The sequence below is a fragment of the Tauraco erythrolophus genome, chromosome 3 (genome assembly GCF_009769465.1).
Source record: "Tauraco erythrolophus isolate bTauEry1 chromosome 3, bTauEry1.pri, whole genome shotgun sequence".
Taxonomy (NCBI): Eukaryota; Metazoa; Chordata; class Aves; order Musophagiformes; family Musophagidae; genus Tauraco; species Tauraco erythrolophus.
The window spans coordinates 30,780,538-30,852,626 of NC_141467.1; the positions used below are offsets into that span (position 1 = coordinate 30,780,538).

General features: G+C 41.9%; 1 protein-coding gene across 1 annotated transcript; it reads left to right on the forward strand.

The window, feature by feature from the left end:
• Window positions 1-243: 243 nt before the first annotated feature.
• Window positions 244-32,303, forward strand: INO80C (INO80 complex subunit C). The gene is made up of 5 exons (XM_086609106.1): window positions 244-378; window positions 21,924-22,034; window positions 24,935-25,046; window positions 26,752-26,819; window positions 31,564-32,303. The coding sequence occupies exons 1-5, from the start codon at window positions 244-246 to the stop codon at window positions 31,693-31,695; spliced, it is 558 nt and encodes a 185-aa protein (XP_086465232.1). The 3' UTR covers window positions 31,696-32,303.
• Window positions 32,304-72,089: the final 39,786 nt, after the last annotated feature.

Genomic DNA, 72,089 nt, shown 5'->3' on the forward strand with positions numbered 1-72,089 from the left:
GGGCCATGCCGCCGTGACCGCCTCCCCTCGCCCCGACACCTCCCTCGCTAACGGCCTCCCTGACAGAGCCAGCCGTGTCGCACCGCTGCCACTGCGCATGCCCGTCCCCAGTGCCGCGAGGCCGCCAGCCCGCTCCGCCACTGCGCGTGCGCGGGGCTCCCTCGCGCCTGGCGCAGGGGAGGGGGAGCGCTCTCTCCTGGTCCCGCCCCGCCGGCGCCCTCAGCCCGGAGGGGCCGGGTAGAAATGGCGAGTTTAATCCCTGCGGCGGCCTCTTCTCCCGCCGGCGCCCCATCCCGTAGCAAGAAACGCCCGGCGAGCCCGGGCACCGGCAGCGCCCCCGCCAAGAAAAAGAAAGCGACAGCACCGGGCGGCTCGCAGGTAATGGCCACGGGATGAGCAGTGCGCATGCGCGGCGATGACACCCCCCCCACCCCCCCCCCCCCCCTCCTCCCTCCTCCCTCCTCCTCCCCCCTCCCCCGCGGATGCTCCCGAGAGGTGCGCGGGGCAGTGCGCGTGCGCCGGAGAAGGGCGGTCGGGGCGCGCCCGCGGTTGGGGCGGTGCGTCCGTCACCCCGCTCTGGGCGGCGTGTGCCGCGGCGGGGAATGTCGCCTTCCGGTGCGCTCCGGGGCCCGCTGCTGCCTCCCCCCGCCTGCCTTCCCACGGCCCCCCCCGGCTCCTCCTCGCCGGCGCAGGCCGCGGCCGGGCTGGAAGCTGCCGAGCCCCAGGGAAGGGCTGGCCCCGGAGCCCCGGTGTCCCTCGGGCCGGCGGCTTCTTTGCAGGCGTTTGAACGCCGAGTGTCAGGCCTCTTCTTTCGTCCCCCTGTAGCGTGGAGGTTGCGTGCCCCCCGTGCAGACATCTGGACCAGTGGTGTAATTCTCGTGCTCTCTCTAGTCGGGTGTGTACCTAAGAAGCAAAGCTTAACCGAGATTCGGCTAAAGCTGTGTTTAAAACCATGTAACTGTCGGCGTTGTATGTGTTGACACTTTCTGATCAAACCGTCCTTCAATTGTTCCATTTTTTTTCCATGCTTGCCTTCAGTAGCTTGCTTTGTCACTGACGTTATGCCATACTTAAGCCCTGTACGTACACCTACAGGCACAAGCCTCTGATTGTGTGTGATGGTGATTTTAATTTGAGGTAGTTGGTTTGTCACGGAGGAGCACAGTTGTGCTTGAACAAGCACAATTTAACAGCCACTAGTTCTGTTGGTTGCAACTCAAATACAATTTTGCGTTATGGCCGTCTCTCAGTTGAGCTAAGTGGACCGAAGAGTTAAATGTGAAATGAAGATGTAACCTCAGAGCGTGAGTTTTGGGGAACAGGGTCAGAGGAGGGAGAAGGGCCATTAATGTGAGTTTCTCCTAACCTCCTAGCCAGTTGCAGTGGTGCGTGCAGCCTTTGTTTTTGTGTGACACCACTGTGCAGCTCCACAGATCCCCAGCTGATGACATTTGCCCCTTGATCATGAGGTAGTGTCATCTCATGCTCCAAAACTAAGCCCTGGAAGAGGTTCAGAGTCAGTGTATATGTGACATCTGTATAGACTGTAGATGCAGTATGTCTTGGATAACTTCTTTTAGAAGGATTTTGGTAGCTAAAGCGGCCAAAAAAGGGTTGGAAAAAAATGTCTCTTTCCCCCTCCCACCCCCCAGTGATTCTTCTCAGTAGTGTTTCATTAACTATAAGAGCAGCATAGCTGCAAAGTATGCCCTACTGCCAGTTAGGTTGCTTGTTTTTACGAGCCATCAGATGAGGGGAACGTTTCTGCGTTTTTCAGCAGATCTTCTCTCCAGACAATTGAAAGCCATTGTGCATACACCAGGGCACAGACACAAACCCTTCCTCATTTTGACGCTCGGATACTGGTCTGTATCAAGAATAGTGTAACCAGCAGGAATAGGGAAGTGATCCTGCCCCTGTACTCGGCACTCGTGAGGCCGCACCTGGAATATTGTGTCCAGTTTTGGGCCCCTCGCTTTAAGAGAGATATTGAGCTCCTGGAGCGGGTCCAGAGAAGGGTGACTAAACTGGTCAAGGGGCTGGAAAATAAAACTTAAGAGGAGCGGCTAAGGGAGTTGGGGCTGTTTAGCCTGGAGAAGAGGAGGCTGAGGGGAGACCTGATTACAGCCTACAAATACTTGAGAAGGGATGGTGGGGAGGTGGGGGAAGGGCTCTTTACATTAGTGTTGGGTGATAGAACAAGAGGAAATGGGTATAAGCTTAGTCAGGGGAGATTCAGGTTGGATGTTAGGAAGTATTCTCTGAAAGGGTTGTCAGCCACTGGAATAGGCTGCCCAGGGAGATGGTTGAGTCCCCATCCCTGGATGTGTTTAAGAATAGGGTGGATGATCTATTTAGGGATATGGTTTAATAGGGATTAGGGACGGTTGGACTCGATGATCTCTAAGGTCTTTTCCAAACTAGAAATCTATGAAATCTATGAAATCTTGTAACACTTGTTTTTACTCTGTGGCATTTACATAGTTGCTTTCCTTTTCTGGTGGGCTTATCCTTAGGAGAGGGAGTATGAACCATAGTGCTTAATGTAGCTAACAAATTGCACTGCAGCTGTGTAGAATTACGGCCTGGCACGATCACGTTTGACAACTTTTTCAAGGTCTGCTAGAGATAGCAGTCTGGATTTTGCAGCATGGAGAGGACTGCTCTGTGCATGTGTGCACACGTGTGTGTGTGTGTATGTGTATGCAGATATAAAACATTATATACTTAGATATAATTTAAATGCATATAAAATCTTTTACATTGAAAAAACTTCTCCAAACACTTCAGCATCTAAAACTGTTTTCTGAAGTTCGCACCAGTCTTAGGCCTGTGGACAGCTTCCAGTATTATGAGACAATCCATGATTTCTTACTCAAACTGGATTTTGATAGCGTGTGATACACAGTTTTTGCAATTCTTCTCACAAGTGATTTCTCAACATTATGTCCAAGTCAGCGTAGACACTCACTGACTTCAGCAGTGCAGATCAATCCCGTAAGGAAAAGAAAAAAATGAGTCTCAGAAAACATGTAACCTCAGGAACGGGACAAGAAACAGCTCGTTGATCTTCTAGCAGTCACATTCAATGTTGCTGACTAGTTCTGGAGCGAGCCAGTTTAAACAGAAATTAAATTAGGGATTTGCATTTTTTTGAGTTAGAAACATTGATCATTGAACACTTTCTTCTGCAGTACCTTATTTAATCTTAATTTGCAGAAGTCCTTATAAAGTCCATAGTTAATTGCTGAGTAATGTACTTTTTCAGGATAAGGAATCCTGTGAGGCAATGAAACACTCAAAAGGTCTAGTCTGCTGTCCTATTCAGAATATAGCCAGTCAACAAGCATTCAATGCTCTATTTCATAATTTATCCAATCTTTAAGTGGCTCAGCCAATCAGGGACTACGTCATCCATGAATTTAAAATACTTTTTCTGAATATATTATATACCGAGTATCCAATCATTGTGGGATTTTTATTTTATTTTAATTTTTTAACTCCAAATAAGTAACATTAATCTGGCAGTCTGATAGGTACACACCTTTAAAACACACCACTTTCAGCACGGGTTTGGAGGTAGCACTTCTCACCCCTCTGACTGTTCACTTTCCTAATTAACCCCTTTGATATTTTTAAACAGCTTCTTACAGCCTATTTTCAGCCTTTCAGAAGCCAAATATATCGTGCCATAGCTCAGCACGAAATTATGTCTATTTTAAGTAAACTGACATTGTGAAACAAACAGATAAATAGTGAATTATTTCCTTGGTTAACTAGCAAACTATAGGTAAGAAGATCCCTACTATGAGCTTTGTAACTACTTGCAGGGATCAACTTAGGATCTGGGGACTCCTCAATATACTAACTGGTAACTTCTGCTGAGAACCTTGTTCCTGGCCTACATGAAAATACACTTCACGTTGTGCCAGCTGTGAACTTACCCACATCTGTGATTCCATCATTGTGAAATTAAACAAAAAGGGGTTTTTGTAAGTTCTGCAAATCACATAGTTTGTTTTTCTTTCCCGTGCTTTATGTCACAAGTAGCTATTGCAGTGTTTGTGCTGAAAGACACACTGGTCTGGTAAAACTGTAGATTTAAAAAATGTGTTTTAAAAAAAACATTAAAAATTTAAGATTTTTTTTATGTAACAAATTTGCTCAGGTACAGAAATGTAATCAACTAGTTTGAGTAACTGCGTATCCTACAAGAGGACACAATTGCCACACGGCATACAGGATTCAATAAACTCAATTTTGATTAAGTTTCTCCAACATATGAATTGCTACTTTCTCTAAGATACACTTTAGGAGCATTACCAAAAACCATTCTTCATCGTTTGTATGAGTTACAGACCCAAAGGTATTGAGTCATGTTTGTTTTGGAAGCACATTGCACATAGGGCTTGTCGGTCATGTCTACAGAAGGAGACACATGCTTTTTGGATATAATGCCTGTATTTACCAAGCGTAAAATTAAAAGTGAGTTTACAGGAAAGCGTGATTGCAAATTGATTACATCACTTTCATCAGCATTACACAATTATTCCTCCCATGCAGTTGTGCCAGTGAAAAATACCTGTCTTTGCTGCAGCAGAAGATTTTGAATGTTGAGGATTATTATGTATATTAAAGGTTAAGGTTCGGGTGTCAAAACCAGTGCTGTTTAGTGGTGTACATAGCACCGTCCAGTTAGATGCCCTCGCCCAGTGTTTCCTGAGAGCTGCTGTGCTGGTTCAGCTCTGTCGCTGGCTCTTGTGCAGACTTGTCTCTAGGTCTCCCATCTTTTTAATTACTGTCACTTAACCTGGGATAGAATCTTTGACACTGATCTTAAAATGCTACCAGTTCTTCTACCTTAAATGTTCACACCATTATTTTTATAGATTATACAGCAACAGGAAGCTTTTGTAAGGGTATATTCTACATCAAGATGTAATTGATGAAACAAAATGCTTGCCTGTGACCGCTAGCAAGTCTTAAATATAAAATTTGCAGTAAGGTAAGAGAATAATTTGGAAAAAAAAAGTCTCTGATTTTGTCAAAGGACAGTTAAAGAGAGAAAACACGGTAAATATTATGGTAAATGTGTTTTTGCTTACATTATTTGTGAAACAACTTCAGACTTACGTGTTGAGGTATAGTAAATGCTTTACTTTGAGAATTACATCATGTTTCATCTTTCATTTTGAATCGATGTAAACTGCCCTGTAAACTACAGAAATACATGGAGGATGCTTTTTGCTTCTTTCCTCTCCATCGTTGTAGCAACAGCAGGTCTTGGTACCGTTTAGAAAACAAAGACTGAGCTTCCTTTTCTGCAATGGTATTTAGGAGTTAAATTATTAAATTTACTGATTTTATCTCTAATTGTGAATATTGCAGCAGTACTACTAGCAACCTTCATTGTATGTAACCACCTCTCATATGTATACTTAACACTTTCTGTATTTCTTGTTCTATGCTTAAAAACAGAAGCTCTACAACAATATTAGAAAATAAAGTCAAAATGGTTTAAAGTTATTGTCCTCTTAAATAAGCTCCTCATGCACAACATGAAAATAAAAGGAATGACAGCTTAGAACTCTGTTTTAGATGTAACTGAATGATGATGTTTTGTATTGTAAACGGAAGATCATCAGATTAGAGTTCTGATAGACAGCTGTAGGTCGAACAAGAAGACTTAAATATATGCATATTAACGTGGTTACTGTTATGTAGTCAGAAGCTGTCCACTAAAGACAGAGAGCTTACCTGAGTAGATAAATAGCATGGAATTGAACTCTAAACCATCAGTAAATTTAATCAGTTCTCCTCTTCTGCTGTTTTACCAAGCCTATCACTGTAAGTAGGAAACCATCAAATCAATTTTAAAATAAATTTAAAGAGTCCATTTGATCTGGCTGTAATCTCCTGAAAAACAAGGTTAGGGAGAGTGAGTTTAACTACAGAATTGGTGAGCACCACTACAACCGCTGAGCCGAACTGCTGCTCCCACCGTGTTCTGGGACAAGTACCTCCTGTACCTCCTCTAGTGCGCCACAGTATAATAGCTTTATGATCTGAGATTAAAAATTACCTAGTCATGAAGTCAGACCTTGTTTACTCTAATCAGTATAACAAGAAACTTATTCTAATTATTATAACACTATTCCATATAAGACTTTCTGTAACAGAAGAGCATGATTTTCCTTTGTCGTTGGAAATCTAGTAAACAAGTTGCATTTTTCACCAATCCACCTGCCCTGAAAGAGACAGCAGGACCCTTATACAGCTTGACAGTAGGGAGATATAAGTACAAATGTATTTGCCAACTTATAAAACAGCTATCACATCATTGTGCTCTAGACTACACTTTTTTTTTAAAAAAAAACCCAAACATCTCTTAGCCCTTAAAATTATGACGGTAACTGAAAATATATGAATTTAACTAATGAAGCAGTGCCAATCTGAAGCTACTGCTTGCCTGGAACAATATCTTTAAAAGATGTAATGTGCTCCAGGGGATGTTAAGTCAGACCTAATTAAATTGATTTAAATGACCCTTTCATTGGATGAAGTGTAGATATCATCATACAGCACAGTCAATTGCTAGTTACTGATAAGAACTGCTGAGGTGGGCTCTTCAAGTTCAGCCACTTGCACGCTTATTCACAGCCTTACCCACTGGCTCGTTTTTACAAAACTAGCAGCTAGTTTAAAATAAATTGTCTTAACAAGAGTTTTAGCAGGTAGTGCTTCAATAGGGGTAGCTATCCCACAGATAGGTGACATACTCTGGCATCACACTGCGTATCACCAGACCACAGAGCACTGAAAATCCTCCAGACTTGCAGCTCTCTGTATGAAGCACTCAGAGGGTCACCACTGACATCTCCTAATCCTTTCAAATACAGAACCACAAAGATACGTTCTGCAACAAAGCAGATAGTGAACAGCTGCAATGGTAGGCATTTTTTCTTCCATGGGGTTTTTGTACTCTTCCCAAAAAACAGCTTATTTTCAGGTAGGCCACTAATGAGAGAAGGGATTATCCTAAGGTACCAGTTTTTGTCACTTGCACATTTGAAGTCAAATCTGTTAAAGAACCAGAATCTCTCCAGTCCCTGGTGGGGAAGAATGATAATTAAAAGACAATTAGAAGATTTTGTAGGGAAATCTGGCAAAAGTTGTGTGTGTTTTAAGTGTAGCTTTATTAAGAAAAAGGGAATTGCTTTCATAGAGCAATCTAGATTAGAAGGGAAACTGTCAAAACTGAAAGCGAAGCCTTGACTTTGCTTGACGTTTATCACATATTGAAAGCTTCAGATGATCTGTAATCATAAAAGTATGTGAATTTCCAAACCAGTCTATGTCAGCCTCAGAAAGTTACCAACCCCCCAAACAAATGTGATTAGATTTTAGATTTAGAGTAAACGCAGATGTGTTGTGTTGTAGAAAGGCAAAAGCGTATGCGTGTTGACTTTTCTATGGGCATCAGTATGCTGGTGTCATGTTTTTTTTACTCTCTCCCCTTATCCTAAGCAGAGAATTTTAATTTTTCCTTTAGCTAACAGAAAATGGAGAGTCTTACTATGATCACACTTATTTTCAGGATTCATAATAGGCATGCAGGAAACTTAGGAGAGATAATAAAGATGGTTCACTGCTTCTATCATAAGGAGATAAAATAGGACAGGTTATTTTTTGAAAGAGAAAAAGCAATCTAAAACACTGCATGCGTGTATTTTAGCATGACATTTTGTGTGAGAGGTAGTGCTCCTAAAAAGCAATCTCAGAATCGGTTTAGTGCATTAAAAGGTTCAGATTAACAAAAGAAAACTTGGAATAACTTAACTGCCTAGATATTGCAGATTTGAAGAGGCATCAGGCTGTTTTTCACATTTGTGTAACGTTTTGTGTTAGGTGATAACTTCAGTTCTTGCTTTAGCAAGGCCTTAGTAGTTATATAAATGTGTTGATTTTTGATTAGAAAGGCTAATAGAAGTATTAATTTGGTAGCCTGGGAGGGTTTTCAACCCATTTTTCAAGCATTCCAAGAAAACAGAATGGAGACATTGGCTATTTATTTAGACCTATGGAAAGCCATAAAAGTTATGACACTCGGTGTTGTGAAATACACCTGGCCCTCACAGCAGAATTCGTGTCCATGAACAGCACGTCTTGTCTCACTGCAAAGCACACCTGCAACTTCAAAAGGCACAATTGGGCAATCTATTAGCTTCTCATGATCAAAAAGGAAAGAGTCTCAGTCTTCTCCTGTCGTCTTCACTCTTACCACCTCCACAAGTCTCAGCTGCACGCTCCTGCTGTCTGCAGCATGCCAACTTTGGCACTCACCAGACCTGCTCAGCCACTGATTGAGGTCATCAATCAGAAGACTTAACTTACCAAACCTTCCCCCTTTCCCAGGAAGCTGCATTGTCTCCTGCTCCACTGGTGAACTGGGCTGATTCACAGGGAGATCTAACAGATGTTGGAGGTAGCACAAGGAAGAAACAGGACTGTGCAGCAAGGAAAACCACTTTTCCACTGCAAGCAAGCTGTTTCATGAGCTCAGATACTTTAACTGCAGGTTTCATTAGTTTACTGTAACAAACTAAATGAAAACTGGAGCAGTTCAAGATCCGATTTTTTAGCAGATCCAGAGTCCCTGCCTGTGGGAAGACCTGGAGAGTAACAGCTTCAGCTGACATACTGTTTATCTGTCAGTCTCTTAAGTACCTTAGAACAGATTCCACAAACTCCAGCAAGCTCTGTGAGATGCCACCAAAATAAGCTAGCAGGAAGTACTCAGGACTAGTCCCAGTTCTATTCTCCCTGAAGATTCAGGCAACTCTTTTCATTTGGAATTCAGAACCATGAACATCTGCCTTTCTGAAAACAGATATTAAATCTCCTTTCTTTCAAAAGTAGAAATCACACTTAACAGCATTGATATTTGCTTTTTATATCACGTGTCCTTACAAGTGCTTGCTGTGTCTTTCGCTTGAAGTTGGTCCTGTTTCTGCCACTGCCAGAGGGGATTCAAACCCTCTTTCTTCCCCACTCACACCCTAACCACCAGACTGAAAGCCAGTCTGGTGTGGTGGGAGGGGAGCGTGGAAATGTTTTCTCCTCTCCAGCCAAGGATGGAGGTTCTGTCTGTTCCAAAGAGAATGACTCCATAGTCTGGTATTGAACACAGTTGTCAGAATAGTCTGCTTATGTATTTCAGGTATTTGTTTTGTGTAATGATAATTTTAATGCAAAATACACAGTTGTGCAAACAGGGATCAGAAATTTTTCCTTCCAAAACTTTAGCCAAACAGCTGTATAGTCATGCTGTCTAATAACATGCATTTATGTTGTAGTAAATGATTTATGTTGGAATAAAAATGCATCACTGTTAATTCAAGAAATGAATTTGAAATGGATAGAAGGAAACAGTTCTGTGAGTAATACGTAATTAAACTGTAGAGTCCATCATTCTGGGAGGAGTGAATATCTGTAGTTACATGGTTTGTAATCATCCTGCCCCAGAACGTAAGTGCTGGCTGACTCAAGAAAAAAAAAATTGTCCTTGCTGATTATAAGACCCTGCTGTGGCTAAGGAACATTTTGGGGAATTAAAAGAAAAATCCTTCCGTAAACCATTGCAGGTCATTGCTAGGATTTACAACATGAAGAGAGACTTCTAGTATCATATCTGTCCTTTTATCATTTATTAAACAAAGAAAAATGATTTGTTGTATATCATATGTCCTTAATTTTCATTAAACAGACAAAATATCACACTTCCATATGCTTCCATGAACAACCTGCCTAATATGTGAATTGCATAAAATCTGACATAATTTAAAAAGATACCTCATTTTCCAAACATCCACAGGCCTAGAGGTGAAACATTCTACACAGTTTTAAGCAAGTTAAGTTTTTTTACTTTTCTGCCCTTACAGTGTTGGCGTGCTTGTAGTACTACTTACCCCTGTGTTAATAAGGATGCAATGTGCTTGTCACGACAGCCTTATTTACTGCTTCCTCAGATTTATGCTTTTCTGACTTAGTGAAAGAAGGAGAGGAAGGGAAGAAAAGCCTGAGATGCCTATGATCATTTCTGCATAAATTAGACAAGGTTTCCAGGTATGTATAGTGTCACTTAAGTGTTACAGCTGGAAAAAAAACAAAAAAATGCTTTCAAGCATGCAAGTCTTTTTTCAAATCTGAAAATGAATCAGCAACTTCCCAAGCTAAATACAGAACAACTGCTTAGAGTTTGGGTAGGTATGTATCAAATAGACCATCTTTGAAGAAAAGGTTAGTGGCATCCCAGGAGTACCGGAGACGTTAATCAGCGAAGGGAGAGAGTATTATGAAAATACTCATCATCTAGGGGAAAGGAGGAGGGAGTTAAAACCCTGTAGGAAATTGCATGAAAGTTATGTGCCATAAAAACAGTCCGTCTCTTGAGTCAGTGGTGTATTGGTATGCAGTCCATCCAGAAGCTTGTCTTAATTTTCCAGATAAACAGATACGTTTAATGAAAGATGACCCCTCTCCCTAGAAACTTTGTTACGTTTATGCCCTGAAACCATCAGGACTAAGGCAAAATACTGCTGAAATGGAACATGCAGAAATTAGGGCAGTAATTAACATGAGTTATATGACTGTTCGTGACCAAAAGAGCTTTTTGTTAATAAACCCAGTATTTTCTATTTTATAGGATATTGATTTCTAACTAGGGAGATGGAGAGTTGCCCAGAGCGCTGTTGAATCTCTGTCCTTGAAGGTGTTCAAGACCTGCTGGGACCAAGCCCTGAGCAGCCTGGTCTGAGGTCAGTTTTGAGCTCGCTTTGAGCAGGAGGTGGGCTAGTGGCCTCCTGGGACCCCTTCCAGCCTCAATGATTGAGTGTTACCGTGTCTCATTTCAGACAGCTGATAAGATGGGTGCACCCTCACCCTAGACGCTCAGTCATACACTGCTTCCATAGGCAGGTCAGGGAACCTCGGTTGGGTGCTTTTCCCCATAGTGTATTAATGAAGCCCAAAACTCAATGACTGCATTTAGACAGCCTTAATTCTCCCTACGCTGTAACAACGGTTATGTTTTAGCAGAACTGCTTTTCCCTGGGAGGAACAGCACAATGGTCTTACAGCAAAGTTAACTCTTAAAATCAACAAACTGGAACAGGAGGCGGCCATTTTTCCTTGTCATATGCACAGCGTATTCAGGCTCCTCAAACCAAAGCAGTTAGCTGGAAAGTCCTTATTCCTTAATTTGATTATCTTTGTTTACATAGTCTAGAACTAGCAATGCTGGAGTCTCACATTAATGACCTTAAATTTTCTCAAGTCAGAAATTCCATTTTCTCCTTAATTTTTGTTAAACCTCTTTGTTGCAGCCACAGAATTGCCTTTTTTATCCTCCTCCATTCCATCTGTCCAAAAGGTATTTTTTGTTTGCTAAATAATTAATGGTAGGAAACTTCTTAAGAATTCCTTTTAAACCCATCACAAAATATTAAATGCTATGTTTCCCTTTCATCTATGATTGGATGTGATACCAAAACTTCAGTAATTCTAATGTTGTGGAAAAGTCAAGTCTTTTAATAGTTCTGTTCTGTTTCAAGTCCAGCAAAAAAGGCAATTGGAATACAAGTTTGTATGCAAAACACTGAACTATCGGGTGCTTTTCAGATATGCTGCAGTTCCTCAACTTCAATATATAGTATCAGGGTGAAGTGCATGGCCACAGAACTTACGTAGTTGAGTAAACAACCACCTAGTTGTACAAATGTTTCTGCAGAAATGTTTCAGAAATTTGCCTTGAAATTAGCATTGCTATACAACTCTCTCCTCCCTGTTCCTCTTGAGCAGCCTCAAAATAGTCTACAGTAGATACTTGTATTACCTTATTTTCATCTAAATTAGAATTTGCCATATGTTTATTTTGGTTCAGTCATCAGGTTTTTTTTCATTATCCAGTTAAATGTAGGTATCCATAGGATAATGCACCTACAGTTTTGCTGAGTACAGGAGACCTGGTGTGCTATTCAAAGCAAGAGTGGCTGGTGTTGAATTTTCTAGCTGAAGGAAAGTGGATGTAGTATTCAGGGCATGTACAGCCAGATTTTTTTTGTCCGATAATGTGAGACAAACAATAAAGATAACATTTGTAGTCTGAAGATTTTTAAAAACTAAAGTATGGTTTCTCTTCTGGTCCTCTTTTAAAGACCTTTGGAGCATCTGGTACAATTGCTACTCTCTGATATGGTATGCCTTTGATAACTTTTTGAAGATTTGTAGAAAGAATATTTTTATTCTCAGTTGCTTTAGAAGTGGAATGTTCCATACATCACTGCACCTAACATTTGTCTAAGTACCTGTACACAAATGGAAAAACTTTCTCTGAGTAACTTTAGACTGGAGTGCTAAGCCTTTGCTGGTATTTACTAATGCGCAATGGCAGCAGTAGGTGTAGTTGGCAGAAACTTAATAGAAATAGAATTTTTATCTACTTATAGTGACAATTAAGACAGATGGAAGTGCTAAAATCTGCTAAAATAGGGAACATAGAGAAGTAAAGTTTTGTTTTCTGTATCAGTTTACCAGTTAGTCCATAACATCTGAATGTAAAATTCTAATATTCTAATTCAGGTCTATTTTTCCTGAGAAAAATATGTAGAATAGGAGCTCTGGAAGACAGATAGACCCTGTCTTTACTCAAAACTAAGTAATTGCTTTTCCTTGAAGAAATGTTTTGGTTTTGTTTGTTACTTAAACTTTGTTTCCTGTCAAAACAGATAATGTTTTAAGAATAAACTAGAATCAGGAAACTGAGTGTTTTTTTTCAGAATGGGATTACTTTCCTGTCAGCCATAGGAGCTGATATCTTTTTGCTTTCCTTGTCCCTGGTTCAGTCACACACAGCTGAATGGACTTGGATCCTTCTCCTACCTTAGCTGAAGCCTGTTATTCGACAGAGGGATTTTGATATGCTCCCTGAGCAGCATCACAATGTTAACAGCACATGAGAATATTGTAATCCTTCAATCTTTTCTCCTGAAATACTTTGACCTCAACCATTCTATATCAAATGATGTATTTTAAACTTGAAGAAGCAGTTTAGCTGATGTCCTTGACTGAACTGAATTTTTCTGATAGAGAAAGGAATGTACTGGCAGTTTTTATAAAAATTCAATTGTGATTTACTCTAGTCTTTTTTGCTGCTATGCTTCCATCCATTTTCAGTCTTAAGGCCCATCAATTTAGACGACTTTTTTTCTCTTGGGGAATCAAAATATTCTGTTCGCTGGGCTCAATTTTACCCTTGGTGAAAGTATGAACTAACACATGCTTTTTCATTCCACATACACTGAAAATTTTTAGCTCCAGAGCTGCTTCAGCATGCCATTAAGCCCATGAATTTGTCAAAGTTACAATTTCTTAATAAAGAAAACTGCCAAATGTTATAAACAAGAAATAGTCCCAATCCGCCAAATGAAATCTAAAAGTGAGAGATCCTTTGCAATTATTTAAGCCAAAGGGAGCTTTGTGGCGAATGCAAATTAAACCAAGCTTTTCTGGGACAGTGTGAAGCTAGTCCCAATTTCATTTTATTTGAGGCTTTTCCCCATAGAAAATAGTGATTTTTTTCCTTGAAATATCTGTAAGTTATAAACCTTTGTCTATCATAGTGCTTGGAAGTTTTTAAATGGAAAAGCACGTTTGGCATCTGAAATCTCTTGAGAAGAAATCAGAGCTTTTTATTGAAGCTTGTTAATCTCTGTGTTTGAAAGTTTAATAATTTTGAAGACAACAAAGTAAATATGAATTTTTCTGGATTTTTTTTTTTGCCTTAAGTAAGCAGTACCAGTAAGAAGGGAGTTCTTGTGTCATGAAATTGCTAGGTCTTTTTCCTCTAGGTTTTCAAGAAATGTTTGAGAGGTGGGAATATAATTAAAATCTTATTCTCCCTTTGGCTGCGTTTTTAATTTTGAATTCAAACCCTGACACAGCGTAATAGAGCTTTGCTTTAGGGTGTTTTATACCTCTATCAAAGTGACTGAAGTAATTAGTATTTTATACATTTTGGTAAGTATTTTGTCACTGGAAGCACCAATGCAGGTGAATGATAATGGTTTGAAGCTCAGGAAGTGACGGGACCCTAAATGAGAATGTCACCTTTTAATCAAGAGCAGTTGCAGTCTATGGTATTGAAATGCCCTACAGAGAACATAGAAAAGCCATCCATCACTTTGTGACAGTCCAATCTTTTAGTGCAAGAGTAAAATTTTATTCAGCCTTTCTAAAGCAGTTGGAATATAAGATGTTTTAACTCACCTCAGAACAGGAGTGTAAAAGTTTGAAAGCATAATGTACAGATTGCTTTCTGGGCAGCTTTATGTGTCTTCACGTATTATCTTTATTTATTTGGATTGCGATTGAAAAGTTTTCCGTGTCCTGCTTCAAATGCCTCATCCCTCCCTCTTACACACCCAACAGGCGAGATTATTTCTAAATTTTAGTCATATGTTTGGAGTGAATTTGCATAGTTGATTAACTCTTGATGCTCAGCAGAAATAGTTGGCAAGTTAGAGGGAAAGAACTGCTGCTTTGGGAAGGGCTTGCACAGAAAAGTAGTTTGACACTTGACTCAGAAGCCCTCTGGGGAATGGTTAGAAGAAGCTGAAGTATATTTCGTGACATGTACTTGGAATTATAAGCTATTATTATAGTAATTCAACAATCTAATTCAAGCTTTGTGTTGTTATGTTTGTTTTCAACAACCCTCCCTCAGCTTTCTTTATAAGTGAAAGCAGCATCATCATCTGAGGACAATGTCATAATTTAAACAAAAATATTTTTGTTATCAGGCATTTGGGAAATTTAATCTTAGTGGAAGCAGAAACCTGTACCAGGAACCTTGTCTTTTAAGATGAGTTGGCAGTGATGAAACTCGTTGACTTAAATGGATTTACTCCCAATTTACACTGTATGCATGACTGTCTTGCCCACCCTACTAGCTGCTTGAAATCAAGGACATTGATCTGCACCGTACTTAATACCTGTATTGTTTTCAGCTGGCTACTACTCAGGTTTTTTGTTTAGTAAATCGAGTTTTTTAGTACCCCGTGGAACAAAATTTGCTGTGAATATGCAAGATTCGTGGTTTTTTGCATCCTGGCGTTTGAACATTTTCAAGCCGAAATCTTTTTTGTCCTACCTCAAAATAAGGTAGGATCTTCTGTGAAGGAAGAACGTTACTAAAGTGCTACCATGTACCAGAGTGCTGAGAGAGAAAAGGCTGGGGAAATTGTATTGGGCTTCATTTTAGTGAGCGGAAAGGAAGAGAGAAAAAGTTTTTCCTACTGAGTCCAAGAACCAGTAAAATGAACTAGATGGTTAAGACATGTTTATACATGTTACTGAACAAGTCTTTCCAGCAAACCTTTCTGTCACAGACATGGAGAGAGTTAATTTTGTTCAAGAGAGTTCTATTTCTTCAGTCTTATGTTTTTATTGAGTCTTCGGTGAGTTTGCCTTCAGAAATACCCTATGCTAATGACATTGGCGATGAGAAATTTTTTGGCTATAATTTTAACTTGAGCTTAGACACATCTAATTCTGACACCTTTCTCTGTGAATTGTTCCCAGTGATGTAAAGAGCTGCGTTTTTGTCTGCCATAGTGTATGTGTTCAAGTTTTAATGGCTCCTGTCATGTCATCATGCAAAGTTAAATAAATTAAATATTCAGAATGTGCAAGAGCCTGTACCAGGCTTGTTATTCAGTGAGAGCTAATATATTAATGAAACAGCTTAATATGTGTTCCCGTAGGAGCAGCATTAGCTGAGACTCTGTTAAATTGCTGATATTCAAAGTCTACTCCCGGTTTTGAAAAGTCTGCTCGTATCATCACTGCTGTCATCTAGTGACATTCGTGCTCTGTTTCCACATGGCATTCTCACTCACTGTAATTGGCTGCTAGTGAAAATACAGGTATTATCCATCTATTTTATAAATTACCATTTTCTTCTGGCTGCCTGCCACAGCTTTGTCAGGATGTCACAGAACTTAAACACAGCTAAAAGCTAAGTAAGTTGCTACAAGCTGGATATTGCTGCTTTAGAAGTAACCTACTATAGGAATAATTAGACATATACCATTATTGAGGCTGAGTTAAAACAACTGTGTCAATGAAATTAAGAATGTCATTGTGGTATTATTGTGATTATAAAAATCAGCTGCCAAAAGTGAGTAAAAGTAATTTAAACTATTGAGCTTCTCATAAAACAGTCGGAGACAGGTGGGATCCTCAGCAAACCAAATTGGGTGTTTGGGGCAAAGTTTTCACCAAGTGTGAGGGCTTGATTGAGATCCAGACTCCTCTTATTACTTATTTTTCAACAGGGACCTACAACCCCCTAGTAATCACTTTAAGACAAAGCCAAAGTATCAGAAATACCGAATGCGGAAGCAAAACCAAACCAAAAAACTACATATGTAGTCACCTTCATCTACAATTGCTCTACTCAATATAGTGTTAAAATTGACTAACTAATGAATGGTTTGCAGAAAACAAAACAGACAGGGAAAGTTCATGTTTATAGTATTGTTTTTGCTCCTTTAAACTAGACACTGCCTTTCCAGTTCTTACAGAATTTATTTATGCATTTAAGTTTTGCTTTACCAACACACTGTTCAGTTTACCTTGTCTTTTTTACCATGTAAAACTGTAGCATCTAGCAAAAATGGCCACTGAAGATTGTATTGTACCTTCAGTGATAGGCAAATCCATTTTTTTTCTAAGCCATTACATGCACAGTATGCACTGTTAGGATGCCAGAAATGCACAAATTTACATATTGACTTTTATGTTTCTTAATTTTTTATGTTTCTTATACTTTGTAAAATCCTGTTAGTCTAAAATAATGAAAAAATACTGCAGAATATAATCCAAAAGTAAATAGATAAGAAATGATGCTTCAGCATAAATCAATTATTCTGTTACACATTTTTAATCCTTGCTGAGGGCGGGGGAAGTGATTCAGACAAGCACTTTCATAGCATGCTAATTCCACCTGGTAATTAGTCCCATCACAGACACCCATCTCAAACTCCACAATGCTGGTTCCACCTAGAAATAGCCAAAACAAAGAATTCAGCTTCCATGGTCTACAAGATTTGCTTGTCCTCTCCCTAAGTAAAAGCAGACAGATGGAGCAATCTTTGGAAATCATGTGAAAACCAATACATCTGCGGTAGGGAATTTGGAACAGAATATATTGAAAAAATTAATAGATTGACCAAAACCTAAGATTAAAAGTAGTGTGTGAATAGGCAGCCTCCCAATGTGTGTTTTCTCCCAGTACAGACAGCATATACAGTAGGGTCCAAACTAGGCTCATTCCTGGGGTTTGGCTTTATTCAAAAGAAACCAGTGTTGAGGTAGCAAAGCTTAGCTCAGGTCTCCTCCCCAGACTTGGCTGCTCTTACAAGAAACTTCTTAGGACTCCCAAGTGTTTGCTGCAGGTCTTCGCTCTCTCTCTTGCTGTCTTATAACCAAGTGAAGTCCTCAGCCAGCTTCCTCACTCGGCGACTGGCACACGGTCCTAGTATGTAATGGAGAAGACTGTGTCCTACCCAGCTGGGATGCACTGAATACTTGATACATGATCTTGTGAAAAGAAAGGCAAAAAAGAAGCAGCACCCCTCATTTTTGCTCCCGTCTATCCCAGGAGGAATAGAGGTTGCCAACCTGTCACGCTGTGGTTGTAGTTAAAATTCAGCTAAAGCACATAAACACAACTTTATAGAGGGAATAAAATGGCACAAGTGGTCCTATAAGAAGCCTTTGACCCGCTGTCTACAACTTTTAAAACATGCCATTCCAGTCAAGATTGCTGTACCCCTGGCTAAGGAGGATACTGGGAGGAGGAGGAGGACAGAGGAGGCTAACATAAGAAGTCATGGCAGCATGGACTTCTGTGGAGGTTAACAGCCAGAGGTAGATTTGATGGGAAAGAATGAACGTAGTTACTGATGGCTTAGCTGCAGTCTTTACTGTAGTGGTTTTATTGTCATTTGGGGTAAAACTAGTGTAAGCATGTTCAGCTGTACTGAAATCACACCTTCATTTGCCAGTGCAGATGCACCCTGTAAATGTAAAGCTACTCCGAAGTCTTTGTGGTTGTAATCTTCAGCAACCTATGGAGGAATACAGACTGCTGGGTGACTATTTTAGCATGAATTCCCTGTAGCCCTAGTTACAGAAACCACCGTTTAAAAGACACAATTTAGTTATAAAATGCACATTAAACACTGCTTCACTGTCTCTCTCTCCTTGAAGTGTATATAGAGCTCCCCGTAAAGGACGTTTACGTTACAAGATCAGTTAAAAAGAAGCTTTACAGAAGCTATCGAGGGCTTCAGCCCATGGTTACACTTTCCTTCTTGCCCTCCTGCAAAGTATTTGGGATTATCCTAGGATGCTGAGGAAGGTGAGGGAGCTAGCGAAGAGGCTGACTGGGTAGAGAAAATGTGCTGGGGGACTGGTGGTGAATTTGGCAGGAAGGGGAAGTTGCCCCACACGTGACTGGGGGTTACAGCACACATTGAGCAGTACATGTTCCCTGGTGACACGCGCTTCCTCACTGCGCTCACGGGACTGCCGTCCTTCATAGGACTACAAAGGGGATTGGAATTCATTCCTGTTTGTTTCCCCCAACACGTGACAGCGAAGAATGAACTATCTTCCCAACTCAATGACCAGGCAAAAAAGCACATTTGAGAGAGATTTGTTCAGCTAATGTTAAAAGTTAAAGGTTATCTTTACTGTACAGTAATTGTTCACTGAGGAAGCTTCTTTCAGGCTCTAACTAATGTTTTGTATTTATCGCTGCATTATTCACGGTCAAGAAGGATGGGGTTTGCAGTACAAAGGTGGATCCATACTGGTTAAAATTCATTTGGCATTCCCTCCACTCCCTCTTTAAGAAAACAAACCTGAAAATAAATGATGTTTCTTATGCTTTAAATCCTGACACTTTAAAACATAGGCTGGACAGATTTGTAGATTATTGAGACACTTTCAGTTTGTGGCTGAAAAACTGCTGAGGATATTGGCTGAGACTTCTGCAGGCTGCACGGAAGGAGCATTTCAAAGCTCTGTGCTCACCAGAGTTCACTCCTTTGTGCAGTAGCACATTATTCTGGAAGCAGTGCTTCTACTCAACTCTTTAATGTTTTTCCAGAAAGAAAAGCACATTAACTGAGTATCTGTCTTTTGTAGTGCTACTGCTACTGCTAAAAATCAGAATTTTCATACAAGCAATGCTGAGTGAGGGATCTGGCATGCCTCTACAGTATGTCTTTATCTTAGTTCCCAGCATTTAACTGGGATCATAGTACTCAGTCTTATTTGCTTCCCAGTCTATCACAGGGCTCTGAAGTCATGATATCAATTGCATACCACTATGCTATGCAAGCTGCTTTACAGTCCTGCACACCGGTCTGCACCCTTTGCCTTGGACAGAAACCACTGCTCTTAAATTGTCCCTGACACATCCAGAAACTCCTGCTGGTGTTATGTCTCAGTGGGACTGGAGGGCAACTCGGGTGTCCATGTGGCCCAGAAAAGCAGCTGCTGCTCTGGATCCCGCTGCCTCTGCCACTGTGCAAGAGATACTGGCACAAACAAAATTAACATCTGGGCTGTAACTCTTAGCAGCACTAATACCTGAAATCCCTTAGGGGCTGGTCCAGAAAAGAAATGACATGTAGAATTTACATTCAGGAATTGTCCTGCCAGGAACAGTTCCTTACTTTCCTTCCTAATGCGCCAGCAAGATTAGCACTGAATCCACACAGAAAAAAACAGTGAAGACAGCGAGTGTGATATGTAAATGTACCCAGCTGCAGAAATTAAGGACTATATGTATAAGGAAGCTTCTTCCCCTTTACTGATAAACCATTTTTATTTGCTTAGTCTCAATATACTAGATACTGTTTCCAGATATTGTTGAAATGTTACTGGAAACCTGTTTCATAAACAACAGAATACTTAGCAAAAGATCACTGAAGAGGCAAAAGTGATATAGTAATTAATAAAAAAAAGTAGGATTGGATTTAAAACCGACCAAATGGGACCAAATAAAAGACAAGAATGCTGTGAAGAATAGCTGTGAGTGCTGATTCCTCCGCTTACAGAATTTACACTGGTAATGAGCAGTATCAGAGATAATTTATTTATCAGAAATAATCTTGTATCTCAAGCCTTGTCTTTCTCAAGATCGACTTTAGTGTTTGCTGCTGAAATCCAAAGTGCTGGAAGTATACATGTGCAAGAATATAGTTTGAAGCCTAGCAACTCATTGTGTAAAGCCACTTTACTCAGGATTGTTGAAGATGCTATTTTCTCTGCTCACTGTCACATAATGCAAATGTTTATAAACATCCATCTGCATTTCCTCTGTTTCTGTGACGTCACTGCCTTTTAATGTTGTCCTCAGCAAGGGAAGAATCAAGTTTAAGCTACAGACTTCACTGTTGCTTCCACTGATGTTATTATGGCAGCATCCCCTGTACTATGAGCTTACAGAGGACTGACTGTTTTGAAAATAGATCATCTCTATTCATATGTTTTAATAAGATACTAGAAACATGACTATTTTACTTGAATGCTTCTTTTTACCATACTTTGAATATTTAAGACCTTTCTTTGCTATTTTAAAAACAGGCACTGTTGAGTAACTGATGTGTTTCCCCAAAGAAGAGTTCAACTTGCCTAGTTCCTAATCCTGTGATTACTTATGTGTGTAGTTAAAAATGCAAACACTTCCCTTATAATCACGTGGAGAAGGATATGCTGAATCATGGCCTTTGCTTTATAGCCTCGGTTTCTAGAAGTACTCCCATAATTCACTAATAATGCTCCTTTATTCTCCTACTTAAAAGAGGATTGTATCAATGCAGAAGGTTTCACAGTGCAGGTTTTACAGGAAAACATTTTTTTTCTTCTGAGTATGATCTCTCTGAAGGTAAACTAAAGAAACATTTTAACCACTCGTTCAGTAAATATCGATTTAGCTTTTAGCCAAGCTTTCTGTTCTTCAACAAAAAAAGAATCAAGGTATGAAATGCTATTGATTGAACTGCGAAACTCAATGGCAAAATTCAGTACGGATTGGGATTTCACAAGGAACATTTATGTATGTAGCATGGGCTAGTTCTGGTAGTGTGGAGACTTACAAGGCGCTCGCAAAATAAGAAAACAACATAGGCTCAGCCATGTGGAACTATCAGAAATTGGTTAGACTGCCACACAGCTTTTTTAGCTTTCCAATCACACACACACCTTCTGCAACTGCTCTTCCTGCTAAATAAATAAACCATAAAGAAGAGCCTAGAAAACACCAACTAGGACCCATGTCGATTTTGTGAGCCTTGTATATAAAAAGTATATATATAATGAAATCTGTTCTTCTCCTCAGTCTCCACTCAGGCATGATTGAAGCCAAGGACGGAGAATTAACTGATAAATCAATTATTCTTTAGAACCTTGAAAAAAACTTTTTATAAATTTTATATATTCCTGTTAATGCTCTAATACAGAACATTCTGGAATAAATCCAATGTACATTTCTGCTGTTTCTGGTTTCGTATGCTGTCTTGCAATTTATAGAAATGGCTTTCATTAATACTGAAATAAACTCCACGCTGGTTTCACTCAGTAGGCTTTGGCCACTCTATTCCCCATCTCCCCTTAATGTGTCAGTTGTGGATTGTTTGACAAATGTTCTATTGCTGGCATGCAACATCTTTAAAGATTCAAAAGAGACAGGAAGGCTAAAAAGGCAACAGGTCGTTAATACAGCAGGCGGTTCCGTCTTCGGTTAAACTTGCTCAGAGTAACAAGCACTAAGACTGTTTTTTCTTCAGAGTGCAGGTGGAGAGGCCACGAATGAAAACAAATTTCTGAACACAGACTCCAGCACGGGATCAGTGGAAACAACCATCAAGCCGTTACCATTTAAAGATCCAAACTTCATCGTAAGTGTATTATTTTAACAATATGAAATTCTAAACTCTTCAAATAAAACATTAACTAGGATTCTATTTAACTATATTGCTAATGTATATTTTAAGAAAGGCAGCTTAACAGCCAAATAAAAGGTTAACGACTTTTAAGAAATTCACCTCAAGTCCATGCCACACTATGGTCCGAAGTGCACACTATATTACAGCACGAAAATGGCACTGGTCCAGAGGCAGATCTAGTATATGAAATTCTGGAAGAGAGTCAGAAAACCTTCTAGATCAAGGTAAGCACAGAAGTTTTATAGTGTGGTATCTCACAAACTACCACAGCTAGAGAGGAACAATTAAGACCGCTGTGAATGTAGGAATCCCATCTCGCAGTTCCTAGCCGAGGCAGGCTGCAAAGCAATTGAGCTAGAAATCAACCAGAGAGTCATTAGCAACTGGCATTTTGCTCCTTTCCCGGTCCCTGAAACTCCTAACAGACCTGTGATGTCTGCTCTTCCAGTAAGTGCTAGATTTAGAAGCAAGCGCTCTGTGCTCCCCAGAAGCCTGGCCTGCTGGCATTCAGAAGTCATGTAAACTCTGACAGCTGACGAAACACAGGCTGCTAAAACACTCTGAGGTTTAAATTGGGGGAGAAGGTGGAGGAAAACTACAGCCAGTAACGCCGTCGCTGCTGGGCTTGTTTTTAATATCTTTTCATCTCGCTGTGCCAGGGCCAACTCATTGGCATACTGTACAAACGCTTTCTAGACAGGCAAACTTCTCTGACTGCTGGTCCTAAGCCAGTACTTAGAAAGAAGGATTTTATCCCAGACTTCGTTCTGTTTGAATAAGATACAATGTCCCACAGCATAAAACCTGAGTAATCGGGCATCACACAGCTCACTAAGCACAGGTTTGGCAGGGGTTTACAATTAATCTCTGGCTTGCAAGGTGCTCTTTGCAGACAGCTTCTGTCACAAGAGGGGCATTCAAACAACTGTGTACTTTGCTCACTGTAATCCTCAAGTGAACACCACCATCTTTGAGAAACGGGGCTTATTGGAATAGCTCCATTTGCACCCAGAGGCATTCCATATAGGGATTTAAATAGCCATGAGGCACTGTGCTGATCTTTCAGTTCTTAGAGGGACGTCACCATTTCCAAAGAGACAATACTAATGTCTTTATGCTTGAAATAATAATGAATGTACGGGGCCCTTGGCAACTGCTGCAGAAATAGGCAGTTATAATAAAAATATTAAATTGTCCTCCTCAATACAGTAACTAATTTGAGAGAAATGTATGGAGTTTTAACTAGCTTTTTGTCAGTATGAACTGCTAGTAACAATTTGGATGACTTTTTGCATCCTTCCAGCCTAATTTGTCTTAAAAGGAAGAAAATAAATCCAATAATGTCTATCTTTCATAAATGCGCTCAAGTTTGAACCATTAGCTCACTGCAGAGGATAGACTTAAAAGCAGAGAAGAAGGAAGAAATTACCTTTTCCTAAACTTCCTGAGTGGAATTTGCATCCCTTGACAATGGGGAAGGGGAAGAAGACCCTCTGACAATTGTGTAAAGCGATTAATAACGCCACCTGTCCTAGCTCCAGCTGTCCCTGAGCTTCACTAGTGCAGAGGTTGCTTGGTTCATTTCTGCTTGGCAGTCATTGCCTTTTGATTGTAGGTGTGTGAGGTGATACTCAGCCCCAATCCTTGGAGGCGTAGGTTCATATAAACTCAATAGTTGCTTTTGAGAAACCAGATTACTGAAAAAATGTCATTATGCAATGATTTGAGGGAATATTCATGTAATGAATTTGAATTAATAATGTGGTAGTATAATGATTTTCATCTCATATTTCACCAGTCTCTATTTTTACAATGATCTCTAGATTACTAAATTACTAGATTACTAATTACTACCGTTGCCAAAACCCGATATATCATCAGTTCATGAGCATCTTTTCTGAATATATCTTACAGAAAAAAGCTTTCTCATTGAATCCTTTCTCCTATCATTCTCAGCAATTTAACAGGCTAATTTATAAACCAGTCACAGCAGAAACGTGTTTGCAGAACTTTGCTAAGTTTTGATGAGACTGATGTGGCAGGTAGTAATTATTAACAGAAATAACAACTCCCCAATTGTAAGAACATTTTCTTTCCTGAAGTAAAGCTGTAAATCTGTGTCCTTTGATCATTTAGAAGTAGTACAGTATGTTGTGCAGCGTCTGTCTCTGGAGAGACATAAATAAATTATTCTGTAGCAATCACATTTGATAACTGAAACTACCATTATAGTACCTGTGGCAAGCCTTCCATTAGTGTACCTTTCAAAATGCAAAATTGTCTTGGCAGCGAACATTCTATTTATTACTCTTTTTCTATTCTTCTGTCTTCTATCCTTTGAAAGACAAATAAAATTTCCAGAAAGTTTCTCATAGTATTCATTACATTTTGCAAGATCAGTTATGTTTTCTACAGTCACGGATAATTTACAAGAGCTAGAGCTGCACCTGTAATATGCCATAAAAAGGAGAGATAAAATTTAGCCGTGTAATCACAATTTTAGACATAACTTCATAGTAATAAGTTCTAATATGATGGGAAGTACATACAGAATCCCGTAATCTCCGGCTAAACCTAACCACATTGATTTTCTATTTTCTTGTAAAAAGCAGATTTTCATTTCCTTCAGTTAATCCTAAACATAGTAGCTTTGACACAGCCCAAAAAGCTTTGTTTTTCTTGCAGCCAAGATTAAAGTGTACAGTATATTAGCGTGCTGATGAAATAAGTGAGGATAACAAATGGTTCATGACGCGATGAGACGTATCAGAAAGACTATGAAATAGAAGTGTCACGCTCTGAAACAGTATTTTTATTTTTTTTCTCTCTAAACACCATATTTTTTATTCTAGCACTCCGGCATTGGTGGAGCAGCAGCTGGCAAGAAGAACAGAACTTGGAAGAACCTAAAACAAATTCTTGCTTCTGAAAGGGCATTGCCATGGCAACTAAATGATCCTAGCTGTAAGCTGCTTAGATGCTTTGCATGTATTTATAAAAAATAAAATCCACACAAATAACTTTCTTTAAAACAAACCTAAATTATTTCATCAGTGCATGCAGTATCCTGCTTGAACAGGGACAAGTAGTACATTTCAGACTAGTCCAATCACACTCGCCAGCCCTAAGTGCAAAGTAGGGGGAAGCAAGTAATTTGGAGTATTGTGACAAAGTTCAAATACATTTGGGGAGAGTTTAATAAAGGAAATTCGTTTATCTGAACCAGGTCAAAAACTCCTTATTCTCATCAGGTTTTTGTTACCTCTTCACTGCTGAGGAGCCTTCCTCCTCTTCATGCAGCCCAAATGTCTTCTGATGGATGGCTGCTGCTTGATTAGCTGTATTTGAACTATTTACAAGTGGATTCTCCTAAGCCACATACCTGCAGTAGCTTAGACCTCAGCCCAAGCTTCCTATCCAGCTCCTTATCCTGGATTCTTGGGAGAATTAAATCCTACATCCCCTATTTAGTTCAGCACAGCTGAAACGACACTATTAGCATTCCTGATTACAGCTAGCTGGTGTACATCCCCAGGAGCAGAGTTACAGCAGTGGTCTTCATCTAGGTATACTTCAAGTCTACTCGTAAAGTTGGATGCTATCGAACATAGCTGGAGGCAGAATGTGATCCTCAGATTTTACTTAAGCAAGTGGAGGCATCTCAGAATTGAGCATATGCATATACTTTTTGTCAGACTTGGTGTTTCTTCCAAAAATAGCTTGTCATTTTTTGAAGTGTTTTAGACGCAACTGTTACAGAAAAATGCAGACTACTGGGTGTTCCTGGCTATTGTAACTGACAATCTGCTGATGTTGCTATTTCTATTATGCTCTGTTTGCAACTGTAAATTTACAGGATTTTTTTTAAGAAGGTGGGAAAAGAAATTCATTTGCATATTTCAAACCAGATGTCTGTGGGATTAGCATCTTTTGAATTATGAGATGATGAGTTAGAAATTTGATATGGATGGAGCATTTGAATTGATCATAGCGTCTGAACGAGGTGCAAGGGAGATCAGGAAGGAGGAAAGAAATGAGTCAGATACAAGATATTTTTGTAAACATCCAGAACTTAAGCATACCAAATGTATCTTAAAAATGTTTATGAATGAGAGTTGTTACCTAAAGGGCACCAAAGAACAGTAATTTCCATCACTTAATTTAAACATTCAGACAATTTTCTAGGTCATTGACTGGGCTTAAAGTGGTACATGCTTAAAGATTTAACTGATTTAAAAGATTACTTTGCTTTTCTGGATTATGGTATTTCAGAGCTGCAATCTTGAACAATGTTTCGTGGTCTTACCATACAGCATGCATTTGAGAATGGCTGTTCTTTGCAAATAACTGACTCCAAGGGAATTCGTTAAAACTTGGAAGAAATCAACGCATTTCAAATAGCTCCTGCATTTTTCTTTTTGGAAGGGCAGTTCTGCTTACTGAACTCTTATTAGAGAGGTGAGCAGAATCAGACTGTTGTTTACAGTACTAACAGGCTAAATGTTTTTAGAGGTAATTCTGCTTCATGTTTCTTTGCCTTATTGCTGCTAGTAGAGACCTCAGAAAGTAAAGGCAGCGTTTTAAAGAAGTATTGTTACCTATTTACATTTTGAGTTTGCATTTTAAAATATATATCGCACTCTGAATTTATCCCTTTGTTTTTCTCTAGATTTTAATATTGATGCTCCTCCTTCCTTTAAGCCTGCCAAGAAATATTCGGACATTTCAGGACTTCCGGTAAGTATTTTATTTTTCTCTTCAAAATTGGCATCTCACTTTCCACAATTAAATAAAGCTGGTGCATGCTTTTGTAAAAGATATTCTTACTGAGGTTCCTATTCAGTCTTATGCTTAATAGCTGTCCAGTGATTTAGGGCCAGACCTCAAATACCTTCCCTACATCATAAAATCCTCAGGTTGTTAATAGATGTCAGGATAGATTAAATACCTGTCCTGCCAAGTGGCTCCTATCACACCACTGTCCCAGCTCTGAAGTCTGCAACGGTCCCCATCATTTCTGATTCTTTAGTTTATTACAGTGAAAGCGGGTGGCCCACTGTCTCCATGACTCCTAACTTTGCCAGGCTTTAACCACACAGACTGAAGCTTTCCATGCTGTGTTTGCCCAAAGCTGATTTATTTCATTATATGTTTTAAAGAAGGTTTCAAAAAAAAATGGCCTAGCAATTTCCAAGAATGAGATTAGGCAAAGTTATATTGATTGGCCCAGGTTAAAAAAAAAAAATCTTGTTATCACATTACTCTCAAACTTTCCCTCAAACAAATCAGCCTGAGACAGACGCTTGGCACGGACTTTTGAGAATTTCAAATACCCCCGTGCTTCAGAGCTGGAACTTGGAGTTTGGCAGATGTATAGCCTGTGTGTCACAGATGGGCTCTTTTACATGGTTTTGTTAAAGAAAAAAAGAAAAGGAAAAGAAAAAGGAAAAAAACCCCATATTTGACTTAGATACAGCTTGCACATGCTCCAAAAAGTTTTGGTAGTTACAATTTGGCACCTGAATTCCCCAAAGATTCTGCTGGCACAAAACAGGAGTAAAGTCATTAAATTCTGCCCAACAAAAACTTTGTATCTGCTACTGACATTGTTCTTATGTGACATGAATAATTTTACTTCAAACAAAATGCGTTAGTAACAGTGTATCTTTTCACCTTCAGGCCCCGGTGATTTATTTTGCAGAAGCCTATTCACGTTTTACAATTTAAATGAATGGGAATGTTGTATATGGACTATAAAAAGGGTTAAGTAATGGTTACACTATGTAACTCAATATTGAAAACTTTGTAACATCAAATAGCCTGAGGCAGAATTTCTGGGCCCTTTCCCCCAGTTTAATCTGTTTTTCATCCATAGGGCACTAGCCCACATCACAGGCTTGATGTCACCTCACAGAGATGCCTGTAAATATACACATTGGTTTTGTCGATGCAGGTTAACACAGCACCTTGCATTCTGTACATTGAATTAGGTGGAAGTCCCTGTTGGGAAAAAATTGAGTGAGCACTTAATTAAGGACTGCCTTATAGTGGATACACAGCGCAAGGGATCAAAGAATAGCTGTAGCATCAACTGTAATCCTGCACATCCTAACATTTGAGTTCTTGATTTGGCAGCATATGTTTTCTTTGGCTTTTTTATTTCTTAAGTAACACATTTAAATATGGCACCTAGGAGGTGGCATGTTTCCAGCCTGCGCCTTTGAGCATGATTTGGAAATGAAGTGGGTTGCTCGGATCGAGGCTGGTAACCCTTAGTGTTCAAGAGGGAATTGGAAAGCAACATCTCCCTTGCAGATGAACTGGCAGACAGCAAATGGAAGAAACTGCTCACAAACCCAGGGAAAATATTTCCCTCCAGCTCGGCAGACTTAGTCTTGTACTCCTAAGAGTATTGTTTTGATATAATAGCAACTTGTTTTCAGACAAGAAGCAGGTGTCAGTTGAATAAGGAACTTCGCATAAGTACCCCTACTCTATATAAAGATGCAGCGGATGGAGCAAGAGGGGATAGGTGGACATGTGAAATAATAATGAGTAGATTTAACCAAAACAGCAAATATTCCATACTGGGCCACTTAATGGTGTTCATCTGTTTCCTATCCTCTTCCCTTAGAGTTGCTTTGCAAGTATTAGTAGCATTCACGCCAGATGGTGTTAGAGTTGCTGCAACATCTTTGACCTGTGAGGGACTTGCATGGGGCAGGAGGCGTACGGGCATAGCTCCCTTTCACTGCCCATCTCCAGGGAACCAAATAGTGCTTTCCAGCGCTGGCCTTTGATGCATTTCAAAACCAGTCAGTCATTGCACCTGTAGCAAGATGATCCTGCACGTTACAGATGTGAGTTAAGGCCATGTCCCTGCCAGCTAAGTTTAGCTATAGGAAATAAGAGTCTTCCTCTCAGTTCCTCAGTTTGTTGGCCAGCTCTTCCTTTCCATCAGTGATTTATGCATTCTAACTATTCTCAGTATAAATACTTTCCTTTCTATATGAATCTATACTCAGTGCTGCTTTTGTTTCCTTTTTTTGTCTTTCCACTTTCTGATTTTCCATCCTCTAATTGCACTTTGAGTCGAGTTTCCTATTTCACCTAGCCTGCACGGTTTCTTGAGACCATGATAAAAATACCGTGTTTAAAAAAAATCTTTTTTTATTAAGATAACTGAGACAGCGTGTCATTTAAATTGCTAAGCTAGAAATGTTTCATAAGAAGCACTAAATATATTTTCAAGATAATTTCCTAGTAGGAAGATATGTGGGGTAATAGAATATTTTAGAAATCTAGTATAAGAAAAATGTCACTGTATTTTCTATGTAAAATCTGAAAGCTTTTGTGTAAGAATATATTTTCTATGGGAATGCTGGATTCCCCATGGGGAAAAAAAAAAGTAAAATAAATTCCTTAGTATTACCCATTTAGGGAAGAATTAAATGGTCTAGCAGGTACAAAAAAAGACAAGTGTATTAAAACACTCTCATCAGTATACCTGCAGTTATATTTAATGCCACAATTAAATTCTACTGATCCTCTTCTCTTTCTGTGTGTAACACAAATGGAATTAAATTTACCAATGGTCTAAGCAGAGCAGCCAATTTATATTTGTAAGGCAGCCTAGAATTCAAAAGCTACTATCTACTGTATTGACATTGCAGAATAAAACTATTATTTCCAAACTTGCATGAAGAGTATTTAGATATTTTAACATGCAAAATAAATCAATTTATTGTAAAGCAGGTTAAAAAAAATCCCAAACCTTCAAATATTTATATTTCTCTTTCTTTTCTGCAAATGGATCAGCCTTGTTACTATAGAAACAGATTGAGATAACTAATTTATTGTATTTGAAGAGCATGTATCTGTGGCCTTTGACTTAGTTTCTAAACAAGGCAGAGTTTTTCCTTTGCAAAATCACCTTACTTCACTTTTCTAATCTGTGTTAATTATTGCTGAAGTAGCGGTAAAGTTTGTTTTCAGACTGAAGTCATGGCATAAGCGACAAACCCGGAGCATGCTGGTTACCAGACATCAGTGTGTGCGAGCAGTACAGCCCAGTACGAAGTGTCGGAGTGGTGAAGAACTGCCGCAGTATTCTTAACCTAGATCGGTGGGCAATACGAATTGCAGATATTGCTTGGCTAGTTTGTTACAGAATCATGCACGTTTGAAAAGCAGTCTATTTCATTAGCTTTTTCTTACATGAGGCCAGATTTAAAGTGTGAAATAAAAATAAATTTATACCTGCTGTAACCATAAAGTTACTACTAGGGATCAATTTACTCCTAATGTCCTAACTTGGCCATTTGTTTGAAAATTAGTCGATGGCTTGACTGTTGGCTGACTACATTTAACTAACCTTGTAGCATTTCTTTGTAAAGAAACAAGCTACAAATAACAATTTTCTGCTAAGTCTTACTTGGCCAGACGATTAACTGGATTGTTACCATGGTCAACAGATCCTTTCCAACATAAAAATGGTAGAGGGCTCTGCACTTCAACAGTATGGGTGGAGGGAATGCTGCAGCGCTTCCTGGCCTCTTATTTTTCAGTAGCAATATCTTAAGGGCTCTCAACTGCCTGTGCCTTGCAGCCTGCCACCAGCTCCTGCTAAAGAAAGGTACAGAAGACGCTTTCAGAGCCTTGGCAGGCACTTGGTAATCCAATGCTGAAGGGGCGGTGATTGTCCTGGAGGCTGAAAGTGGAGGGGTGATCCCCTGAAGCCTGCCTTCTTCCAGCCCAGCCTCCTGTGCTGCCCCCCCCAGCTCATCCGAGCTCAAGGTTTCTGTAGCAACAGGGAAGGGGAGAGGATGGAAGGAAACTGGCACGTCTCCCAGGCACCCAGAGTCCAAATATAGCAGAGGATACAAGCGTCGCCCAGGGTTAGCTGGCCAGGCTGCTATCCTGACAGCAGGCATCTGTAACAAAGCACAACACTGAGTTCAAATTTCTTATCAGTTCAGTCACAGAACCATAAACTGAGACTCCCTTGCTTTAACAACCACTTTAAAGTAAATTAAAAGCTAAGTTGTATGCAGGAAGAGAAAATCAGTCCAAAGCTATCAGAGCACCCATAATTCAGCCTCTTTGTGGGTAATTTATTGGCAGCAGCCTGAGCTTTTGGAGAGCTGCCTTGAGAGAGACTGCACAAGGCACAGAGTTGCTAGGGTGAGTTTAGAGAGTTGAGGAATTTCTTTTGCACAGTGTTTTGTATGAAACTATTTCAGCCCTCTGTTATGTTTAATGCATTTCTAATGTGATTTTATAGGGGTCTGTTAAGTTCTCATAAGTTCTGACACGAGGAGATAGGAAAAAAAATACAAACTTTTGGTCACATGGTAGAACAGCAGTGCTGTTACTGGGAAAAAAACCTCACTATTTTGTGGTCTTGTAATTAGACACTTTTTTCAGTATTCTGTTTCGAGATGTTCTTTTAATAGTGACTCTGCCATTGTTTCTTTTTCAGGCAAATTACACAGATCCCCAGAGCAAGCTGAGATTTAGTACTATTGAAGAATTTGCCTATATTCGGATGCTCCCTTCAGACGTGGTTACAGGATACCTGGCTTTAAGGAAAGCAACAAGTATTGTTTCCTGAAGAGACCAAATATTGTTGTGCATCACTTGTGAACAGTGCTTATTTTGAGAATCACGATAGAAACTGACTGCAGGACTGAGGTTCCTTAAAACTATCCATGGATATTTACATCTGGAAGTAGTTGATGACACATGGATTTGAAAAACATATGGATTTAATTTTGATAAATGCTGATCTGTATTAGTTTGCCAATTTGTAAGCAGTTTGGTTTGGTGGGGAATAACTTAGACCTTAAGGATACGTACCTGCACCATAATGTCTGAGTTATATTAATTTCTGTAGAGACAGGATTTCATCTCCACCTTAGATATCTTACATACTGCTCTGGCTCAGAAGAAACAGTCATTAGAATTAAGGAAAAGGTACCAAGATATCCCAACTTCTAAACCTGCCTTGCCAGATGCACTTGCCATTTGGCTATGAAGAAGTTTGTCCCACCTGTAAAAGGAAGCTAAATTACCTAGCAAGCGCTGCTATTGTGATGACTGTTTACAGTACTGAGCACTGTGGAAATGAACAGCTTCACACAAATACTTGTACTGAAGAACTGTCGGCGTAAATAAAGTCGGATTCAAACTTGGTTTTAAAACATCCTGATGAATATGTGTCACAGGATCAAATCAAATCACCAGGTAAATCTTAATCGTGACACTTTGTAGGTTTTGAGTGCTTCATTTCACAACCTGACTATTCTACCTTTGCTGATTAGTACAGTATTATTATTAATTCATAAGAAAAGTACTAACATCCCAGACTTTTTAAAATCAATGCTAAAATAGCAGGAATTCCACTGTCCAGTGATATTCTGACACCCAGACAGTCTTCAGCAAGGAGAGACCTCCTAGGTCAGGTCACTGACCTTTGCACCATGAGGTACCGGAAGAATAACGGATAGCAACTGAACATTGTCACCCTTTAGAGGAAGGAACTGAAGGAGAGTTTGGACACTTGCTGGAAGGGCTGACGAGTACATGCCAACATCAGAATGACCATGATTTCCTGAAACTAAGTCTAGGGGCAAGGAGGCAGAGGGTTTTCTGCCCATTCTTTTCTTTTTGTGTCCTCTTTCTTATGACAAGCTACTAATTTGTTGTATTCCCACTTCTGCATCTTTGTCCTAGCCTTTTGTCAAGTTTTAATCTGGACTCCAAGTTCAGGCTCAGCCATTCCTAGCCTCCAACCACACAGCCTTCACTGCCATACTCCACCAGCTGCCCGTAGCTGTGGCACTTACCTCCCTTATCTCTCTGAACCAGTGGGTGTTAGGCAGAAAGGCAGCTAGGCGAGTTACCACTTGTTGCGGGAAAGCTCTCTTCCCATGTGCAAAACTGCCAAGTGGAAGACTTGGCCCACAGCTTGTTAGTCCTGGACTGCCTAGGTCACTAAGGAGGTGAGCCACTGATCATGGGACAGCAGTCCTGTCTCACCCAGGCTCCATTGTGGACATTGGCATCTTGTGCAAGGCACCTCTTCTCTCTGACTGCACAAGCAGCGTGCAGTGGTGACTAGGTAATGTCTATGCTGCACCTTGAATGCACATTTCTATAGACATGATAATTATTAGAATAGATTTTTTTTCCCCATAGAATGAATAAATATGCAGAGTGTTATTAATGCTAGTTTAATTTCAATTCCAAAACAGGAAAAACAATAATGGGACACATTGTTTAATGGAAGTCTGTGGGACTCACTCCTCAGTTTTTGTGATCTAATATTTACAAAACCAAAGTAATTTAAAAAGTCTTTGACAGGCTTACAATAGATCCTTCAAAGCCCTGGATACCAGATAATGCTACAACTGTATCACAGAACAAAAAAGAATAAGACAGGATATCTCTCTTCATGCCAGAAAACATCCAAGCCACATTCTCTTTGCATCCGAGTTTTAGAATGGATGTTTTTAACTTACTTTATGTACTGAAGATGTGTTTATAAGATAAGCTTAACGTTAATATGAAAAGAAAACACATAGAAATGCTGCAAGATCATTTATGCTTTAAATAAGCAGACAGCAGCCCAGAAAATCATATTTCACCAGCTTGTTCTCTCCGAGAAATATTTTTAACATTCTTTGGGAATGACTGTTTAGGAGCCCAGGCTCTCTCACCATCAGAAGTGCTCCACACGCTCCTGCACTGCACATTAAGATGTTGCTTCTCAGCTAATTTCTACTGCACAGTGCATACGCATTCCATTTCCAAAACCTAAGTGTCTCACTGAATAAATCGGCATCAGAAAAGCAAATACAGCTTAGATTTGACAAAAACCTTAGTGACTCTTCTCGCAGTGCTCTCTATCCATATGATGGCTGCTAGATTCTCTTTTCTTTCCTTGTTTCTTCCTTTCTTAGCTACTGGCCCTTTTTTCTAGTCAGAGGTACCTCACTTTTACTCATTAGGCTGTGCAGTTGTCATGCCAAGAGTGACGAGTCAGCCACCAGCACCTTTCAGCATTACATTGATCAACAACAATTTACCACACGGAACAATCAAAACTAATTTGTTTTAGCAGGAAGCTGAGAACGGAAAAGATCTAGGGGCCAACATGTATGACGCCGTTCAGTCCAGCTAAGTTCTTTCTGGGAACAGCATGTGGACCTGTTGTTCTCATCAGTGCCTTCTGTGAGAGAACTGAGCAATACCTCCCTCACTGTATGTAAGAGAAAATATTGATAAGTAAGTGAAGAGCTCATCTGTGCCATGGAGTAGTTTTAGAGTATGCTTTATTGACAGCTTTAGAAGAAGTGAAAATTGGGAAGTATGTTTACATTTTAAAGTACTTATGGGACATTGTCTAGATAAACATAAATAAGTTGAATTTAAATTGAAAAGAGAGCAAAAGAAAGCAGCAACAAATACCATTTCAGACTTGGGGAGAATGCATTTTGACTAATAGTACTGCCACATCTGTAAAGCAGGAAGCCAGTGGTCAGAGCGAGGACTAATTTGTTCAAGCACAACCGCTGCTATGTGTGAAGTGTCACCTGAATGCGTTACTTAGTACAGCTCACGGACGGCTTCAGCCTAACAAACATTTGCATTAATATGCTCCCCTGTCATCCCTCTCCATTACCCCTGTAAGAGCTTGCAGCATGCCCATTGCTAAGCTCCCACAGAAATCCCACTGACAGTAATGGGAAGTGAGCTTGTGCAGCAACTTGCAAGGTACAGTCCAACTGGCAAAGCTTTACCCTTAGTCTTTTTGTTGAGTGGAAGGCATGTTTTCCTTGCCTCATCAGTCCTATCCCTCAGAAAGAATGAGCGTGTTCACCAGAGGCCAAGATCCTGTTTTCCTGTGCAGCTGCCTGCCTCACACACTGCTGGTCCAGCAAACACTGGAGGTAGGGGGTCACCTCCAGCTTGCTGTGGGGTTGTCTGTTTGTTGGTTTTTTTTTTTGTTTAAGATTGCAGTAGCTTGTATTTACCCCATGCTTTGGGTGGATCTGCGTGTTCTTGAAGACCTGGACAAAGCAGGCAGCTGCCTTTGCAGCAGTCAGCCCCAGGGCACCAAAACTGCTGTAGCTGAACGGCCTAGAATGGCCAAAGCCCTGGTGCTGCGAGGACGCTGTGCTGCAGCTGGGGCAGGGGCTGGGTGGCGTGGGGCTGTAGGATGGTGGGATGGGAAGGCATGTGCTGGGGGCAATGAGGGAAGTGAAGCTCCCAGCAGCTGCAGCTGCTGCCTCCATCCTTCTCGTCCTCTCCAGTGGATGGGAGAGCAGGATGCTGGCGCTCCAGGGCTCTTGCCTTGATTATTCACTGCTGGTTTGTACCACCTATGGAAACCTCCTGCCCCAACCCTGCCCTTTGCTGTGTCTCTACTAGGAATGACCTTGGCCCTATGTCCCTGGAAAGCAGCAAAATTCAATTCAGAGGGGCCTCAGACAGCTCATTTCAGAGCCCCTGCATTTCACTGACCTGTATCTCCCTGCTTTCTCCCATCATAGTGTTCTGGATGCCTGTGGAGTTGCTATATATGGGCTTCCATGGAGGACAGGAGTAGCAGGCACGTGCAGGGAGATGTGCCTTGATCTCCTTTGACAGAGGCCCATGAGTGTCAAACCCCACCATAGCACAGGGAAATGAAGGAAAGCAAAGGGAAGGGCTTTTTACTGGTAAAAAATACCAAAGTACAAATGAACTAGTATAAGGTTAAAAAGCTTTTGTAAGTCTGCTCTGTTAAGAAAAAAGCTCAAACTCCCTGCATGATTACAATCTTTTTCCTGAAGGGCTAAGTCATCTTTAAAAAAATAATACAACAATAATTTGTTACTAGAAAACTTAGCAATGGGTTTTAAGGCCTCTTACAATCTTTAACACTTTATGTGGTTTACATACTCGAAACAAAACAGCACACAGTTTTTCTTTCTGAATCAGTTCAAGGCAGATGACTTTCACAGATTCCATGTCAGGTCTGGGAGAAAAACCCTGACTTAGTGCTCCTTTAAACAAGAAGAGTGAAGCAGTATCCGTATTGCTACTGAGCACTTCAGTCACACTGAGATGGTGATACCACTAATACCAGAATTCACAGAAATCCCTTCGTATTTTTCTCATTTTAGTTTGTGTCCCTCAATTAAGAGCCACTTTTCTCTGCCTGTTGGAGAATGAGTGGGTGGGACATAATAAAATAATACATCTTCAGGTAAGAAAAACATTTTGTTTGAGCCTATTTGGTGTCTGTGAGTATTGCTTGACTTGGTTTTGTATTATTTGAGAAGCTCAAACAAATCCAGACCTTTCAGATAATTACACTACTGTAAATCACAACCTACAGACAGCAATAACAGTAATCTCTTGGGAGAGATAATAACAACTAACAAACATAGTTTAAACTGTTGGTAAGTAGCACTTGTGTAATTACACATGGTTTATGACCTATGAGATCATGCGTTAAGTACAGAACATCGCTTTTTCTGACATCATAGCCTAAAATCAATAATCTCTAGATAAAGATGGTAGCACTAGTGGACTAGACAACAAGATGGCTTGGGGGCTGGCTGTGGTTCCTGTTTGCCAGCATGTCCTGAACCCAGAGGAGTGACACCCACCCGCACAGAGGAGCACTCCTGTGGTCTGAACTCCACCCAAAAAATCGAAGTGGTTAATTGCGTGAGAGCGGAGGGCTGGCTGTACTGCGTGCGCCTTCCCTGTCCTGTGGCTGCGGCAGCATCCTTCCCCAGGTGGCTAAGCAAGCATGACGGGGGTGAATACGTGCAGGCAATCTCATAGTGGGAGCTGGCCTTCCAGCTCAGGACCAAAATGCAGGCACCCACTTCCAAGCAACTGGAAAAAGCCAGCAGGCTCTAGGAGTGTGCCTGAATAGCAGTTCTTGCATGGAGGCAGTGTGGGATCTGATAATAACCTTAATAAAAAGGAAATCTGGGGAATTTCGACAAGAGCTGGACTTAGGTAAGGTGAGAGTACTGGAAGTGGGATTGTAGAAGCAGTTTCCCTGACAATATAAGGCTATGCTGCAGAGAAATCGTTTATAGAACACTCTCTGAGTGATTCTTAATCCTCTGAAATAACACATATGGCATTATGGTGGTTTTATATTTGGAATAAAGAACATAAATAGAGCGTAACTCACCACTTCAAATTGTGCCTCTCTGGAAGGTGTGTCGGAGCTGGTGATGTGGAGTCAATGGCTGCCATCAGTCTCGTGTGCACAAGTGACAGCAGCTAATAGGCACAAGCCTTGTGCTCCTCGTATTAAAGGGGCTTTTGTTACTGAAGCTGATGGCAAAGCACAATCAACCAAATAGTTTTGGCCTCTAACAACTAAGAATTTGTTTGTTTGTCATGCCTCATCTGTTGTACCAAGCTGTACAAAATCAGAGAGATAAGAAATAAACACCGGCAACTCCTTTCCACTGTTACGTGAGCCCTTCCCACGAGCTTTGTAAATTGAGAATTATTACCACCATTTTAGCAGAGTATGAGATGTTCCACACCAGTACCCTGGTTTGGCCTCAAGCTTCCTGAATCCTTGGGAAATGGCATGTCAAACTCCACAGTGAAACGCTACCTGCAAACGGTGTATTTCAGCAGCTGTCTCCACGTTCTTATAATTTACCTAATAACGAATTGGAAGCCAAATTCTCCGTGGACCTTGAGATACCCTGAAGGATCACACTGGGACGGAGGACGCAAAAGCTCTTCTTCCTGTACATTTCCTGTATACAATTCCACAGGGACATGCAGACCTCTCCGGAGCCTTTGGGCAGTGACTCTCACCCCAAGGTCTGTTTATATCTTTCATAAAAAAATACACATAAGTCACATGGATGATTTTTTTGGAACAAGCAGCGGAACCCTGCTCTTCCACCTTTCACACACGTGCTCTGCTCACTGTGCTTAACGGTCTCTCAATTAATCCCTCCAACTCTATGAATCATGGGATTGCACCCACTGCAAAAAACACGTTACACGGCCCTGGTAGTTCCGACACTCTCCAGAGAATGGGAGAGGTGCTTTGAACCTTTTAGATGAAAGAGGAGACTGATGTCACAGGGCTGGTGAGAAGCATCCTCACCCCTGGGCGGCTGGATAAGGAAAGCAGGAACTGCAGCCGCGTCCCTGTACTGGCTGTATTTCAAATGGAGGCAATAGCCTTTTTGCAGAATGCAGTCTGGAAGGGCGCTGCATCTGCTGCTGCAAGACAGAACGTGAGCAGGAGGCTGGCACTGAGATGCTCGACTCTGTCAAGGCTGACACGTCTCTGGGCACACTCAAAGGCAGAGTTTCAGATGTCTGGGTAACCATCCAGGATCCGGTCAGCAGCTGTGTAAGAATACAGAGGACTGTAGGTTTGGGCATAGGCTGTCTAAATTCAGCCCAGATCTCTTTTGCTCCTCTCAGAAGACTTGTGAATGAGTCCTACCAACTCAGTTGATTTTGACTCGATGCCTGTACCATCTGACCAGTTCACATAGCACACACTTCTTGTCACCAAAAGGTATCTGCTGTTGCTACCAGTACTGGATCTGAAGCTGTGAAAACATGAGCATCCATGGGAAAAAAAACAAAAAACAAAAAAAATCAAGGGCAGACAAGGGCCCTCTTGTCATTCTCCCAGAATTTATCTGACTTTCAGGCCATGTCTCTAGTACTTTCATGACCTATTTAACACTACTCACTACTTCCAGCTTTTCCAAACCCACGTCTCAAGCTCAAGCCGAGACACTGGACAAGGTTAAAAATCCTGTCCTCCACCATACATTTCTAAGCAGTTCTCAAAAGACATAATCACAATCCAGTAGTAACAGGTGTCCTAAAAGTCCGACTTTGCACCTCTGTACTGGCTGTAGGTGGCAAGGTTTTGGTAGGAGGGAGGCTTCAGGAATGGCCTCTGTGGGAAGAGGTTCAGGGGCTGTAGGAGGCATAGGAATTATAGATGCAGTTTTCTGACCCCCTAAAATGAGTATTTGAAGTAACAGCTTGTTTTTTAGGTCATACAGAAGGAGAGGCTTTATTTGTCCTAAATAGCACATACAAGTTTGATCAAGTAATAATTATATCTCAGCCACTAAGAAATAATCTCCAAGACATAATGAGTAATAGCACCTTCCCTGGGAAACGTGATTCCCTCCACCTCCAGCTTCCCCTCCCTGCTCCAAAAACCCCACCAATCAATAAACAACCCTCAAACCACCACAGCTGTGTTGATACTCCTCTTAAAAACTAGGACTGAAGGATAAATGACCAAGTTAATCAAAAGAACGTCTTTGTATAAATCAACAGAATTCACCTGGATCCTCAGAAACTGCATACTGAAAAGAGAAAAGAAGCAGTGGAAGAAGAAAAAGTCCGAGTGGAAAAGCAAGAAGAAAAGCTGAAACCACAAGAGGAAAGCTAATGGCCCATGTTACCAAAAAGGCAGCCTTCTGCCAAGGATAATTGAAACCCCAGGGAGGGCCAAAGCCAGAAGTATCCTCTACAGCAGTCCTTCTGTCAAAAAGGCCATCAAAGCAAACCTTAAACCAGAGTGAGTTCACCAGAAAATCAAAAATGTCTTGCCATGGATCCAGCCAGCTATCCTAATATACACAGTGTTTTCCATCAGAAAGTGTATTTCTGTTTCTCGAACTGTGTGGAAACCCAAGGCTCACACTTACCATTTAAGACACTCAAAACAACTTAAGTAAATGAAAAAAAGACACGCACACAGAGACCTTCCAGATTTCACTCAACCCAGCACACAGGCACTTCTGATGTTCTTAATACTGCCTCTTTCCTGCCTACTTGCCTAGATTAGGGATATTTGCCACACTGTAGCCCTATCTACGAACCCCGAGTGTAAATATATGTACAAACCCTTAATGTAAATATATGCGTTGGAAAGATTTTGCCAGGAACTTGGAGTGCGTGAGCACTTCAGGCTTATCTCTGGTTAATGACTTCCATTTGACCCAGCTAACACAAATTCTCATCTAGAGGGGCCCAGATCCAGGGCTGGGCAGCGGGCAGGTACTGGCCTCCACACCTTGGCCTCAGGTTCCTGTTCCTCAGGATGCAGCACTGAGGACGGCATGGAGATCACCCTCACAGGAGTGCCAGGGTTTTCTGCGAGATTTCTTTATTTTTCTTAGCTTTACATATATCTTTACACAGAACTTCCTCCCCCTCTCCCCCCCCCCAACATGCACGATTTGAATGGTATTCTGTTAGAAAAAGCACAATTAGATAAACTATTGTACCTGCACACATATGGAGGTATGGAGGTGCACCTCATAAATAATTTATTGTAGTAAAGCAAAACCTAATGGATAAATTTCGATTTCGTTTGCTAAAATATAAAAGCTAAAATTGCTAATAAGCCACTAAGAGTTATTCAACAGATTGTCTATTACAGGAAATCTTGCCAGGATGCTCAAGTGGTTTATGGCCATCTCGGATATCGGGGGAAGACCAAAATGGGTCTAACGTTTTTGAAGTTTCGTGGGGTTTTGAGAAATCCAGACATCTGCATTTTAATCTTCGGAAAATCCTGAGATCAGCAAGACTGTCGTCTGCAGGATTTAACCGCAAGTTGGACCCACCTCTTAGCAAGTCTAAAAGTCTTATGATTGCCATTAAAAAAGAAACCAACAGCCCTTTTCTTATATGTACACATAATGATGAGGTTCGTGCTATAAAACCTTTGTCTTTAAATGGCAGAGTAAGAACATGATAATTCATGCCTTCTGCATAACCGAGTTAACTGGGTGTATCTCAGTGACTAATTTAAATAACTGCAGCTTTTCACCTGCTGCTTTGTCCGCAGTATGTTCATTGCAGCTGTGTGTGTCAGCCTATGAACACCACCACAAAAAGGGATAAGAGCAGCTCGGAGGCAAGACTCAAAGGCTTGCAAAGTGCTCCTCCTGCCTTTTAGCCAGTCCTCTTATCCAGCTACCATCACCTCTACCTTTCATGGGGAGGGATTTTTTTTTTCAAACACTGGGTATGCAGTTTGACTAAAAGGTGTCGTGTGTGTACACCAGCGCTTTTTAAAGTTTCACTTTTCCCCTCTCCTTACTCCTCTTTCCATATTTGCAAGTCAGGAAAGATCTGGATACAGATCCAAATCATCAAAACGTTTAAGATTTTGAGTTGAGTGAGATACTGAAACAGCTCCAACGCCATCAGCAAGGACCTCTAACTAAAAATGTAGTAACACAATAGCTTCCTTTTTGATGTAAAATCAATCATGTCCAATGTTTAGATTTACACACCCCTTCATACGTATTAACCTACTCCACCTTAACTGCTTTACACATTTCTAGTATTTACTTTGGCTTCCTACATCCTCTGTTAATCAAGCCTTACTTTTCCATGACAGAGGCAACTACCCTGAACTTTTCTAGAACCTGATATGACACGCTCCCCTTTGGAAAATGCAATGAAGCATGGGTGCACATCCAATGTGGTATCTACAGTAATTAGAGTCAATGCTCATTAAATGCTCATTAAAAAGTGAAAATAGGTGGATTGCGCTGTACAGTGCACCCATGATGTGGAAGCAATACTGCGTTGCTCCAAAAATAAGAGAAAAGAAAACATTAAAGCCATTTATGGCACTTGTTTCCAACAAGGACATTAATTCCACGTATTTGGAACAAAGAACACAGTGTATTTACTCTTTTTTCATCTTTCTACTAGTAGACTGGGCAAATTAACATTGTTTTCTTACCACAAACCTCTGGAGACACCATGGTTCAAGAATGTTTTTCTGAACGCTCATGCTAAAAAAGCAATCAGCCAGCTACTGAGCTTTGGAGAAAGGCGGTGGCATCTCTGTTCATACACCTTGAAAATAAATTATCCTGCATGGAGCCAGGCTGGGTGAACGGCGGACAGGCAGAAGTACTGCAAAACCTTCTCCCTCCCACCCAGAGCCAGCGTAGCTCATTAAAGCCACTATTTCACACATGCCATAGTGGTAATCCTGGATGAAAAGACTTATGCACTTCTTCAGCATGCCTTATCATTATCTATCACCACCTATACACTGATTTAGACGAGTCCAGAGGCATGTCAACCCCCTTCCCTCTCTCTCCACACAGGGGGAACACAAAGGCCAGCTCCTGTCCCCAACAGCTCATCTGCCGCTGGCTGGCCCGGCCCAGCCCCAACACAGCGCTGCGTGACAGAGGTTGTCTAAAACTGCAGTGGTGGGAACCTCACCACAGAGGAAAGGTGCATGCACTGCTAAAAGGGAGAAATGCAGAAAAAGGAAGGAAACATGACTGTCATCCAATCTGCAACATATAAAATCCTAAAATCCGTTTTATTCTATTGAGCATTTTATTTTTATACTTTTTTTTTTTTTCTTCTCTGGTGGCCAAGCTTTGGTGGAGCAAAGCTTTAAATTAGTTTCTGAGAAAGAAACCAGAGGTTTGCTACCTCGGCAGGGAGTGGGGAAAGGGGAAGAGCTGAGAAAATAAATTTTTCACTTTTGCAACAGGCTCACGCAGGACTGTTTGCCAAACCCACCCCCAGCCAAGCAGCTGGGGAGCTCAGGGGCTGAATCAGAGGTGTAACACATCTATCTGAACTGCCCAAGACACACAGATGCTGGGCTTGATATCTACCAGACAGATAGGTTTCCAGGGAAAAACTGCCCCCCCGCCTCTCTCCTGCTTCCCTGCCTCTCTCCTGCCATCAAGTAGAGGAAGGAGCCATCTGTTGCCATTAGCTCACAGGAGCAATGCCTACATCTGAGCCGGTCACAGTGTGTGCTCTCCACAGCACTATCCGCTTTCCGCTCCAAGCCGTGACGCACCGCGATGTTCCCCTCTGGCCGGGGACTCCAGGAAGCGAGCTGTTTGAGTTGGACGTGAGCTCAGTGACACAGACACAGGTGGCTCCATCTATTGTGACACGAGGTCAAGCCAGCTGCAAAGGGTCCTACTTTCCCCAGTTATTCCTTAGGGACCAGGAAACAGGGTGAAAAGCAGGCTCTTGGCTGGGATTAAATTATATTGAAAGTTCACCCCACCAGTAGCTGTGCAGCTCCTTGGCGTTTCTTGGTAAATCAGCCCAGGTCCCAACAACAGGGAAAGGCAAAATCTCACTCCTGTGAGATTGGGGAAAATTTGGGGAAAATTATGACCCAGACTTGGAAGCCGGTTTGTGGCTGACGTGTGTTTCCACTGCAGACTCGGCCAAAATCCCACTCCGGCCGGCTGCAGTTGCGGGACATTTGGGTCTGGCTCAGAGCTGGACGCGCACCTGTCCTTTGCAGTAGGAAATCCAAAGCAGCTGGCTGAAGGATGTACTTGCTACGATGAGGGACATCTCAGGATGCATACAGTTTTGATTTTAAACTCCACTTCCTCAGCAGTTTTTTTCACCTCTTGTTGATTTTTGGTGTAACAGCCATTTTAATGTGTTCGCTGCCATCTTCTACCTGGTGGTATTTTGCTCCACTGGGAGAAAGAGTCAATGTTTTAAAGGTACTTGTGGGGAAAAAAAGAAAAGCCAAGAGTCAAGCTCTCTCTCAACAATAGGGACTCCTACCTTTTTCTTGACAGTCTGCACATGCTTCATTGCCATTAATCATTTTATCCTGAATAAAATTAGATGGAGACCTCTACCCACCAGGCCTGAGGCAAACAACCCATCGGCTGACTTGGCCAGCACGTCCAAAGTTGCTCTTAACATTGACTCAGCAGTGTCAGCACCATTTGATTAGGATGCAGGAGGGAGATGCTCCAGTTAATGATGGCAAATGCTGTATGAAAAAGTGTATCTCAGAGAGGGCAAAAAAAAAAAGCGCAGTCCTTCCTAGCAGGGAGCAGAGGAGACGAGTCCACAGAGCTCAGCTTCAGCAGTCATTTCCCTCCCCTTTCTGTCTGCAGACTCAAGCCCTCCTTGGCCAACATGAGCGGTGATTCACGACTTGGAGCTCGTGTCACCTCATCCTCTCTTTCTCATCACTGGTCTGGCAGTGAAAAGCTTCCCACACGATCCATGAGCCAAATCCTGCTGGAACTGCAGCTGTCTCATGGTGCTTTCATCCCAAATATCTCAGCTGCTATGCTGGCTTCTGCAGGTACGAGCTGCTTAAATTTTCTACTGCCTCAATAGAATATATTTCTTGGTAGGCATAGTGAATCTGGGCCTGGGAGCAGGACTACGGAGTGAGGAACAGAAAGCCCAGTGTTGCACAATTGGTTTGCATCTCTGCTCAAGATTTCATTGGCAATGCTCTTCTGGAGTCAAAGCAAATTCACTGCCAAGTACAGTAACTGAAATATTCGGTAAGAGTAATTTGTTCTTCTTGATAATTCTTCTGACTGCAAATGGATAACATTTTTTACAGTCTTTTCTCATGACCATGTAGTGAAGAGGTTCAATAAAAGCAATTTTTGCCTATGGGTTGCTGAACAGTACCAATATCTCTAAGCATTTTTATTCAGGATTCAAATATGCTGTGTGACTGGTCACCCATGTTAAACAGTACAGTTTCTATTCCCTAACCAGATTCCTACAGAGGCCAGGAGTATCTGGAAAAAATCAAAAACGCATTGAAAGGGGATATAGGGAGAGAGGCAAATTGAGAAAATTCAGCAATCTTCTCTCCTGTTGCAAAAGAAAGTGCCTCATACAAGGCTGTACATGTGCAGTTCAGACTTTAAAATACCCATGTTCTTTCTCCACTTGCAGATAGCCCTGTCTAGATGATATTTTGCTCAGCACAAGATGGTCCAGGAGTCTGTGGATCTTCTCAGTTCCCAGGACAGGCCTCACCTTGCTAAAAATCCTCCTCTATTGCCCACTTTTTGCCACCACAAAGAACTACGATGAGATGGAAGCAGTTGAGGCCCTTTGATGCTGTGCCTAGAGCGAAGCCTCCAAACTGGTGAGAAAGCCAAACAGAGGACCTGTGCCAGGCACGCTGTTTTCTCCTGAGGTTTCTGTCCTCAGTGTTTTGCTACTGAAGAACATGTGTTTAATGCTCAAGGGAGAGGAGACATACCATGCGTTTTTAGGCAGCGGACCTCTCTTTTACTCCTCCAAAACCACAACCCGTTATTTTGCTTTCCTATATCCCAGTACTCAGGCTAACAAGTTTTAAAACGCATTTTAAGATGTATCCACTAGATAACAAGATTAACGCCCAAATTCAAGCAATAGTAGTGTCACAATGAACTAAACTGTCAGCCTGTCCCAAAAACCTTACCAAAACAAACTGCTTGTTGTCTGTCGCTTGAAGCAACTTTTTATTTCATTTTCTAATAGAAGGTCTGTGACTTCTCATGCTAGAGACTGCCTAGGATATTTGAACTCACAACTTCCATTAGTGTAAGTGTTATGTCTCACTCTACCAGTCAAAAAAAAAAAGAAAAAAGAGCACCTATATTTTGAATGTTAAGGCCTGCACTCTGCATTTATGACTGGCGAATGTATTGTTTCTTAACCATGACATAATATAAATGGTTTTCACACAGATATAACACAGACTTCAAAATATTTGAAAAGTTCTGCAGCATGTACATAAACAGCTAGCACTGCTGCATGCAGTAAAGTTTTCTTTAACTTCATGGAACAGCTAAGGAGTCATTCATTTTAATATAACCCCTAGAAACACAGTACTGTTGTTACTGGTCTTTAAATGGTTGTTGGCTCTGAGTGCTGACTATGATAATCCTATGTCAAGTTCAGTGAGTACAGATAATGTTTAAAAGTCTATGTTTCACTTATTTAAACTTGCATAAGCATACTTAAAGAATGTACATTGGGCTCTTATTTTAGCCACTCAGCTTTATATTTTTGTAGTGAAAATATATTTACACTTCTAATATATATGTTCTTCAAAATATATGTGCTGCTGCAGAACTTCAGCAATAAGGATGACACATGCAAGCCCTCAGAAAGAGAGGCAAAAAATCTCCAAGCCAAATGAGAAAATATGCAGTGCAGAGAGTCAAGTACTGAAAAATATAACCTCGCCAAACCCCGACTTACGTAATCAGCTGTTTGAGAGCACTTCATATGTCGAAAAGAGATTGAGTAACAAAAGCCAAATCCTGGCTGCCTCTGCTGCTTATACAGGTAATCATCTAGGGGGGCTCAGATGACTTAAATACTGCGTTACATAAATGCAACTGGAAGTTTAAACACCCTGTGTGGGTTTCAAACCCTCCATCACCACCTCTACAATGTTCTAAATGGTTTCTCAGGTAAATCACATGGTCATCCGGGAGTATTAGATCATGAAAAAATACACATTTTAAATGAGGATTTGGTTAAAAAAAAACAAAAACAAAATCTCTTTGGCCTACCAGGTAGTAGATTATATAAATTGAACTCTTTGAAAATTGTGAAAATTGTGAAAGAGGAAGCAACTAGTAAGAGTGCACTTTATCTATGCAACAAATTCAACGACAATACAAAGTGTAATATGAATGGAAACTATTACCAAAATACATTTACTGGGCACCAAAGCAGAAAATATGTTATCATTTGCTGGAGCCAGCCTAAATAAATATCTGCCAAAGTTTAAAACAAATGACAAGGAGACCTTCCTGTGTCTAATGAGGCTATGTGTTTAACTTTTTTTTCATCATATTGGTATTTGAACTGGGTCACATACATTCCTCTTAAGATGACATTTTTGAGACTATTTATAGAAAGTCGTCCTGTCTGGCACATCTTATTTCAATTAAAATTTGATCTTGAAACAGGACAGAAGGATGCAAGTGGGGGGACCCTGCAGTACTGGCTACTGATGATCTATTAAAAGTTTATGCTGCACTTTGAAGGAAAGGGAAGGCTTGCAGGAGAACACCAGCACAGAAACACTGCCTGAAAACCTGCAAAGCCTCCCTCTGTGGCAGTAGGGCAGTTCGAGACATTTCCTCCCATGCCACTGTTGTGCCGTGCTCACCCAAGCCTCGACCTGTTGGGAGTCGTTTCCAGCTCTGCCATTCACTTGCCTTTTGACTTTTTATGCAACGCTTCTTGCCCCATTCCTCTGGGTTTTTCAGAGTGCGAGACCACTGTCTAGCTCAGAACAAGCTTTCCCATTTCAGACTTTTATTTAAGCAAAGGTCTTTGCCGATTTCTGTTTCAAATGCGCTTGTGGAACACAGGTAGGTTCTTCTGAGTGTCACTGAACTCAAGAATCCTGGCTGGTTTGGGATATTCAATCAACTTCCATGTCCCTCCCTCCCACCCCAGTGACTCCAGTCCATCTCTCCCATCTCCAGTGATCTCAGCCTTCACATCGTTTACTGCCGCTTCTCCTTTCCACAGGTGTCCTGCCTGCAACGTTACCTCTGGCTGCCTCCCAGGTACCCTGGGTTCCCTCCGAGAAGGACGGAGCTCTCCTCCATGTTTCTGACTGGCTGAGAGTGACACGCGTGGACATGAGCGGGGTAAGAGAAGAGGGCAAATCGGGCAAGGAAAGGAGAGAAAGTTTGAAAAGGCTAAAGAGGTAAGGTATAAATTTACAGCTGTTGTTCTCTCCTTGCAAAAGAAAGTGCCCTACTTCAGGCTGAATATGGTGCAGTTCAGACTTTAAAATAGTTGTGCTTTTTTAAGAAAGGCAGAGAGATCTACCTCGGGGCAGCTGGAAACTCCCTCTGGTCAACCTCGATTTCCACAAAATTGCACAGTACCTTAATATCTAGTGACCCCCTGCCCTCTCAAGTGAAACTGAAATCAGCCAGCTGGTTCAAAACCCACTGGAGAAAAGGTGAAGAAAACTTGTACCCTACCTATGTAAAATAAAACCACCGACACAGTAGCTGCTGGTGCCCTCGCCCAGCATTGCTGGTGGGTGGTGAGATGGTTTGGGAGCATTGCTCCAGGCTGGCAGAGCACAAGCCTGGTCTTGAAAGCACAGCTAGTGCCTCATCAAAACAGGCACTCCGAGCTGCCTAAACACAGAACACAAATTTCATACCTAGCCTGAAGAACGGAGAGACGCTTGGGCATCTCCACCTTCACTCCTGGGACTCCAGCTGCCCTGAGCCCCACACCTCTCCTTGCTTTGTCCTACCCTCCGAGGTGACAGCAGCCCCCAGCTGTCCTCCCTGCTCTTGCATTCCCCGTACACCTAGTATCCCCATCCCAACCTTCCTCAGCAATCGTGCCCAGCCATGTGCTGACCTGAGCCCCTGTTTTCCCCCTTGTGCCTCTTACATTACCCCAGCCTGCCGTGTCCCCTCCTGCGTGCACACACGCTCTCACATTTCCTTCCTCCATTCTTCTGTCTCTGAAGTTAGACAATTTTAATGTTTTTATGTTAATTGCTTTTGAATAAAAGCCTTTCTGGAAAACAAAAGGTTTCCCAGAGTACTGGTTTCTTTGGAAACGTTCCCATGGCCAACTACAAGCTGAAATAATAACAATAATAGGAAAATTTCCACATAAGTATATAAGACTTTTTTTCAACAACTGGAAAAAAAGTTGTGGGGTTCTCTTTGGTTGTCTGGGGTTTGGGTTTGGTTTGTTTTTTGACGTTTTCATTTTTCCCCTCTAGCCTCCCAATCCCCTACTCCCACCAGGAGAAAGGCATAAAGCGGAATCTCGCTTTATGAGAGTCTGCTTCAAGACAGGGAGAGGCAGTGACCCTGTTTACTGAGAGCACCCTCGGTGCAAACGAGTGAGGAGCTGCGTGGAAAGGCTGCCTGCCTTGGCTGGCATTCCTCTGTTGTTAAAGAGCACAGGAAATGATGGACATTTCTAAACCGGAAAAATTTGCAAGCAAGCTTCGGCTAACCACAAGAAACTAAAGCACACAGCAAGAATCACAAGGCATGGCAGAAGGGAAAAAGCTGACAACTTTTGATTCATGGGCTGTTAAAGGTTATGATGCTGCCATAGAATACTATGGAAATGAAACTGTGGTTTTAAACACTAATCAGGTAGTAGCTTCAGCAAATAAACCTGGGTTTATTTTTTGTGTATTTGTATGTGAGGTAGTGGTGAAATTGGGCTGGTCTCAAAGAGGCAGTGACACTTTGGGGTGGGGAAAAGGGGTTGTGAGGGCCAACTCGCTTGCCAAGCAGTACAACTCCTCTCTCACTTGCCTGGAGCCAAGCTATTTGGCGTACAAGCCTGATAAAATCTGCCTTAATCTGGCTCCCATCTCCCTGATATTCTGGAGCTTTCTAATTTCCCTTTCCACCTTCAGAAAAATGAGGGTCCCATGACAGCGTATAGGCAGTGGCACAAACTGAGCCAACAGCTACCTTACAGCCAACACAACTGGGTGAAAGATTAACAACCACATAGGTGCAATCCTACCTTTTTGCCTTTTGCTCTGATAGCCACAAACTCAAAGATTTTCCTCTCTGTTGTTTCTTCTCAGCTTGTCTTGTCTTCCTCTGTTATGCTCCAGTTCCACAGGCTTCTTAAAAAAAGAAAAATAATTTAAAAAATGCTGTAAAGGAAGCCATACATTACACGCTATCTCATTTCAGTGCAGGATTTTTCTCACAGCACGCACATAATGTTTGTTAACTACTAAAATATCACAAAAAGTACCACCATCTCATATGTTGAGTTGGCAGAAAGAGAGGAAAAGCAAATCAAAACCTGGCTTCCACTAGTGACTGGCATGCCTGGGGGGCTTGGCAAGGAAAGCCAATGCTGAACCATCTTCTGCCAGCTCAGAGATTTCCCCTGCGATGGCACTGGCACAGCTGTGCCTGGGGATATCTGCACATAGGGCTACCAGTAAAGAGGGAGAAAGGGAAGGAGATTTTGCTCATGTGCCCACCTTTGTGCCAATGACCTCACGGCATGCATAGGGTGGGGGAAGATAAAACAGAGGACCATGGTGGAACTTGTTGCTTTACAAATCTTTCCCTTCTGACAGGGCTAAAGGGCTTCACAAAGGTTTCCCAGCACGCTGCCATGCAAAAGAGTACTGGGAACAAAGTTGCTGAGTTCTCTAGCCAGCTTCTTCCATGACCAATGATTTTAGATCACAGAAGACATGAAAAAGGAAAAAGAAAGGAGTCCAAGTAACCTCAAGAGGAAAAAAAGGAAAGGAGCACTTGTGAGTTGGAAAAGAGATAGCCCTGGCAAACAGCAGCTGTGTTAAAATAAGCCCCAAAAGGCTGCAGGTGCTCCTTTCCTCCAGGTTTAAAGCAACAGCTCACAGCAAGATTGCTGGAGCTTGCAGGGGGCCTTGGAGCCAGGCAAGGACTATCAGCTATTCTCAGCCTAGCCTATTCAGCCTGAGCACAAAAACCAGAAGATATGTTTTTATTCCTTTCAAAAAATATTTTCTGTGTTCAGCCTTGGTCTGCCTGCTAAGTAAAATTTTCATGAGGTTTGTGAAGCTGCCTATCTTGATTCCACCTGCAAGGGTAAAGCAGCCTTCCCCACGAGCCAGGTAGAAAATACAGTTCCAAAAGTGAGGATCCATGCAAACAATATTTAGAGACTGAGCCAGTTATTAGAAAGGAATTTCCATTTCCTTAGACATACAGTGCTTGCACTGTGTTAGAAAGGAGACAAACAGCTTTCCGTGAGCCTGCGCTGCTTGTTTGATACTCACTGCCTGTACACACATGTGGAGTTGAGCTACTGAAAAGATGGTAAGACACAGAAAGATCACAGCACCTACCGCTTGGAATTGTGTTATATCAGCTCAGGCCCTGTTCTCTTCTGGTATCTGGAGCTCTGCATCCAAATACTGCCTCCAAAAGCCCTCAGTAAAAAATTGCTTGCCTGGATCCACTGATCTATATAGCCCCTGCTTATTCCAGTAGAAAGCAGGCATGGATGGACAGACAGAGATACCGTAGACCCTGGTGCTGGTATTGCAGCAGGCCATTTACACAGACACCAGGGCTTTTATTCTCAGAGGTACTCAGGCGCTTTGTACATGCTGCAGTCACAGGGGTCAGCTTCTTTACTGCTCCAGGATCGTGTTCAGGTAGTGGCTTTCGACTTTCATATCCCAGCAAACAGGGGGATGGTATCGATGTATATCTTAATTTTATGTCTCCAAGTACTATGTAGAGTAAAGGCAGATCCCCAAGGTATGCAATAGGTAAGTGAAAGTTGGAGAGAAGAGTCAACCGAAAAACAAATATTGGTGAGCCTCAGGTTATGAGCCTACAGCTGCTGAGCGAAAAACATTTATTCATTCAGAGATGGGAAAATAAGCAGAAAAATCAATACACTGTCCCTCTGTGCTGCACACACCCAGATGAAAATAATTCAAATGCATCTCACTGCCTGTTGTGCAGATTTAGCAAAGCATAAATGCACTGTGGTCCTCTACTACTCTGGAGGCATGGAGGAGGGACAAACTCACGTCAGACACTGAAATGGGTAAAGTAGCCGCTTCAGCTTTGCAAACTAGCACAAAGCAGCGTGAGACAACCACCAGCCGTGTGTAAGCACCACTGCAGAGCACAGGATGCCTCTCAGCTGAGCCAAGAGCTGGCATTAGGAGAGCGCAGCGGGACGGTCTGCTTCTGCAGACGGATCTGCACAGCAGCAATGGGCGCTCACTGAAAGGCGGGGAAATATGGAAAGCGGTGATCACGCCCGAAGATGTGTAAAGATCAACAGCGGAGAGGGACTTCAGTGTAATGATCTTCATCACCGTAGGATTTTGCTCATAATCTTCCCCACTTGCCAAGAGAAGCTATAACCATCTCACGCTGTTTCAGTTGGGGCTGTCTAGATGCTGCCAGCAAACTGTTTGAAGTTCTCGCCATTGAGGGATAAGCAGCTTTTATGCAGAAAAAGCTGGCACTTCAAAATTTTTAAAAACTAAATTCAGACATCAAGCAAGGAAGTCTTTAAAAGCTGCCACTGGTGCAGATTTTGTGTAAAGAACGACTGCTTTTCCCTCAAACAGCAGAAAGGTAAAGAAATGGCACTCTCCCCTGCCAGCACACTGAAAGCAGCTACGGGCTAAATCTGTCATTTCATACTCATTTTTAAAAGAAATTGAATGTAAATGCAAAAATACAAAAATGTGTTGGATAACATACACTAAAAAAAAAAAGGTTGGCAATACTTTCTACTAATTGCTAACTATTCTGTATGGAAAGTAACGAATGCACATCTCTCTCAGACACCGTTGCTGAATTGTCCTAGTGGTAACACCACTTTCTTTCCTTTGTGTTTCTTCTCTTTCTTGTTGTTACCCCTCATCATTGTACTGTACATGCAGCAGCGAGCTCCTTGCAGCAGTGACCACACCTGGCAGCACATGAGGTCTGGCCCACTTGTGGGCCTGTGTAAACACAAAAAGGGATTGTGTTAATCCTTCATGCAGGTTATTTTGTCGGGAACAACTTTGGACATCAACACAAGACTGTTTTATTAACGAAAACCCTGGCCAGTTCTGCTGTATGCTCTGAAATGCAGCAAGGGCAGAGTGCTGTAAGTGGTGTCCGCTCTATGCAGTTACGTTACCGTAGCTAAACTAGAAATCAATGCCCTACTAATCTGGAGAAAACCCAAACCTTTTCAAGGACACACGTGAATCATGTTTCACCTGTGTGCTGTATAGGTATACTGGTGTTTAATTTACTGCACTTTCACTTAGTATTGCCAGCATTCACATATTGCGAACAGGAAAACTGAGGAAGAAAGTTTGGGAACCTCTTTTATCTCACAGATTTAAAAACCACCAACTTAAACAGCCCATCAGTTACTGTATTGAACACTACACTAATAAATTCTAGTATTGCATGTGCTATATAGTAAAAATTAACAATCCCTTATTCTTTAGATTAAGTGCCTTCTCTCACAAAGCACACCCTGAAGGACTCAACAACAGTATTTCTATCATCTATTTAGGTACTTACATGGCTCCCATCACTGCTGTACCTGGTTTTAGGGCAGCAGTGAAAAACAGAGCTATAGAATCTAATATGGAATCAGAATCAGGATACATTGTTTGTCCAACTACTATATAAGCTGACAAAGGAAACAAAACAACACTCCCAATGAGCTCCAAGCTCTTTTTATGATGCTGAATCACTCAAATTCTAATTTATTGACAGCAAATTTCTATTGTTAACATTAAATTTGAGCACCTGGAAGAAAGCCACCCCTTCTCAAGAGATTGTGATATGAGCTACAGAGGAGGGAAGAGTGTCGTTTTCATTTCTTCTCTTATGAAACCCTTAAAATAGAGAATATTTATCCTTCTGACAACAATCAATTGATATGAGTGACTCTTAACTTCAATTCTGTAAGAAAACAGGAAAGAAGAAATGAGAAGTGCACACCAGAAAGCAAGCACATACATCTCATCTGTTATGACCTGCCTCAGAACAAAATGGTATTATCTCCTCCGGGAAGACCCACTTCATATTGGTCCCACAGTCATTAGCATCTTCACAAAGTAAATAAAAGAGACAGCATTGGGCATTGTTTTGCTCTCTCTGTGGAGATATGACTGATGGCACAAGAGAGTTTACTGTGGAAGAATTGAGACCATGAGAACATAAAGCTTTCATATGCCTTTTTTTTTTTTGTCTTGTCAACATGGCTTACTCTTAGTAAAGAACGTGCTCAGATATTTTCATCTCAGACAGGAGCAGGAGCAGGGGTTTTACTTCTGAGAAAAAAAAAAAAACCAGATGGGTGAACAGCCTCAAACAGCTGATGCCCGGGGCTGATAAGCAGTACAGCAGACAGTGACCTGCTACCAAGAGTGGAGGCACACAGAGATCTCAAGTTGGGAGACTTAATGTGCAACAAGCCAAGTACCCTCAGAGTTTTCTTGGAAGAACATCCTTTAGGAACAGGGAGCTGTAGGGAGCAGTATGCGCAAGAGGGGAGAGAGGTTTGGTGGAATATGGACATGATGTAAAATCGGCTCGGGAGCACTCTGATTTCCCAGAGGAGAATAGCTGCCATGCATGTGGAGATGCATTAAGACTTCCCCCAGGAAAGATTCCCCAGAAACCTTTACAGCAGGAAGGCTTGTAGGCTGGCAACTGTCTTACCAGTAAATCAGTGGAAACAAAGAAAGTTCTCCTTCCAGTTTCATCTCGCTCACCTACAGACAAGTCCCACAACCAACACTACTTTGTCAGCTTTCATGAGAGTCTCAGACAAACTCTTGGTCTGCAAGACACAAGAAGTCTAGGCAGCTAGACAGAAAAAGAGCCACCCACCAGAGAAAACATGAGGTCTCATCCAGGAGGTGCAGACAGCATCACCGCTGACCAGAAATGTGCATGAGCAAACATGGTGCTGGAGACAGACACAGTATTTGTGAAGTCAGTGCTGGGTTTGAGTTCCTATTTCAGACAACGAATCTCTCATATGCTGTCGTGAGCTTTAGGGCGACCAGCCTATACATGAAATCTGCATTACTTGATTAAAACAGAGTCCAGAACCTTCTTAGTTCATCCATAGAAATGTCAAGGAGCAAGCAGAAAAGGAGCTGTTTCTTCACAGAAAAGACATCTCTCTGAGGCTGCTGCTTCAAAACCGTCAAAGCGACATGGGGAAAACACCGGCGGTGGTGTCTGCTCTCTGCTTCTGAGGCAAAGGCAGGGGGGAAGAGAAAGGGCTGCCAGAGGCCATTTTGAAAGCAGCTTTTGTGTCTGGTGTTACCAGATATATAGGGCTCCAGGCCACCCTTGGATGTAGGTGACACCCATGCTGACAGACCCACTAAAGGGTCAGGAGGGGAGGAGGCATGGATGCTGCAGCACCCAGGAGCATGTCAGAAGAGGTTCGGACCCACCGTGGCTGTCACAGTTCCCTCATCTATGGAACTAGGTCCCACCTCCCCTCCAGGGCTTTAGAGGATTAAACCTAGAAACAGCCCTGCACAGGCAAGGTGACAATCCACACCATTTCCACAGGCCAATGACTTCCTCACCATTCATGCTTGCTATTCCTTAGCTTGTTTTTGTAGAGACGACTTCCTTCAGCTCCATAAGACCCGGGGTGTTTGTCCTGTTTACCCTCAGCCCTGAAAATGGTGGCTGCTGGGCGGGAGCGGCGGGGAAGGAGGATCTGGGGAGTCACATCTCCACTGTAAGGTGACCACATGGCAGCGAGGAGGGAGCACAGGGAGTGAGGGCTGTGGAACTGTAGGGGCTCTGAAGCAGGGAAGATGGGGGTCATCGCTTCAGACAAGACTCTGTTTCAGCAGTGGTGACCCACAGACCCCTCCTGCCCCTGGCGGCCGCCTCAGCCACCCCGGCCAGGAGCAGTCTGCTCTGACCTCGGCCCCAGCTGGAGTGATGGAGAGGACATCAGGCCAGCAGAAGTGCCTGCTCTGTCCAGGGCATCCGCTGGAAGGAAAAAACTAAGCAGGAGCCCTAGGTCTCTCTCCTGCTGTCTGATGCTGGCTCCTCTCCTCCCTGGAGAATTCAGGAAGGAAAAAAGAGATCAAAACAGCCTGGCTAAGCCTGTGTGTCTTTTTACTGCAGACACCTTCTGTTCTGGCCTAAGCAGTTGCTTTTGCAGCTGGAAAGGGGATATTTTTTGCCTTAAATAAAGGGAAAAACGGCCAGACTCTTTTCGGTGTGCTCTAGAGTGTTTCAGGAAGCCACATGAAAATAAAACGCTCTCTGTCACACCTCTGGCACCTCTCCATAGCTCCCTGGGTGTCACTGCGAATTGAGTTATGTCGGCTACACTTACAATTTTTCACTGAACATAACTCATCAAAGGTAAACCCATGGAAAACCTCTGGCTTTGGCAGCAATTGAGGAAGACATCTTGATCACGAAAGCGCATGTTCCCTCAGGGCTGGCCCTAGGCGTTCCGTGTTAGCATTGCCTGCACCGGGCTCCACATTGTGAAGTGACCCTTGAAAGACACTTTCTACTGCCTGCCTCCAAGGCTAGACTAGAAGGTGCAAGGGAAAGCTAAAACACATTGGAACAGAGGTTCTGCTTTCATAGCAGGAGATAGCAGGCTCAGACCCCATACGAGGACTAGACACAGGCGGTAGGGAACAGAAAGCGGGTGCCCATGCTCTATAAAAAACTCCTCAGCTATCCAAAATTTCCCATGATGTTCTCCCACCAGAGCAGCTAATCCCTCCAGCAACCTGTGTGACCAGCAGCGCAGTCCTTCCAGCCAGCTTCCCCTCGCTGGCTCTTGCCATACGTAGCCCAGCCCTCTAGTCATCCTTCCTTTAGAAGCACTGTGTGGTGGCCAGAAAAGTTTGTTTGGGTTTTGTTTTCTTTCAACACCAGCCTCCCTGCATGGCAGTAACTCGCTGTCATGCCATAAGCCACCCCAGCCCCAGGAGCAGCCTGGTGAGAGCATGCACAGGACCCTTTTGCAAGGCTTAACTGCTGCATGGAGGGGCTCCGAAGAAATGATGTAGCTTATTCTTGAAGGAAGGCGAGGAGTTTTTGTGGTTTAACCACAGCCAGCAACTAAGCCCCACGCAGCTGCTCACTCATTACCGCCCCGGTAGAATGAGGGAGAGAATCAGAAGAGTAAAAGTGAGAAAAGTCCTTGACTGCTTAGCAACAAGTGAAAACATTGGTGTAGAATCTGAAAACATAGCACTATACCAGCTACTATGAAGAAAATAAACTCTATCTTAGCCAAAAACACCACAGAAGGGGAGAGATGTGGCCATGGCTGCTCTCTTCCCACATGAGCATGGAGATTCAGAGGTTTCCTTCCACACACAGATGAGTAGATAGGGGTGGTTAAGAAGGCTTGCATTAAGTGAGGGCTCAGAGATCAAGCACTTTGCATTATTTTCCTTCTTTTCATTCCCCCATTCTTAAGAGAGGAGAGGTTAATATACTGGGAGTGACCTTGATCTTACACCAGTATGACTTAGACTTCATTGACGTGCATTTCTGTTTATACTGGAAGAAGAAAAAACAGAATCAGTTTCTACCCGTAGCAGCACTACAAAGATGAGAAGAAAAAGGAGTGTGAGTGCTGTAAGACTAAGTTGTCATAGCAGCATAATTACATTTGAGTCTACTTTGTACGAAAGCAGACTGCCAGAAGCTCATTTTGGAGGGAGAATAGCTGTCAGGAGAAAAAGGGAGCGCTGCACTGCTCAGACTAAATTGTATTAGACAGCAAACAGCAAACTGAATCTGCATCTCCCTGCAAATGAACCTCCTTGTACAAAACCAGCCAGGCCATTTTCATCTGTTGTGAATTCAGAAAGAGATAACATGAAGCATTTCTTCACAGAGTTTGAGGAAAATATATCAAATTGTAAACTACAGAGCATAACAATCTATTAATTATAGATGCGAACAGTGTTTTCTAGAGATTACATTTTCACTGAATTAAAATTTAAAGGATGATGAATTGGTTAGGTTGCCTTCCTGTTGAATACGTAATCTCAGTATCATGTAAATATAGCTTCGTTGACCATCAGCATACAATCCCTTGTATGTGCACTGATTGTATAAAAAAACCCAAACAGAATATCCAGAAGAAGACAAATCAAAACAAAATGCACCTTAATTGCTTATTCTCTGACGTGCAGACAGGCTAGCTGCTCATTTCAGGTTTTCATGGCATACCTCAAAGCAACATTTCTTGTGGATGCCAGCCCTGGCAATTCTGTACTCCCCTTTCCTCCTCTGGAAAACTATCCCAAGGAGACATACTTTTCCATTGCCACATGGAAATATTGACACCACATATACAGTGTTTCATAGCTGTTAGCAGTCTAACTTTCCTCCACACATGTGGAATGAGCATCTCGAAACCCTCTGGCAGTGACTGCTGAGGTGGAGGTTGCAGGCAGCACATCTCCTTTTCTTCTGAGAACTTCACAACCTCCTGCACTGGTGAGTAACCCTGAGTCAGCGGGGCAGGACAATAGATACTTGCTGCTGTCAAGGCAATCTCTTTCAACAACTTTATATAAGTTTAGGTTTTGTATGACTAAGTTGTAAATTGGTTTTCGTACAGAAACGGACACTAAGAAATACAAAAAATAAGTGGTGATTGTGTTCCCACATGCTCCAGATGGCACAGAATCACTAACCAGAAATAGGCAGATACATAATTTCTGCAACAACCTGGAGCAGCTACAGAACCAGGCAAAACTATGCAAAGTTTTAGATCGAAGGCCACGGAAGTAAAGTAGAGGAGACAGTGTGAGCAGGAAAGCAGAGAGAATATAGTTGATAACAGAGTGTTTACTATAGCTAACCAAAACTTTCATCCAGAGTAAAATAAAACTCCTAAGTAAACTTTTTTTCCCCCTTCATTTGACACTGTCATTTCTTTTTCAGAATATAAGGACTTTTTTGGTTGATGATTTGTGTAGTCTTCGTACTTTCGCTGTGAGGAAAATCTTTATCGTGAGAAAAGGTGTAATTGATGTGGTGTCTGAGAACAGCACCTATCATAATCTGAAATAATATTTCTGAATCATAAGCAGCTTCATTCATCTCCAGAAGACATTCACACTGAAGCTTCACTGTGACCATCTGAGTGTCAACATCATTAAATATTTTGCAGCCACTCAAAGCACACATTCAAGAAAGGAGAAGTAGCCTACCAATCTTTCTTCCTATATTGATGACTGTAGCTATATTTCTGAACAGTCAATATTGTCTGTGCCATATTTTATTTTCGTGGTGTAAGTAAACACTAGATAAAAAGAAAACGCTATTAATCTCTTGAATTTTAGCAGTCTGAGAAAATACTCTGCCACGGACAGATTTCCTGTAAGATACTGACGTACTTTCCAAATAAACATTCACGTTATAATACATCTTACAGGCTCCTCTTTGTTATTCATATAATTATGTGATCGTTAACATTATTTACCTCTGAGTTAAGCTTTCTCTTCTCCTTGAGAATGTCATTCAGAATAAACTTTAAAAGCCAAGCCTTAGCTCTACCCTTTCTGTTTTGTTTTGTTTTGATTTTTTTTTTAACAAAATGTGGAGCTGGAGCTTTCTGACTGTTAGGTCAGACATTGTTGCCTCAACTGCAGTTGTGCCAGAGTGGAGCAGGGTGATATTAAGAGGACAATGATGGCAGCCAGCACAGCTGCCAAAAGAAGATAAGACCTAGTTTTCAGCCACTCAGTTCCTTTTTCAAAAATGCACAAGCCCAAGCTCCTCACAAAGGCTGATGGAAACCTCAGGAGCTCCTTTTGGATGCCATGGCTGCGAGGAGACCCCATGGCCAGCACCCACGCACTCGCTGGTCCGTGCTGCCCCACAGAGAGCTGGGGGCAGAGGGGAGGGGGTGGTAACACATCAGACCTTAATGCCAGAGTCAAACTTCTCTAGATTGAAGCATTTGCTCCCATCTGTAGTAAAAGCTGTTCCTATTCCTTCCTTATTTTCACAAAACCTTTCTCTGATGGTGTTCCCTCTCTCTCTTATTTATTTCATGGCCTAAGAAAGCACACTGGAACCAACAGCTGCTGGTTTTTTGCCCTAGCAAGAAACAGCAGCTCCCCCTCACATCCCAGGGACAGCAGAAAAGCCACTGGCCAGCTGCAACCGGGAGCCACAGTATGGCATCCTTCCTCGCAGGAGTCCTGGTACATCTAGTTCCCCAAGCCCACAGCTGTGAGTTGCAGTCTGGGACATGTAGACAAAGCAGTCTTATTCAGAGATCCTAAACGAGATCACCACTCTCTGTTCATATCCACAGCTACTCTGAAGACCTGCAGCAGCAGTCGCTTCTCGTCCCAGGATGAGCCAGAGCCATCGCAATGCCCTACTTTCTCCCCTAGCCTGGATCTGCTTCTAGCTCCAAGGACGCAGCTCAACCTGCGTGTCTTTAGGTTCACTTTGTCCTTTTCTCTAATGATCTCATTCTTGCTCCTGCATGGTGTTCTGCCAATAACTATATTTTCACCAGCAGCTCACCACATCACATTAGGAAACTGGTTCATCTGGGAGAAAAATGCATTACATTTTCCTGATTATTTTTCAGCTGGATCAGTTTCCCAACTTGGTCCACAGGATGGCCACAGAAACACTTCTGCTAGCATCAACATGGGGCTACTCTAGGGCCATGAACAAGCAAATGTGGCCAGCCATGATTTGTTTTGAGACAGATTAGCTCCTTGAACCAGGTCTCAAGTTGTCCATCTCTGCACCAGTGCCTACACAGTGGAGGAAGCAGGAATACAAGGTGAGGGAAGAGGGCCTGGCCAGCAGCCTGGAGTTGAATTGACTTGTCAAATCCACTTCAATTACTAAGGGAAGAGAACAATAAAGAGACTTACCAGTTGCTTTCATTTACTCTGTTTTCCAGAAAAATCACTTAAAAAGATTGGGTAGCCAAAGAGCCTCCAATGAACAGAAGCTTATAAACTTTTCTTTTTTTCCGTTATTTTCTCCGACCTGACAAACATACCAAGTCTTGTCTACATTTTCCATTTACATCACCTGAGGTAACAGAAGATGCTACACCTTCATACAAAGGTGGTCTCTCTGTTACTATTCACACTGAGGAAGAAGACAGTGAGCCCAGTTGTGCCCATGGACTGAAAGGCAGTTCCTGGCTTAAGGAATTCAGAATCTAAATAGACTGGGAGAGAAGAGATCAGAAAAGTTATTTTGGATGTCAGACTCCAGAGAACAGCAACAGCAATTAAAGTCATACCTGAAAGATGGCCAGAGCACCATCTGAGAGCTGTAATTACTCATCTTTTAGCTAGTTTAGTGATGGAGGTTTGACAGACAGATCACAGGTGGAGGGGTGCTGCCCAGTGCACCTTTAGCTAAACGCACGACATCAGAGCTAACTGCGGTGTGCTACTGCTACAGCACACAGCCCACAGCTTAGAAATGTCAGAGAGCAAACACAGCGGCCTCCCAAACAATCATTACCAGGTCTCAAACAGGGAGAAACGAATGGAGGAACGGCCATTCTTCCAGACTTTTCTTAGAGCCCCAGAGAAAACTGATCCTCATTTGTTGCGATCTGAACTGGGTCTTGAAATAACTAAAATACACCAGGTTTACCAAATGACCTCTATTACGGTAGCTAATTCTGAGTCTCACGGGTTTTTCCAAGTAAAACACACTCTGACATCTGCTTGCAACAAAAGCAGGTGACAGTGCTTCTACTTGTACAGCGGAAGCTGACTCTCTTAAAATAAAAGCACTCCCTCATTAAATAGAGTGTAACTTTTCACTTGCTTGATACCTACATCATTGGATGTAACTCGGAGGGTTTGCGATCTGAAACAAAACAGACTGAAGATGGTCTTTTAATAGCCTGTGCTATCAAAAGTGAGGCTCTCGGCTGCTGTGCCTAAGCACTCAGGTGGGCATTGCTGCATGGAAAAATGTGCCCTGCTCCCCAGCAGACCAACCACACAGCGGCGAGGAAGGTTTCAAGTGCCGTGAGCCATATGGAGCGGGGAGCATAGTTATTACCAGCCAGCCTGATGACGAGTTAACATGCTATTTTCCTGGTGCTGTCAAAGCCTTTGTCACGGTAATAGCCTGTTTCCTCTTTTTGTTAATATCTCTGTCAAGAGAATGAAGCAGCAGAATTGAAAGTGCCACGGTGTGTGATAGCACCGTTCTGCTCAGGCTGCACTGGCAGCCTGCTGTGTTTTGATTAACTGGATGTTCCTCTAGAATTTGTATGGAGTTATTTTTCTGTGGAAGTGCGGGGTGATGAAGGAGGAAGAAGTGGCCAAGACACTTGGGAGCAGCCGCTTGTGTCTCCCTCTCCTGCCTTGTCTGTGAGCTGGGCTCTGGCAAGGAGAAACTGCTCTTGTCCTCACAAGGCATTTCCAGTTCCTACTCAGCTCTCCCACTAAAAGCCTGTCAATAACTGTAATTTGTGCCCTGAGATATGTGGAAGGAAACCCAGAAGCCTTGAAGTTTGACAAAATCTTAAATACCTGGCAAGCAAACTTAGTACATCAGCCTGCATGTACAGCCACTGTCATCCCCCACCACATGTAAGCCCCACAGTTGGCAGGGGAGGATGTGCCGTTCTGCAAATTTCTCCAGCGATCCCAGGTCTTGCTGAGGTCAGTGCGATGCTGCTTGCATGGCGTGCCTCTCTTCTGCCCCTTCTGCCAGTAAGGCCAACAAGGAGTTTGCTAGTGGGGATCTTCAATCTCCTTGCATGCCTGGTTAGGACATGCAAACAAACAGAAAGAGGCCTCTTCACTTTGCCTTTTCTTGATCCTCAAAACTGAATGGGACAAAACTGATGAACACCTGTTCATCTAATTTTATTTTCTAGGGCATCTCACTTCTCAGCAAACAGGGATCCAGAATCAGGGATCCATTTCCGAGATTAAGCACAGTTCACCGGCAAGGTGCAATGAGTCTAAATGTCCTGCTGTAGAAACTGCTGGTGCATCACAACCTGTGTTGCTGCAGCTCTGAGAAGTAGACAGAATAGTCCAAACTGATGTTTTTGATCTGATTTAGCACCAGTGCAAATGACACTGGATGCAAGGCAGCTAGGACTCAGTCATTCCTTTAATTGATCCTTACAGCTTAACTGAAGTTGCAGAGGGCTTGCATGTTAGGAAACGATCTGTTTTCTGCTCAGAATTCATTAGCAAAACAGTTCTGGCAAGTGTAATGTCCATATCATTCCTGTTGACTTACATCTACAGACTTTGTAACACCATTGCTCTGCAATCAATTGCAAGCTGGTGTAGGATTAACTTTCCCATCACTTCCAAACTCAAGCTCATAAATGTTTTACAAAATATGTCAAAGTTTTTCTAATGAGTTGATTTGGTTTTTCAGTCTGCACGCTTATCACAAAGCTCTCCGAATATTTCATGTATTAATGGACAAATTTGAAATGTATTTGTGATGGTACCTCTCCCCCTCTTCTTCTCCCCCCTCCCCTTACTTGTTAGTCATGCTTGATAGATTCTATGTACTCCAGCAGCTTTGTAACACATAAAAAGTTTGAGGCATGGGTTTTGTTTTGGTAACTGAAAAAACTGTATCAATAGATTTGAAGAAGTGGAGAGGACTGGAGAGTCACCAGCAAAACCTCATGTCTGACTACCCAAGAAAGTGTGCCACTCCACTTAAGCAACTCCCAGTCGAGTATGGACTTCCCTTCGCACACTTCCTTTCACCCTCTCCAGGCAGAGGACTCTGAAAACTGGACATGGCTTAGACCTCTGCAACTCTCTGTAACAGGGCAAATGATTTTACCCACCAAGTTCCTTCTTATTGCATAATTCAATTCAAAAGAATTCAAAAAACTTTGTATCCTAAAGCAGGCACTACAAGTTGTTGCACTGTGTGAGCTCTGATTACTGCTAACTTGCATTAAACTCACTGAGAGATGGTTTTGATTTCCTCTTGTTTGTTTTTTGTGGTGGTGGCGTGTTGTTGTTTTTTTTTTTTAATGGACAACAAATACTGGCATGGAATGGAAAAGCAGGATGCCATTTATATGACACATTGTACTATAAGGTCTTTTACCAGAATATTGAGACATACTGCCTAATAAAAGAACATGCCTGGAAATCTGACCATTTCTTAGTCAGCTAATACCAAGCCTTTAGCTGAATCTTTACTGTAATACTCGTAAACCACTGATTCTTACTAAAGAAAGAGGATAGACAGAAGTGGGAAATGTTTTGAACAAGATTGCAAAGTAAAAATAATGCAAATAGCACATGGCATGTGGAAGAGACGCGAACTGTGAGTATTTCAGAAATGAAATATGACAAATGAAACAAAAGAAATGAGGACTTACAAATATGAAATCCAGCAGAAGTGCACCAGAAGAGAAAAAGAAAGAAAGGTTTACAAGCAATGGGCTGGTTTTGCTTTTCAAAACACCAAATAATCGTGCTGGATAAGAGGAAACAAAATAAAAAAAAGTATGGAAAAGATGTGGGAAAATGATGAAGGAAGTTTTGCAAGAGGAAACTGCCTTGGCAGGGAATGCGGATAGGATAATGTGTGTATACAGAATATAATAAACTGCAATAAAGCATCCACCACTTGTAGCCAAAGCAGCAAGCTATCATGGCTGGGCAAGAGCACGTAAGTGAGTATTTTGGGTCACAGCAGGAAACACCGCACAGTGTGTTTTGTTAGGCTGCTGCAGTGTTTTGCAAACGGAGGGGGGGTTGTAGATATGAAAAGGCAAGGCAGGTTGTTTCATTTGTTTATATTAAAAATAAATAGCTTTAGAAAATATGACTGAGTCAGTAAAGAGTATGAAACACAATCCTCAATTTGTTATGATTTAGCAAGTAAGAAGTGGAGAGAGGTAAAATCCATGCAAGAAGTGCACACAATAGCTTTCAAAATCCCACTCAGTCCACAGAAGTGCTTTCAAGAGATCGTGCTGGTATTGCTCTAAGAAGACCAGCTTGCTTCAAAGTCCAATAAAAATAGGCAGGTTTTTATAAAAGAAGCAACTGCCCCTGCCCAAGACCAGGCAACAGCACACACCCCAGGAAGAAACAATGCCTAAGGAGTTCACTGGTAGGAAACCCCCTGGCAGTGCATCTTGTCACTAAATGAAAACAGAGCACACTTAAGGACTGAAAAGCCCTGTCAGCTACCTGCTCCCAAGCTTTAAACTTGGTTTAAGAGCATAATTCTCAGGTTATTTCTTCTGATATCACCATAGCTTTACCTAATCTCAAAGAGTTACTCTGTCTGACCTCCAAGTGGCAGGGCTGTGATAATCTCAGGATATAAGTAAGGTAAAACTCATAGAGAGAGAGATAATATCTTTTATTAGTCTAACCGGCAAAGCTGAAGAAACCTGCCAAGTGTGGACAACGCCTACATTCATTAGAAGCAGATACAGTGATTTCCAGCTTTGTGTGCTGCAGGAATGCTGAGACTGCAGTTTATATGGGTCACAGGCAAGCAAGACAGCTCAAGCATCACACCCAACCTGGCTAATTCCTCATGGAGCCTTTGCAGCCAAGGTTTGAACAGCTAGATCACTGCAAACACTAAGCTGGGCAGGTTAAGGCTAACCTGAGCACCACGCTTTCTGTGAACGGAGGCTGGAGCACTTTTGTCACAGAACAGCAGCAACAGCCTCACGCAGTGATGAGGTCCTACTCAGCGACCCACCGCAGCTGCAGGCCAGCGATGCTTGGGATGTAGGGGTCCTGCCTGACCCACACTCCCCCTACTCCTGCCCCACCCATCAACAGGACTGAATCAAGACTGGGGTATGGCTTCACTTTAGCAGAGCTGTTTCTCTGAGTTCACTCAGCTACTTCATTTCCATTTGCACACCCTTCAAAAGCTCCGTAAAGGTACTCAGCTCATTTCACAACACTTAGTGTTTGGTACCGACATGAGGCTGGAAGTTGAGGTTGCAGTAATCTCTTTTCCAGAGGATGAGGGTGGTGGAGGCTCTCTAACAGTTACCTCTTAAGATAAAAACATTAAGGAATGAGAAATTACTAGAAGAAAAATCTACGTAAACTTTTTCTTAATAGAAGCCTTTGAAAAACTCCAGAGCTAGTTTTTGAGCCAAGACTAAGAGAAATTTGTAGCATTTTTAGTTTGTTTTCTTTTATGCATTTTTTTACTTTCAGGTGGTGATAATGTGAATACTAGGTGTTATGGTTTCTTTATAGTTCCATTATCTGAAGTTCACAGACCTTCATCCTTTCAGTATCCTTTGGTGCAAATATATGTCTATGAGCTTACGTATATTTATACCTATAAAGGAAAACACATTTCAAGAATAAACACATGATATTATACAAAGGGATGAGTCCTGAGAGACTTATGACACTACAGGTTTCTCTCGGTCCTTTGAAGTACTAGCTTTAAGGCATGAATTGCTACCAACTGCCTTTCTTTATCTTTAAATTAGAAAGCAGAATCCTTAACATATTATTGCCTCTGGTACTCCTAGGAAAATGACTTCTTGCAGGCATGGAAATTATGTAGATGAAATCACATCTCTCATATATTAATTTGATGATAGACTCAGGCCAGGATCTTCTTACTAGGATCACATAAAAAAGGATGAACAATTTCCCACAAAGGCCTTATGAGCAGTGATCGTACATTTGAAAGGAGGAAGAGAAAGTCCTTACTGCTGCCAAGCTCCAACTTTAAAAGACTAAATCCTCTGTTTAAGCTCCATTACACCAGTAAATGACTAAATCGTCCTCAGACTATGGGAAGCAACCTGCAGCTTACGGTGGCTAAGTCTTACCAACATAACTGCAACGGGCTAGAAGCAAAAGAGGGGCACACCATGTTCAGAACGATGCGCTCACTTTAATTTCAGTTCATAAAATCTTAGCTCTACAGAGGTCAGACTCGGGAGCAGACGTGTTGGCTACGACTCTCTCATTCTCAACACGAAACTGAGAGTGCTCTCCAGAGTACGAGCTCATGAAAGAGTGGGTTTGACCCTGTAAAGCCTCCTCCCAGCTCATGGAGCTTGCTCCGTAACTGTTTGGCTATTGTTTACCTTTTTCTGTAATGGAAACAGGGTCAGCTGCAGTCATTCAGAGAGACTTGCAGCTTTAACTTTTTGGAAATCCTGGCCTTTGGGGGATATCTGGATGAGCAAATTTTTAAATTTGTAAAAGTTCAAAAATAGAATTAAGGTCAACCCGCCACAAACATACAACCCACCACAAACATACATATATATAACCCCAGGATAGACAATGCTGGCATGTTTTTTTCCTAAGTGCTTATCTATTTTATTGTTCTTAGCACTGTAACTTTGTTACTTTAATGAAAGCTAACACTGCAATAGTAATTATAAGCCTCTCTCTTCCCTTTTAATGTTCTCGTCAATACCTGTTTTTTAGATTAAATAATGCAAACTGTTTACTGGAACATTGATATAAATTATAAATTGCAGGCCATGCTTAATTTTAAGCCCAAAGTACTATGGGAGGTAAAAAGTGTGTTTTTAGCTCCACATAAGACTGAGTTCCCATTTTAAACATGAGAATATGATCTCAACTCCTTCACCACTCCACCACCCAGTGATGTAGATAGGAGTTTGTATCAACACCTCGTCCTTCAGGGAGTGACATATCACCATTTGTGTTGTTTTGCACCAAAAAAAAAAAAGTTTTTCTCCTGGGCTCTTACAACAACAAGGCCTTGCTACCTTTTAAGCAGATCGAAGGAGCAAGAGGCCTGTAATTATCACTGAGGGTCATGGAGGTCACAAATGAGGTCAATTCTTCCCTTGAAAGCTTTTTCAGAACAACAGACTGAAGAGTTTGCATCCCAAGGGCTAAGCAAAGCAACTGTGGACCCACTTTTTCTTGTCTTATCATTCCTCTTCTTCCTTTCTTGACATTTTAATGAATGATCAGCTGTTCCCTGACTCACAGTCTGTAGTCTTGGTGGCAGCATTCAGAAATACCTTGTGCGTAGTTTTTAAAGCATGCTTATTTTATTCATTTAAACAAGATTCATTACTCCTTGATCATTTGAATGAATTCTAGTGTCCTTAAAATGGAAGTTTGGTACCATACCTATCATTAATTGAGTTTTCTCTAAATAAAATTTTCAGCTTGTTCATTTACAGGGATGGCTGTGTTTAAAAGTCTATGATCAGTGTTGAACTCCCAAAACTCACACAATTGTTCTTAATGCGCAGCGTGACTTTATTAATGAGCATATATAGAGCAGGAAAAGTGACCTCCACTCAGGAGGAGGTTGTTCACAATATACATTCTCCTCTTCAGTTACATAGGCGTAGGAAGAATATATTGAAATAAAAATCCCTGGAAACAAGTCTCGTAAAATGGCTGTTAACTGATAATATCTTCTTTTGAATTAAGAAAAAAATACCTTATTAAAAGTCTGTTACTAGCATACCATGCTTAGAAAGAAGTCCTAGTGTTTGTGGTCACCCTCCTGTAGCAGACAGCAGCTTTATGACTAGATGCATCTGCTTTCATTCACCATGGTGGCATCATAGCTGTCACTCTAAGCAGTCGCTTCAAACAGTATCTGGAATTGCCAGTTATATGGTGTCTGGAAACAGTTAAAACTCAACCCAGGACTTTGGTCCATGTTGCCCTTACCCATTACCACATCTTTGCAAGGGGTTTCTGCAGCTGACAGAAGATTAAAGACAGCTATTCTCACCAGCCTCCCCAGTCTTTAAAATTAGTTTGTGCAAGGAGAAGCTGTAACAAATAGATGAGCTTTCAAGTTGTCAAGATGTTGTTGCCCTGGCATTTGCCCTAGCAGAAGCAGAACTTTTACCTTCAGGAAGCATGATTAAAACCAATGTCAACACTAATCTCCTAGGAATATAAAATTAAAACAAAATTTCAAAAAGGTGCCAAAACTGAAGAGGTTGCCGAACAGTTTTATTTATAAAGCCCAGGCAGAAGCAGTATAAACAGTGCCGAGGTGCTGGAGGACCCTGGAGCAGAAACTGTGAGAACACAGCCAGGCAGCTCATGATCTACCTAAGCTGTGTTTGAGTGCTGCATCATAAGATGAGGGCAAACATCACTTTAATCCATCTGTATGACCCATCGTTTATGCTGATTATAGCTCCAGCTGCGCACAGACCCAGCACCCTGTGCCCTTCTTCTAGCTGTGGTCTGTTAGGAAGAGACAGGAGATAACACCCAGCTTCTGCACTTGCTGCATCTGATGAAGAGACTTTCCCTGTGTGGAAGCCATCAACACAGACTAATGCAAGAGGGACTATTTGTGGTAAAGAGAATGAACCAAGACATTGAGAGATCAACTTCCACTTTTTCAGTTTTATGTTATGGGCAACACCACAGTGCATTACAGAAAAGCATATGAACAATATGAATTTGAGGACATCAATAACTGATTTCCAAGTCTAGAAGTGTTTGCTTGACACATTCAAAAGGGTCAAGTCTTTCTCAAGTAAAGACCATGAGATCAGCAGACCAGCACACTTAGTGAAAGTCTACAGAAAGCAGGAGTTCTGGCAGGTGAGTGTCACTACGCAGGAAGCCTTGGTGTCTCTGTGAGATAAATTTCTTGGGGAATTGTAATGGGGAAGCTTTGAAATTTTGAGGAGAAAATCTACTAGGATGACTTGGCTCTAATAGCACTAAAAGAGTCTAGAGCACAAGTCTTATGAAAAGAGGCTGAGGGAACTGGAGTTGTTTAGCTGGGAGAAAAGGAGCCTCAAGGGAGACCTTATTGCTCTCTACAACTACCTGAAAGGAGGTTGTAGCGAGGTGAGTGTCGATCTCTCCTCTCAAGTAACAAGCAATAGGACAAGAGGAAACAGCCTCAAGTTGCACCAAGGGAGGTTTAGATTGGATATTAGGAAAAATTTCTTCACTGAAAGGGTTGTCTAGCACTGGAGCAGGCTTCCCAGGGAAGTGGTTGAGTCACCATCCCTGGAGGTATTTGAAAGATGCGTAGATGTGGTGCTTAGGGACATGGTTTAGTGGTGGACTTGGCAGTGCTAAGTTAACAGCTGGGCCTGATGGTCTTAACGGTCTTTTCTAACCTAAATGATTCTATGATTCTATAAGAGACTAAGAAGTCCAATAAAGCCACCTTTTCTTGATCAGACAATCCTGCCTCCCTTTCCTTTCCCTTGCTTACCCCAAGTTCCCACCTTGCTCTCCACATCTGTGTTTACCTGTGTCCTCCCTCTCCAACTGTCACAAAACACACGGCTCTTCCCTTTCAGTCCACTCACTACTCTTCCTCATAAAAGGCCAACATTCATGACAGCCCACTGCTCTCTCTTGCCTTCTTGCTGTATGCTGTCTATTCTGGTAGCACACAGGCTACCTGGCCAGAACCTCTCTACCCACAGCAATCCTCTTTGTTCATGCTCCTCCAAGAGGAGTAACTGGGGTCATGGAAACAATGTTAGCCCTCCAGAAACTGGGGTGCTTTGGCACCTGTGAGCGTTACTCTCCTCTCCCCTCTCAAAACAATCCGAAGGAAACCAAGAGGACTAGGAATAAATTAGAAAATAAGCAAGAACTCTTGCTCGGATGACTGCTGGATTCTCTCCAGCAGTAACAGCAGTAGGGTTTCATATGGTAAAAGAGTGAATCAAAAGTGTTTCCAAAAATCTTAACTTGTTGAAGTTTAGTTTAGTTATGGTTATAATCCTATGTGATACATGAAACAAGATGCTGGCTCCAGAAGAACCCATTTGCAGCTATTGGCAGAGCTGATTCCTGTGAGCTGCTCCATCGAGCCAGGGTCAAGCAAAGTGTCAGTCTCTGCTCTTGGGTTTCACTCCTTCCTTCTCCAAGGCCAGTGGCTAGCTCAGCGTAACACCCTTCTGGGGCATGAGGACTGGAAAAGCTCAGCACGGCTTTGTTGGCTGACAGGGCTGAAAGTGAAATGCTTTCTTTTCAGATCCAGCACGTTACACACCTGACTCCAAAGCTGTCTGACAAGCATTTATATTCTTTTCATTGGCAAAAGAAATGTCCTAATAGTGGTTTTGAAGGCTGTTAAATATACAACTGGCATCATCATGTTTTAAATGCTGTGGGATTAGCTGTTACTGTGATCACTGACAGCAAAATACACAGGCAAATGTAACCCCTTTCACCTTTCAAAAGCACATTTTGGAGAACAGACAGAAGCAGGGAGGTCGGGAATGGTGGAGAAAAGCCAGCAGTAGACCTAGTGGCTTCAGAGGGCTGCCTGTGGAGTATTTTCCCCTCATGACACAAGGATGGTATAGCAGAGACCCTTTCAGTAACTGTGAAGTCCACCTTACCAGTGAACGTGTCCAAGAGAAGGCTTGAAACTACCAAGCATGCCCATTCTCCAGCACGTCATACCAGAGAGATCAGTTAGCTTGTGCAGTCACCTCCAAAAAGGAGGGAAAATCTCAAAGGGAAAATTGCGTGAGCTTCTATTGCCGTTAACTACGAAGCAAAATGTTTCCCTCCACCTCTCCATCCCTTTTTGGAGAAACGAGTGACCCTTAAACCCTCCCATTCAGGAGGATGTTTTCCTAGCACACTCCTGTCTCCTGCCTCCCTCCAACACACACCAAAAAGCTGAAAAACAGGTTATGAGGACATCTCTTTCGAAAGGCTTTACGCAGTTTACAGGAAGAGGCACTTAATTGTTGGCAGGTCGAAAACCTGGCTGTGGGTGATCCAGCCTCAATGACAGTGCAGAGGCAATACCAGGGGTTGCTGTTTTGCTCAGTAATACATTTCTATTTGCCATTTCTTTAAAGGTAAAGAATTACATTTTTAGCTGAAATAGGCCCAATCAATATTGCCTCATGTCACAAGGATTTTGCTACTGTACAAGTATGACCTATGTTGCTTTCATCTCCTATAAGCTAACCAGATACAATTGTTTCTTTCCAGTAAGCTTTGTGTATCCATCCACATCTCATCATTCACACCAGCTCACCTGGTACAATTCAAGCCAAAGTCCAACCCCACAGAACCAAGCCCTCTTCTTTACATGGAAATATTTTCTCCTTTCTGCCTTTAAAGTGTTTATTTTCTAAACGAGTTTTTATCAGTCCAAAACACCTTAAAACACAGCCCTCGCAGTGCTGTGAATTTGTACTGGGAAACGTATACCACTGTCCATGTTTAAACCCAAACTTATAAGTTAAATACTTTAAGACTCTAAAAAATGGCACAGCAGTTTTAGTGATTCCAGCCACATCAGCATTTGCAAAAATCTGTGGGACTTTACTAGAGAAGTAATGGGTTGTGAATAATTTATTTTTTATTCCTCGCTCACAGGTGACAGGGATTAACCTGGCTATTTCAAATGAGTTTTAGATTATTTTAGAGTGCTGAATAATATCCTGTTTGAAGGCAGCTATTATATGTCAACAAGTCAATGTTTGTGCAGTAGGTCATTCACAAGTGAGAGGAAATTCTGACCACATACTCAGAGTTCAAGTGCTGGATATTGCCTGTAATACATGGAATAAACTCAAAGTGCTTTTCTTCCTCCCAATTCTCTCCTCTCCTAACTCCCTTTCTTCTATGCCTTTAACACTCTGGTGTCACGCTAGGTGCTCCTCTCTGGAAACACAGGGATACCTGTATCATCCCTG

Bases quoted from the DNA above. Each gene is read 5' to 3' on its own strand.
- INO80C (XM_086609106.1), top strand. From the start codon at position 244: ATGGCGAGTTTAATCCCTGCGGCGGCCTCTTCTCCCGCCGGCGCCCCA. The intron at 379-21,923 runs GTAATGGCCACG...TTTTTTCTTCAG, and splicing joins CAGCACCGGGCGGCTCGCAG to AGTGCAGGTGGAGAGGCCAC. The intron at 26,820-31,563 runs GTAAGTATTTTA...TTTCTTTTTCAG, and splicing joins CGGACATTTCAGGACTTCCG to GCAAATTACACAGATCCCCA.